Source organism: Musca autumnalis, unplaced genomic scaffold (assembly GCF_047663935.1).
Source record: "Musca autumnalis isolate F117 unplaced genomic scaffold, ASM4766393v1 scaffold_3, whole genome shotgun sequence".
Lineage (NCBI taxonomy): Eukaryota > Metazoa > Arthropoda > Insecta > Diptera > Muscidae > Musca > Musca autumnalis.
Genome location: NW_027411866.1, coordinates 233,628,462 through 233,700,550, shown reverse-complemented (window position 1 = coordinate 233,700,550; position 72,089 = coordinate 233,628,462). Strand labels below are relative to the sequence as shown.

Here is a 72,089-nt window from a genome sequence, read left to right as displayed (position 1 = left end):
TACTTTCAAAAAAACCTCAGTTGGAATTGTTTGCACAAGATCACCTTAAAAATGTTGCACAGTGTAATATTCAGGGGTCGGAATGGGCAAACAATTTATTTGGAGAAAATGTCAACGTTTTATTTCAAAGCGAATATCTCTGCATCTGTAAGGGTTATATCAAAAGCAAAACCTGCTAATGAAGGTAGAAATATCGCCTTTACAACGATGCATAGTGGATTGTCGTTGGTGGTCAAACAACGAAGATATCGCAATAGTCACTAATAAAACCCAACTTTTCATTTTTACGATTTTAATTATAATGACGAATATCACAGCTTTGGTTGGGGATCTTCCAAAAACAAAGTCTGACTATGAAAGTAGAAAATCCCGTCTTTACAATGACCCAAAGTAGGTTGGCGTAGGTGGCCAAATAACGGAGATATCGCATTAGTCGGTAATACATCCCATTTTTTCATTTATTTGTAATCACGCTACAGGTTGCAATTTTGATTGGATCGTAACGGAATTTTGGGTGTTAATGGGGGTCCCACAGAGGAAAAAACCTGTTGATTTTGGTAATGGTCGGATATTATTCTGGGGTCGCAATGTGAAAAAACTTATTTGGAGAAGAGGCCAACGTCACGAAATTTTGGGGGTTGATGGGGGTCTCACAGAGAAAAAAGCCTATTGATGGTTGGCGTACATATCACTTTTCCATTTTTTAGTTGAGTTGTACTGACGATGCACTTAAATGTGTTTCAACAAAATTAATCTGTATTAATGAAGAAATTCAGAGCAAAGGCGCTAAGTTATCCCAATTTTAATATTTTGAATTTTACTAATCAAAAGATTATGCGTTTGTCGACCCCGACCCGACTATAGCCTTGGTTCACTTGTTTAAGTTATGATAGAGAAATTTCCAGTTTTTAAATTGATGTAAATTACAATGATGTACGGGGTCTTGATGTTTATGAGCTCCCTTTGGGCAAAAGTAATATAATATCACTATATATTGGTCGTTTTTGTATTGGTCGGTTAGTTGGGATAAGCCATTGGTTGCTTATATAGTATGTGACATTTACGGAATTAATCCTAACAAAGACATAAATAGCTGTTTCATGAATGACCAAAAAAAAATCCAGTGAGAATAAAGCCATTTATGTCATTTTCTAGGATTAATTCCGTAAATGTCACCAGAGCAGGAGTTACTCCCATCATTGTATTAATTTAATTTAAGTTAAAAGTAGTAAAAATACGCAATTTTGGCAGGTCCGTTCTGGGTTTTCTATATTATTTAAATATATATTCACCACAAACGTTTCAAAAGCTGTTTAAATGGAGCGCACAACATCTTCCGTATGAATTTATAACGTAAAACCATCAATAAGATATTTATTGTGTCCAATCTAGAGATGGGCGCGTGCCTAAAACATTAGGCACGAACATGCACGAACGCGGACCAAAATTTTTATGCACATTCACGCACAAACACGGCGTTTTTCAAGAAGGCACGAACACGCACACTCACGCACGAAATTGCAAAAAAAAGAGAAATCGATATAAGTGTACATTTATTTGTTCAAAAATTATTCATATGGGGTTTTCTGAGTAAAATCGGACACTTTTTCAATATGAGGTTTTTGATTTCCTTTATTTTTTGCTGTGGCGATGCTGTTCATCAACGAAGCATTTCAGTATATTTTCTGATTTTTTTTCGACCAACGGATCCAGAAATATCGCGCCTTGAAAAAGTCGAATTCTGTAAAAACCATATTTAAAGAGATACTCATAACTTCTTTAATATTGGTCCAATTTGAAAAAATCTGTTTTTGTTGTATTTAATAAAAAATAGAAAATAATTTAGACATATGTGTGTGTGTGTGTGGGACGGCTTCGCTATCATGTGTTTTGTGTTCCAAAAGATTTTTTCTTAACATTTTTACAGACATTCAACTTCTTAAAATGACCGCGATTATAACGAACAAAAATTGTCACCCCGCGAGTAGAATTTCTTACAATTTGTTAGAAGGTACAGGCGGATAGCGACGAATTTAAGCACCGTTTTAAATATATTAATATATAATAGTTAAAAGTAAGCTTTAATAAGAATATTACAGTCAAAAACGGTTTTAACGAACGGCCGATATAACGAACACATTTTCTTGTTCCTACCCCCTATTTTAATTTTAACTATTTTATTCATTACAACCCAACAAACGCAGTTAAAACCATAAAAAGGGTATAATGAACTAAAATATTGATCAGCCAAAATTTTTTTATAAACATTGATATGTTTAAAATATTGATTCGGGGATAGATCTTTATAAATATTATTTTTTTAAAAGGACCAGATAAACCCCGCAATCATGACCCCTATGTAGGACGTATTACAGATATAATAAACAAAAAAGTTGACCACGACACCTCTGTGCATTTTTACAACACATGGTGAATGTATCTTTAAAGAACATGTATTTTTAGCTAAAATCGGATGCTTTTTTGTGTTTAATATTTTCCTCACCAAATCAAAAACTAAAAAAATATATTTTTTCTGCAAGAAGGGCGCCTTCAAAAAAGTCATATAACTAAAAAAAATCGCACATTGGTATATTATGTAGTTGATTCAGAACCCTCTTCTGAAGACATTTACGGTGTCAGAATTTCAGACAAAGTTGGACAATTTTGTACAAGTCTATAATAAAAAACTAAAATTTTGTTTTCTTAGGTTGTATCCTACATGAGGTTTTTTCCGCTGTAACAAACATGTTAAAGAAAATTATTTTATAAAAGAGAAAGTACACACTGCCACCATTCCACTGAATATCATATCTATGTATTTGATTATTATCAAACTCTTACAAATTGCGTTTAAATTTTGCTCTGAGTTTTGATATTTTTTATTTTGTTTTCGAAATTTTGATTTTAACTTCGAATTATACCGCATATTTTTGAAAACAAATTGCGCATCCATATAATCTGACATGTTCTTTCTTCGAATCAAATTAGAAAACTAAGAAATGATTGTTTAGTTTTAGCTTTCAAATCTTTCATAAATTGAGTCAAAAGTTTTTTAGATCGAAGGGCAAAAATGTGCATAGTAGGGTACTTTTCCGAGCTTAATTTTTCGGAACACTCTTTGAATATTTTATGAAACCCCAATAGAGGTTCTAGCAAACTTTAAGTCAGATATACGATTCAACTCATTCTTTTGTTGCAAAATACTCTTAATCTCATTCAGGGCTTGGTGTATGCTCTCAACCAATATGTTCATATATCTTGTTTTAAAATTTTCTACAATTTGTTGTTTAGCTCCGAGTGTTTAAAATATCTTCCCAATTCGGGAAGAGGATGTTTTTCAATAACATCATCCATAACATAACATAATAACATCATAATACAGTTAGAGTTAGCAAAGAGTGTATATTGCGTTGACCCTCTGAGTAGTTTTTGTGTTTGCTTCTCTCATGAACAAAACAACTTGCAAACAAACGTCATCTTTTTTACTCATACTATTGCCTCTCCATAACAAAACGGCAATAACTACCAGACTACAAAAACGAAGCAAATAATTTTAGGCATTTTTGGTCGGTTTTATATTCTTGTTCGATTTTCGTGTTTAATATGGTCTCTGGCACGACTTCTAAAGGGAGACCAAAAATTTAGCACGATCGTGTCACATAGTGCAGATCGTGTTTAGTCGTGTCGTGCAAAATCGTGTCGAACAAAAAAACACGATCACGCACGGCCAAAAATGTATTTCGGCACGACACGCACAAACACGGCGTTTTTCGAGAAGGCACGAACACGCACTACTCACGGCACGACACGCGCCCACCTCTAATGGTGAGGGAGCCCACTAAGTTGTTTTTGCATTTGCTTCTTTCTCTCACTAACAGTGTAAGTGAATGAAAACAAACAATAAACATCATGTGGTTGTTGTTTTCTTCACCCATACATACACACATACTAAAACATTGATGGAAATTCTTGGCCGAAGCTGCTCTAACTTGTGGTGAGCGAGAGTAAATTTGTGCTCACGTGAGACACATTGCCTTACTCTGCTCTACGTCACCCATTCTATTAATTTAATTTTCAAAAACATCTTCGACTTGGGGCGTATGAGTACTCTCCTTGGTATAAGGCATGACTTATACGCCACATGGTCAAAAAAGTCATACATAGTTTTTGTATTTTAAACGGTTTATGTTTGTCAATGTTAATGCACATACATACATACGTACGTTAAATATATCTTTATAATATTTTATTCACAAATTAAATAAATTTAACTTTATTGAATTGTTAGCAGTTATTCATGTTGTAGCTATTAATTTATTGTCCCCAACTATGTTTAATTATGTTTTAATGAAATTAATTCCCTACCAGATTAAGTTAATGTAATCCTTTATTTAATAAACACAATTATTAAATATGACCTTAAAGTCAATAGCAAGTAAAATATAATATTTGTGTCAGATATGAAAAATTCACTAGATTTATGAGAATTGATAGACTATGTAAAATATCTTACAATGTTATTAACATTGGTGTCGAGCAGTCAATCAATCTTTATATACATATATTTGCATACGGAAATCAATCAATAAACTTCTACGCTTACCACCGTAGGTAGATGAAACCATTAAATTGGCTATTAAATGAATAAATAAAATATAAATAGCTATAGGTAATGTAAATATGAATGACATATTTTCAAAAGAAATGAACTTTATGGCAGATATACATATACATATGTAAATATTTAGTTGTTGACAAGATGGGATTTAGGCTAAAAACGTCTTTGAATTTGTATAATGCAAATTATAACTACATGGCCACAACCACGAATTATCTTAGTTCCCTTAAATCTCAATTGACCTCGCAATGGTGTAAAGTCGCGTGTTAACACTAAAGGTAGTGTATTTACTCATGGTGGGCAACACCTTCATATATAACTTCACCCAAGCAACGACAAAAATCGAAAAAGCAATATCAGCAATTACTTATTTGAGTTATACTGTGTTTGTTATTATTTGCCAATATCAAATTTGGGAAAACAACGCATACCCATGATATCGTTAATTCGTACAAAAGGTTGCAGGATGGTATGTTGCAGGTAGAAATCGAATTTCTGTCTCATATAAATTAATATAAAATCAACCAAACTGTATCCAATGAAGCTCAACATAAAATTATTTTTCTTCTTTATAATTATCTATATTTCCTATTTCACATTGGCAAATATAATTACTCACTAACATATCTACCGACATACATACATGCAACCTCAAAAACCCTTGTACAACCACGTTATAACAAAACATTTATACTAAAACCAAGAAAGGCAAATTGAACAATAAATCACACCGAACTTCTGTTTAATTACACTGTGCAACAGCTGCAGAAGATTTTCAATGTAGGTATATATTTTGGTATTTGCCCCATATAACTGTAACTCCCAAGTCCAGGGTCCGAACCGATTCGGTATGGAGTTTGGTAAACTCCACATGGTGGTTATTGGTATTAGACCAGGAGAGCAAAACTTTAAATGTATTTTGTATTCTCATGCCAATTTTTTGTATGGTAAAGTTCCCATATAAAGGTACCTCCTAAGTCCAGGTTCCGAACCGAATTGGCATGGGATGTGGTTAATTCCATATGGAGGTAGTGGTATTAGACCAGGAGAGTAAAACATCAAAAGCGGTTTGATATAAGAGAAGCCTCCCTTGTCTTTACTGGGATGTATTTGGAAAGATATATAAATTATACATCGACACCAATGTCCTGCTACATCTTCAAATTGTCTTTGAATATCAGGTTCCTCTTTGGAATACACCTAAAATAAATAAATATATATACCATGCAATTTGGTATATTTGATAATTGGGAAAATTGGGAGTTTATTGAAGAATAGTTCATTGTGGACATATATTGTGGTATCTAAAATATATTTTATACCGGTAGAAATAACTAACAATAAATAGAAATTCAAAAATTTTACGTGCAAACAAATAAATTTATAAATCCCAAAATTGGTTATCTTCAATTATACAGCAAAGAAGATTGTATAAGTCAGCTGCGCTAACGGTGATATACCTTCAGCCTTTAACAATATATTTATTTTGTAACACGAGTTTGCTTCAAAATACGTGGGATCTGTAGGTATCGTAATATGGGGCTATACCAAATCAATTTTAGTAAGCTAAATTCTCAGTTTTGGAAATATTTGAGAATTATTTTTTCAGATTTGTAATTTTAGTTGGAGCCGGCAGGGGTTTTTGGAACTTCTGGACTATTATCTCAGGAAGTATGACTTACCCCGGGAAAGGGACCAGAATACGGACCGTAAAAAGAACGTTCTTAAAAAAATAATAATAATAATCAAATAGATCCGATACGGGTCCTCAAACTGCACTTTTCCCAAATTTTGTGTGGGAGGTACTCGAAGGACGGACCGATATAGTCCATATTCCGAGCTGACACATGGCTGGATGAAATAAAAGGATGTGTAAAGTTTCGACCAATCAGAAAATCCCCTTGAGAATTAACTTGCGGATTTGCGGCGCAAGTACAATCTGTTGAAAAAATTCAAAACGACTCGAGAGGACTCTTAAATTTCCCTTTCCAGAATTCTGTGTGGGAGGTATCCTAAAGACCGATATAGTCTTATCCGATCTATATCTGGAAGGAAAAATAATATATGGAAAGTTTGGAGCAAATCGATTGCTCACTTCGCCATTTATCGTTCACACAATTTTTCGAAAAGAATTTTGAACTTTTTTGGGGGGAGGTGTGGACCGACATAGCCTACATTCGAACTTAAACAAAGTTTGTGCAAAATATTACGTTGTATAAAATGCGTTACTAATCGGTAGATCCGTTCGAGAGTTATCGTGCGCACCAGCAAGCTAGACACTAAGAGAGACAGATGAACGGACAGCGCTAAATAGACTCCAAATTATCTGAAACGAATTTCGTCCAAATATACTTGGTCGTATTTTTTGTATCCCCTTTACCCTAAATCCTGATGTATAAAATAGGTGGCGAGGCGACCCCATGTTGCAATATTTGTATAAAAATCCAATTTGACAACTGTCATGAGAGAGACAATTTGTAGCATGGGAGGAAATTGTGGTTCTCTACACAAAACACATTATATATCAGGTAGTAGGTGCGTTATCACACACACATTATTGCAATTTGCATCAGGGGAAAGATAAGTAGTTATTTTTCCATATGTAGGCTACTTTGCCGGTATATGCCCTCCAGGAATGAAAATATGGGCCAAAAATAAAATTTGTATATTTTTCATACAAAAGTAATGGTCCATTTCACCCGCTAAATAATATCAGATAATCATGCAAAAATATAGGCATTTTCTTCAACCTAAACTCTTACCTCGTGCAAAATTTCGTGACTACTGAGCTATAATTGCGACCTCTAGTGGGTTTATGATTACACTACAAACAAAAAACTTGATATATTAGGCTGTAACTCTGTTATCTGATCACGTACATCAACATAATTGACATCAATTCAAAGGTCAAGAGATCGTCTTCCAAATAAAACTCACGAGTGGGGAAGGTATCTTTCAGGAACAAATTAATAAGCTGTTTATTAAAAATTTTCACAATTTTCACACAAAAGTTGTGGTCCATTTAACCCTCTAAATATTATCTGATCGCCGTCTCAAATTGCAAGCTTCTTCTTTGTCATATACTCTTACCTTACTTAAAATGTCGAGGCGATCGGACTATTATTGCGACTTACAGAGCAGCTACAAAATCGGATAAAAATTATGTTTTTGGTCCATTTCACCCGTTAAATATTTCACGATCATCATCAATTAAAATAGCGATCTATTCTGATGTGAAACCGACCTCCATACCAAATTTCGTGACGATCGGTCCATAATTGCGGCCTGGAGTTTGATTACAATTTATAATGGACAGACGGACACACGGACGGACGGACACACATCTCAAAATCGCTTTATCTCACCGAGATATGAAGATTGGTATACCACATTGGGGGACTCCGACGAATATTTCGCGGTGTTACATGAATTTTTCCCAAAACAAACTTATAATACCCTTTCCACATAGTGGTGTAGGGTATAAATATGGCCAAGACCCTCGAAATAGCTAAACTCAGGGAGTACCTATGTATATATGAAGGCTATATCGAAACGTGGACCTATGTTAATGTTTTTTCATAGATTGTTTCTATTTACATAGAACTCAAAGTACCAATATTTGGCGAAACCAGTTGGAAAATATGAGTAAAACGTAAAAATGTTGGAAATCGGGATTTACCCTTATATGGGGCCTATACCAACAAGTGGACCGACATTTTTGTACCAATGACTCCATATGTAATCCAAAAGTGTCTATCAATTTTCAAAGCATTATCTTTGCGAAATATAATAATATTGGAGACCCATTTTCATTGGTTAAGGTTATATATATATCAGGAGTTTTAAAAAGTTTGGGATCCCAAAACCTTTTCTGGGTTATGCTATCACCGTCACTTGGAATTTTCCACACCACAGACCATGACCCGAAATTTGTTGCACAGCGTTATTTACCGCCACGAATTTACCATACATTCAAATGTTTGCCAGAATGCAATAAAACAGAATAAACCGCAACCATACTGCGATTATGTGGTACGTGGAATTATTCTTATGAATTGCTGGTAAATGAATTCCTTGTAAAGAAACCAATTATTATACCACGCGCAGTGTGGGTAATATTTCCGTATTTTATCAATGACATTCAGAGGATCATATTATTGGAAATGAATTAACATAAAAAATATTGTGCATTTTTTTTTTGTATTTTGCAACATGAAATAAAACATATGATTCTTGTAGAGACATTTTTGTGGTGCAGGGCGGAAATGTTATTAAATTGTATTGTCCGTTTTCGAACGATGTCTAAAAACTATCGTGTAATGTAAATGAGAATCTGTTGAAAAAAAAGCTTTGTGTTTCATGAAATTTTAGGCCTCATTCAAACATTTGTTTTTCAAACAAGTAAAAACGGGTTAACTTCGGTCTGACCTAACTTATTGTAACCTCCAAAATTGAATAATTAGTTTCCCTTAGTTTATGAAAGTCCTAAAGCTCCTCTGCTACGGTGTCCCCACCCTAAACACTTTAACAATTTCCCAAAAAAAAAACACACACACAAAAAAAAAAAAAAACTTTTGAGTCTACATTTTGATACGAAGATGTGACAAAGAACCCACAAACTAACTCAAATATCGGAAAACGGGAGGTACCGTTCTTTGGTGGTTATATCTAAAACCCTTTGATGGCATGACTATCATTTTAAAATACCAAAAATCGAAAGGTACAGTTCTCATAGGACTATATAAAAACGCTTACCTAAAGCAACAACTTCCTGGGGGGAGGTTTAATGCTTAAAACGAAGACTAATAATGCAATTTCGGTATGATAATGAGGCTACAACCTTGAAAATACGGAAAATCGGGAGGTACCGTTCTATTGAGGCTATATTAAAACGTGAACCGATAAAACCAATTTTCAATTCCAAACATACTACGAGTAATAAAAACTTCGGTACCAAATTAATAAGCTATGTCTTAAAGATTGCGAGCTGTATATTGATTGACGGACGCACGGAACGTCGTAGCTAAACTCCATAACACGCCTTAAATCAGGAGCTACCAATATATGGAGGCTATACCAAAACATGGGCCTAGGTACAAAAAATTTTGTGCAGTAATGTTGGCGACATTTCCTGAGTATTTCTGATATGCTAAAACTCGTCGATAAACTGTAGGTCCCATATCATTGAGCTAATATGAATCCTGGTGCACTCATATGAGATAAGTCTCCCTTGTCCCTTCAGGGATGTTTGTGGAACATTTATTTTACAATTTTCGACACGGATCGTTTTGAAGTTTTTCTTGTGGGCCTTTTACGACGGCGCAAGTCCAAGTCCGATTACATCGGGCCAATTTTCGGTTTGAAAAGAGTGTAGTTGAAGGACTCGTCTGGTATCGTTTTTAAAATGTTCGCAACATGGTGTGTATGCGTCTTATGGCTACGACGTTATAGATTTTGGGCAATTCAATACTTCCTAAAAATTGGACCAAAAACTCAAAAAACTCTTGAAGACGTCAAAAGGTATATAGACAATTATGCAGAAATTTAACATACTTTGAAGCGCATGTTTATAGTACTTTAACTAGCGAACTGTTGTTCTTCGACACACACTTTAAACGTATTTCGATGAAATGAATTGTGCAGCACAATTCGCCGAGGGATTTTTGAAGAAAAAAAAAAAAACAAATATTTGCGCGGAACCAGAGGCTACTTTAAGGTCAAAAACTGCGGCAACATGTGTTGAAGCAATCACGTTTTTGTTTGCTACATCCACGGTCCTTGATAAATCACACTGAAACGGCATGAATGATGAATTCTTTAAATGGGGATCATTGAAATCGGATGATCATAAAATATAAATAAACTTCCTGGAAATTACGGTCATTTTATTGTTTTTTTTTGCACCATAATATGCTACAAATGCTACATCGTGGTCGCCAAATAGAATTTCACAAAGTGTATATCGAATAATAGGGATTCATTTTGTGTTGGAAAATCGGATGCACATTATGTCATTTCCATTATTACAGGGTTTATATGCGCTGCAGGTGTTGTCATATTCAATATAGTTTTATTTTAATTTAATGCCACGATTGGAATTCCTTGTGATCTAATATAATGATCAAAAATGTTCGCCAATAGGAAAACTATAAGACAAAAATTGCATGCAGCCGAATATATTCCTTATTGCACGAAATTTTGACGAAAAAGAAAAATAACACCCTACATTTTTTCTTCAAATTTTCCTATAAAATCAAACAAGTAAGCTAAGGCTTTAGTCGGACGGCGCCGACCATGTGATACTCTACACCGCTACCCCTGGGAATTAACTTTCAACACATCAAAATTCCTTTTTGGAACAAATAAACTTATTATAAGAAATAACTTTGTGGATTCTGCGACCTTATAACATCAAGCTTAAATAATAATATAATAATTGTTCCACAAACATCCCAGAAAAAAGAGGGAGTGTACCCCGATTCATATTAGGTCAATGATATGGGACCTACTGTTTATCGCCGAGTCCGAACGGCGTGTCATCATTACTAAGGGTCGCCAACATTACTAAGGGTATTTTGCCACCGTTGATAATTTGAAATGTAGTAAATCCAGGTCAGGCAACATCAAACTTTTCACGGTGCCAAAATACCCTCAGTAATGTTGGCGACATTTCTTGGATATTTCAGCCATAACACTTCTCTAAAGGTGGTGTCATAGGATACGCTGTTCGGATTCGGTTATAAAAAGCATATCCCATGAATTGGGATGCACTCATTGATATGAGAGAAGGCTCTCTTGTTGCTACTGGGATGTTTGTGGAACAATTATATTTTATACATTACTAATAACTATTTCTAAATTGGAAAATTTACATTGTTTATCCCCTTCCGGTACATATTTCTTTGAATATTAGGTTTCTTTTTGGAATACTCCTAATATAAATAAATGTAGGAACGGGTTACGCAGACACTACTTTGCGCTCCCCACTACCTGCTAAATGCACTCGCTAAAGCGACGTACGACATACGTTTTATTTAAAGACATACACTAAACACAGTACAACAGACGGGACACACTAAACACAGCACTTTGAGCAAAGCGAACGACTCAACAATGCAAGTAAGCACAGACACAAGAAAAACGATCATCAGTCGCTGTAGTCAATTTGAAGAAGGTAGAAGCAAAAGAGTATTGAAGAGTGAATAAAAGAAGTTTTCTAGAAGATCAAATTTGAAGTTTGAATATGTCAATAAATACTCAATAAGAACTTTTGAAGTGTGTAAAAGAAGTTTTACAGAATCCATTTGAACTTTGTGTTAAGAATTAATAAAAACAACTGTGTAAATATTTATGTTAAGTTTACTTCACCTAAGTTTAATTTAATGAACCTGAAATAATAATTAAATAAATAAATTGATTTGTTATAATTAACATTAAACAAAGTGTTTTATTGTACCAGAGGTCATCATACCCATATAAATATATAAGCGAATGCATCTAGAGTACGAATTCAATTTTCTAGAATTTTTTCTGAACACTAAAATTAAAACGATCTTATATTTACGCGTAACGATCAAGGTTACAAAAACAGATTTCAAATGACTATTTTTTTTCTTAGTCTATGTACGAGTACCAAAAATCATTAATGTAGTATCAACAAATTTGTTTTTTACAGTGTTTTATTTAACTTGCTTTGGTGTGTGTTTAGTTCCAATCGAAGTAAACCTTGCACATGATGATGACAATACATGAATATGAAATCAAAACCAATATTGGTCCATTCTTACAGTGTGTTTACGGTGTCTAACTTAACCCCTTTTCAAATCTGGTAACTGATTTTTAAAATGATTGCAGTTGACCAATCGAAGTAAACCTTTGCACACTTTTCAGACAATAGGTGAATATGAAACCAAAATCAATATGGGTCCATTTTTTCCTATAGCCCCCATATAACGGTACCACCCGATTTCCGGTATTTTGCTTTTCAAATCTGGTAACTCATTTTTAACACAGTTGTAATTGACCAAGCGAACTAAAACTTTACACACTTTTCAGATATGGATGACAATACATGAATATGAAATCAAAACTAATATTGGTCCATTTTTACACTGTTTTACAGTTTTTTTTTATCTAATTTGCTTTTCAAATCTGATAACTCATTTTTCACACAGTTTTAGTTGACCAATCGAACTAAAACTTTGTACACTTGTCAGATTTGGATGACAATACATGAATATGAAACCAAAACCAATGTCGGTCCATTTTTTCCTGTAGCTCCCATCCAGGTGTACCACTCGATTGAAGGTATTTTATCGTCATTTTAAGCCCGTATTGACTGTTTTTTGACAACTAGGGTTTCCAATGGTACAGAAACGTACCCATTAACAATTAAGGGCATAGGTCCAGATTTTGGTCTAGCCCCCATATAGCGGTACCGCCCGATTTCAAGTGTTTTAAGGATTTTATCTTCATTTTAACTTAATTTTTGGGCCGAAATGGCTGTAGCTTTGATTTCGAGTTCCCAACTTCTCAACCAAAAATTGTGGACATAAGTCCAGGTTTTGATATAGCCCCTATAAATGGTACCACCCAATTTCAGGCATTTTAAAGTGTGTATCTACATTTTCGGCCTAAATTGGTTATGGGGTTCCGTTGAAAATGAAAAAAACATGTTGAGAGGGGAAAGTTCGGAGGAGGTTGTTCGGCGGTGGTTTTTCGGAGGTTCGTTGGAAGTTGTTCTGAGTTAAATTGAATGTTGTTCGGAAGTTCCGAGGAGTTTGTTTGAAATTTCGGATGAGGTTGTCCGGAGGAGATTTTTCGGATGTTTGGATGAGGTTGTTCGAAGGGATGGTGTTATGAAGGTGGATGTTAGGAAATTCCACCCCCCTCCGAACTTCCAAACAACCTTCTCCGAAATTCCCCTTCTCAACTTGCCTTTTCCACATTCAGTCTATCCTGTTCGCTACTACACATATCCACACACGCAAGCACACAAACGGTCAAAAAATAAATACTTTTTTCAAAATCTGACCCATGTACTCAATGTTGGTGGGGAAGTCTCTGTACAACTGAGAACTCGAAATGCCAAATTACTGCCAATTCGGACTAAAAATGAACACAAAATCCTCCAAAAACTTAAATCGGGTGATACCGCTATATGGGCACCATCATTAAATATCCTTTGAAATCTCAAGTATATACAAATAAAATTGAAAATCTTAAAAATGTATTTACAAAAAAAAAAATTTAAAATAATTATAAAATTAATAAGATTCAGTGTTCTATTTGTAAATGCACTAAAAACTATATAATTAAAAAAATTAAGTAACAGTGTTTTATTTAAAAAAACACTTAAAAGTAGAAAATAATTTTTCATGATGGAATCTCTCAAATAAAACGCTTGCCGTTCAATATTGTCAAAATTTTTAATTCAAATGCAAGCGTTTTATTCTTCTGTGTTTTTATATGTAAAACGGGCTTTTTCGGTCAAGAGTTTATGAAAATAAAACTAATTTATTTCATTTTTTACTCAACGTTTCGTTGGCTTTATTCCAACTTCATCAGGAGCATTTTTTTATTGAAATTCCTATGGCATGAACATTTTATTTAGTTTCAAGTGCATTATGATACAGTGAAGTTTTTACTTACAATTTGCATTTTGTGTAACTTATTGTTATTAATATAAAAAAACTGGACAACACAACAGAAATTTTTGTATAAATATAATAATAATTACTAAAATAAACGAAAAATATTGCAGCAAAAACTAATCCTATATCACAGAGTTGTACTTTTTAATTTATTGCGACTGAATATTGTAGTTTGGTATTGTCCTTATCTTCCTTTGTGTTCATCTATATGTGCATTCTCTCTTGTATTCGGAGGCTTTCAAGAGTATATCTTTTATTCTCTTTCCTCTCCTTATCAAGTATTTTCACATTATCGAAGTCTGCATTGTGTCCCCACTGTTTCATATGTTGAGATAATGCGGTGTTTTCTTTACCTTTTTTGATATCGGTGTCATGCTCATTTAGTCTCACACATAGCATTCTCTTCGCAGTCCCCACATACACTCTATTGCATTTTTCTTATTCATTGCCTTTGCACTTTATTTCGTAAACAATATCATTAAGTTTATATTTGTCCGTTTTCTTCTTTCTCGAGAATATTTGTTGTAATGTGTTGTTTGATCTGTATGCTGTAGTTATGTTGTTGTCATTTATGATTGTTGACATTATGTTATCTGTCAAATTGGGTACGTACGGTACGATGAGAAATATTTTGGCATTATCTTCATGTTTGCACTTTGGTTCATATGTTGGATTTTCTGTTTTCTTCCGGATCAGAGTTCTTATTACTTGCATTGGAAAATTATTTTTTAATAAGATGTTTGTTATTATAGATGTATTTTTGGGAATGAATTTTGGATTACATATATAGAAAACTTTGTTAATTAAGTTATTGGCTGTATTAATTTTTATGTTCATCGGTAGTGTTGAGTAATAATTCACCATCCGTCCTGAAGCGGTTGGTTTTGTGTACCAATCTGTGCGTATGTAGTCGTTTTCTCGTATAATCTTCATGTCAAGATACGGTATCTGATTTTTATTTTCTACCTCCACAGTGAATTTCAATTTGTTGTGGTAGGAGTTAAGCAAATGTAGAATAATGTCGACATGTTTTCTGCTCACAATTGCAAAAATGTCGTCTACATACTTTGAAATTAATTTTAAACGGATCCCTTTTTGTTCGAGTTCGCCTGTTACGTTTTCAAGTAGAGTATCTAAAATGATATCGGCTATGGTTGGTGAAAGGGGGTTGCCCATAGGCATACCATACGTCTGATTGTAAATGTTGTCCTCGTATTTGAAATAATTATTGTCTATAAGACAAAATTGCATAAGCCCCAGAAATCTTCTCTTTGGAATCGTGAAGGATTTCCCACTTGTTCATAATGTTCTTAATAGCTAAGTGGATCGGTATATTAGTAAAAAGTGATACCACGTCAAAAGAAACAAGAATATCATCCTCATCCAAACATATTTTGCTAAGTTTTTCTTTTAGTTGCATCGAATTCTTTATATTATAGAGTGGGGAAATTGCATGTTTTAGTATTTGGCCAACATGTTTTGCTAAACTGTAGCAGGGGACTTTTATAGAAGATGAGATTGGTCTCAGAGGAATACCTTCCTTGTGGATTTTTGGGAGGCCATATAGTTCTGGTGCCTCAGCAGCATTACTGGATAATCTAAATTTCTCTATTTTTGAAATATAATTGTTTTTATATAATTCCGACACTATATTATTATTTTGGTTTTGTAGTTTTGTTGTTGGGTCCGATTTGTGAGATTCCATCAGGAAAAATTATTTTCTACTTTTAAGTGCATTTATAAATAAAACACTGTTACTTAATTTTTTTAATTATATACTTATTGTTGACGCCAGTTCAACAGATCATACGTGGAGTACTTCCCTCACGTACGGCAACGACCAAGAGCACACAAAGAGCGAACACAGACAACTTCTCTACTTTATTTTATTTTTTTTTCACTCATGAAGAGTAAAATGAATTACATAGAATTTAAGTTTTTTCTATTTTTTTTAAACTCATTACATATATATAAAAACTAACGTATTCATATGTAGTAACTAAGTACTTCTTGAAAATAAAACCAGTTAGTTAAGTTTTGAATACCGAAGGAAATGGTCAAGGAGACCTAACCCTTAATAAATCAATTAAAACGAAATTGAAATCTCTTTTTTTGGCAAAGGGTTTTTACCCCACGAGGGCGTACATTGACAAAGGAGGTCAACATATGGTCCTTTACGAGCCTCCTAGAATTTGCTAGGAGCAGGAATTCCAGTGCAAATTACAGTCCACTCATCAATCGGCGGAAACCTTTTACAAAAGTTTCCCCACAACATCTGGCGGTTGGTTTCCACAAGCGGAAGGCAACAATAGCGTCCATTAGCAATCAACAAAAAGGTCATATCAAAAAAAAAAAAAACAAGACACAGCTAGGCAAGTTGCTCATCTACAAGGTAACACCGTACATAAGGAGGAATTTGGTAAGTGCGAGTGTATTGTTGGTATTTTTTTATTAGCGAGTAAAGTGCATATCGAAAACAAACATCGCTCCAAAGTCCACGAGACAAAATCCATTCTTCCTCAAAAGAACTCTCTCAGAATCTCAAAAAAAAAACAACAAAAAAGAAAAAAGCAAGACGTCAAAAATCCCTAAATAGAGACACAATAGCGGCGGCACGAGTACGACCTAAAAACTATTCGTTTTTTTATTTATTTATTTCTTCGCGAAAGTCGAACATATTGCAGAAGAAAGTGGCATCGCAATTTTTTAAACACAGCAGATCATCCAATTTAGCACTTCACACAACAAACAAAGGTGTACAAACACATTTTTCATAAAACCATTTCAAATTTAACGGATTTATTCGCCAATAATTAAATTTTCACAACAACCACCTTTAGTACACATCCGCGAGTATTCATAGCCCACACCTTTTGCACATATCACGTGCCGGCAAATTGACAAGCGCTAGTCACAACAAAAAAATCAAAGAGAAAACACGATAAAAGAAATAAGACGCGCTCAAACAAAAAGAAAAAGTGCCAAAGTTAAAATACAAAAAGAAAACAATTTGTAAGTGTTTCAAAGCAAAAATTCTCCTCGCGAGAAGCAATTAAAAGAAACTGTGCAAATAGAAATATATAGTGGAAAAGAAAATCAATATAACGGGTCAATAAAGAGCAGTAACTCTAAGTGTCTAAGAACCCAACAACAACATCCACCAAAAGGCCGAAATACATTGGTGAGTCGCAGCATATTTTTTTTTGTCGATCATAGAATCAAATTGTGTTCTAACAGCAATAGTGCTATAGTGGAAGACTACAACAACGTATTACAGGTTTTTTGCCTCCATATAATTGCATCGCAGTGGTCAACTTTGATTCCGTTATCATGTTTTTTATGTTTATTATGTCTTCATGCACAAAATAAAAAAGGGATGCCATACATCGAAAAAAAAAAAATTACGAATCTAATAGAGAAAGTGAAAAACAGAAAATAAACAAACAAAAACTAACAAAGAAAGCTATTGACCAAACGGGTGTAAGACCATCAATAAAATCGTAATAAAAAACAATAAAATCAGTGCGCAAAGAATTATTACAAGAACTTCTACGTGAATTTCAAACATCGTAAAGAGTTTCCAATACGACAAATAAATTAAATTGTTGTATGGCAATTTAGAGAAGGTAGTGTGGGACACAAATAAATTAAGGACAAATAAGCAAACAAAACAAAAACTCTACGAGAGAAACGCCGGTTTATTCTTTTCTAAGTACATTAAATAATATTGGTCGGACATAACCCTGCTTAAAATTGGGACAACATATATATCAATAGAATGGCTTCGCGAAGAAAGTTCCTTTTTGATCAGCATCAATTAATCTACCAGTTTCACAAACTAGAGAGTGAAGAATTAAGTGTGCAAATGTTAGAAGTCAAACATTTGGAACTTGAAAGAAGGTGGGGGCTCTTACTTTCAAGTTATGAAGCGCTAGTCTTAGAAGATGAAGCCGAAGAACATAACTTCGATGATCCCAATGGGAATAAATATGAAGACGCTAGTTCAGCGTACCAATTATGTAAAGGTAAAATAATGAGTTTAATTTGTTCAAAAACTCCAAAGGATTTGAGTGTCGACACACAAAACAAACATTGTGCTTCTTCTTTAAAACTACCACCGTGCGATACCCCAACCTTCGAAGGAGGCTACTCTCAATGGCCGGCCTTCAGAGATATCTTTATGGCGGTTTTCGGGACACATCCACAATTATCTGCTGCTCAAAAGCTTTACCACCTTCGAGGTAAAACAAGGGGAGAAGCGTATGACATCGTAAGGAAATTTGAATTGACGGACGCGAATTTTCAATTAGCCTGGAGCGCCCTGAAAAACCGGTATGAAAACCGAAGAATATTAGTAAACCAACAAATGAAAAAGCTTTTTACCACTCCATCCGTATCAAACGAATCCCCAAAATCTATTCGACAAGTTTTAAGTTCGGTAGTCGATTGTTTAGACATCTTGAAATCCTATGATATACCGGTGGAAAATTGGGATCCAATTATAATCCACTTGGTTTCCTCTAAAATTTCCGATGACACTTTGCGAGCATGGGAAGATTCAATACACAACCACAAAGATTTACCCACGTGGAAGGAGATGAATAGTTTTTTGTCGAAAAGAATAGAAAAATTGGAGACACTTTTGGATTTTAGAAAACCCGTTGTGAGGGAGGGTTATCCGTCTAAATCTCAGTCATTTTATACACAATACGAATCCGATAAGAATTCAAATTTTTGCAAACAATGCAAACAAAGTCATACCTTAATGCATTGTCAACAATTCAAGTCTTTGTCTCCCCAAGATAGAATAAAATACATAATGTCTAGTAAGAGGTGCCTCAACTGTCTTTCCTCCAATCATTTCAAACCCAAATGTACCAGCAACAAAAAATGTAACATATGCAATCGCATGCACCATACTATGCTTCACATAGATAAGGAGCAAGACTCAAATGTTTATTTCACAAATGAGCCAATTGTACATCCACAAGATGAAGAAGATCCAAATACTTTCATAAACACGACCAACCAATTAGGAAAAGTATATTCCTTACTTTCAAAAGATACAGACACTACAATTCTTCCCACGGCAATCGTGAACATTTTGCACTGTGGCGAGCTGTTTTCAATTCGGGCTCTCCTAGATGCAGGATCTGAAAAATGTTTTATTACCAAACGTGTTCAACAACGGCTTGCGATTCCACTTGAATTCAATAATTCGCAAATTTCGGGCCTTGGAGGGACAGTAGTCGGCAGTTCAAAAGGGAAATGTAATATTCTTCTACAATCAAAACTATCAGACTTTCAAATTCTAATCGAAACTCTTGTGGTGTCAAATCTCACCAACCTTCTGCCTTCGAGGCCTGTTAAAGCCGAAATACTTGACGAAGTGCAACATTTAAGATTAGCAGACCCCTATTTCTATAGACCAGGCCCTATTGACATGATTATAGGCAGTGACTATCTCCCAGCAATAAATAAGAAAGATGTTCTCGTCGATATTGGAAAGGGAATTAAAGCTCGACAATCTCATTTTGGTTGGTATTTGTCTGGTCGGGCAGAATCCCATGCGATTAATACATTTTCCACACAAGTCTCTACCTCTGACTTGATTAATCTTCAAGAGCAACTCAAAAGATTTTGGGAATTGGAAGAAGTAGACAGGCCTCCAATACGATGGGAAAGCGACGTATGGTGTGAAACTTATTATACCAAAACAACGTTTCGCCAAACCGATGGCCGCTATGTAGTACGATTACCATTCAAACCCGAATATCCCAATGACATATTCTTAGGCCCATCAAAACATATGGCCCTTGCTCAATATTGCCGAATGGAAAAGAACCTAAATAAAACTCCGGATTTGAAAGAAAAATACGATGCCGTTCTACGAGAATACATCCAATTAGGTCATATGATTCCAATTTCCACAATCAACGAAGATAACCCGAAGTCGAGCTTTTTTCTGCCACATCATGCAGTGATTCGCCCCGAAAGCATGACAACCAAGGTTCGAGTTGTCTTTAACGCGTCCAAAAAGTCAGCAAGTGGGTTCTCCTTGAACGACGTCTTATATTCCGGACCCGTCTTGCAACAAGATATCTTGAAAGTCCTGATAAATTGGCGACTTTACCAATTCGTTTTTAATGGGGATATACAAAAAATGTATCGCCAGATCTGGCTACACAAAGACGATCAACCTTTCCAAAGGATCTTATTTCGCCCTTCTCCAACTGATCCTATTCAAACATTCCAATTAAAAACGGTGACTTTTGGGGTTGATGCGGCCCCATTTCTTGCCATTCGTACGCTGTTGCAGTTGAGTGAAGACTGTAAGAACAACTTTCCAAAAGCCTCAAGTATACTGCAAAATGAAGTCTACGTCGACGACATCTTGTCTGGCGGCTATTCTCTCGCAGAAACACAGATTAAACAACAACATCTTCTTCAAGCACTTTCCTCAGCAGGATTTCCACTTAAAAAATTAACGGCAAATAATGAGTCTCTCCTTCACAATTGGCCCCGGGAAGATCTTCTCAACGAAGAATTTTTACTGATCAAAGATCATAGCTCCATGAAAACATTAGGAATAAAGTGGAATGCCATGACCGATTGCTTTTTTTATACCGTCGAGCCAATCGACATAACCTGCACGGTGACTAAAAGAAGGATATTATCAGCAATTGCCAAATTGTTCGATCCGCTTGGATGGCTAGGACCCATAATAATACTAGCCAAAATACTTATGCAAGACTTATGGGAAGAAAAAGCCGGATGGGATGACTGTGTACCACCCCACATATTGTGCAAATGGAAGGAATTCGCCCAAAATTTGCCACTTGTTTCAGAAATGAATATATCTAGATGGGTTCGATATACGCCACAGAGACCAGTCCAGATACACGGATTCAGCGACGCATCTGAAAAGGCCTACTGTGCCACAATCTACATCAGAACAGTTGGTCCCAATCAAGATATCCAGTCCCATTTGCTCGTGGCAAAAACCAAAGTGGCTCCCATCAAGAAGTTGACAATTCCAAAATTAGAACTATGCGGAGCTCTTCTACTCGCCAAACTGATCAAAACCACAACGCAAGACTTCAAATTCAATTATGAACTGTTCTTGTGGACGGACTCCTCAATTGTTCTTGGATGGTTGCAAAAACCCCCTCAAACGCTTAAAACCTTCGTGGCAAACAAAGTAAGTGACATTCAGAGCATCGTGAACACCACCCAGTGGAAACATGTCAAAAGCAGTGATAACCCCGCAGACTTTGGATCGCGAGGTTGTCTCCCACAAGAATTATCATGTAATACACTTTGGTGGCATGGGCCTGCCTGGCTTACTCAAGATATCGATTCTTGGCCGGAACCTCGACCTTTTGAACCAACAGATTTATAATCTAAAAAAGTGGTAACTTTTTATACAGAAGTCAATGTGGAAGACATTATCGAACGATTTTCCTCTCTAAACAGGTGCTTGCGTACTCTCTGTTACGTATTTCGCTTCTTCAAGTCATGTAGAAAAGAAATGACATATGCAGAATCCATTTTACTCAGCGAAGAAATTGAATTCGTAAAATATCGAATCATTGAGCTTACGCAACAAAAGAGTTTCCACAAAGAAATACAATGCATAGAAAACCAACGACCCCTCAGTAAATCCAGTCGAATTCTTACGGTTAGCCCCTTCTTGGACGAAAATAGAGTACTGCGCGTGGGAGGACGACTCAACAACTCAGGTCTGAAATTTGAAGAAAAACATCCCATAATCATACCTGACAAATCCAAATTTGCAGAACTCCTTGTTCATTTTACCCATAAAATATTGCTACACTCCGAGCATCACACAATGCTACGTGCTATCCGGCAAGGCTTCTATATTCCCAGAATAAAAAATTTAATCCGAAAATGTATCAAGAGTTGTCGATCATGCGTCATCTTTAAACACAAATATCAACATCAAATTATGTCAGCATTACCATCAGAAAGAGTCCAATTCTCCTTACCCTTCACATACACCGGCGTTGATTTTGCCGGCCCATTTAACATGCGTACTTCTAGCATGCGAAATGCAAAAACAATAAAGGGATATGCGGCCGTCTTCGTATGCTTTTGCACGAAGGCAGTCCATTTGGAAACATGTTCCGAATTGTCCACTGAGGCCTTCATTGCATGTTTTCACCGATTCACTGGTCGACGTGGCCTCCCTAAAATAATGTTCTCCGATAATGGCCGAAATTTCGTCGGTGCAAGCTACAGGCTCCTAAAAGAGCATAACAAATTCCTCAAGGAAACAGAAAAGGCTATGGTGGAGAAATATGCAACACATGGGTTTAACTGGTCGTTTATCCCACCCTATGCGCCCCACATGGGTGGCCTGTGGGAAGCAGCAGTTAAAAGCATGAAGCTTCATTTGAAAAAAGTCGCTGCGAATCATCATTTTACATTTGAAGAATTTACTACTCTTTTGGTCAAAATCGAGGCAATTCTCAATTCTAGACCGCTATCTGCGATCTCAGAAAATCCAAATGAATTAAGCCCACTAACTCCTGGCCATTTCCTGCGAGGAGCTCCCATGATTGCGTATCCGGAAATTACATCAAATGTCCCAGACGATAGAATATCGCTTCTGAACCGATGGGAGCGTTTGAAATCTCTTTTGCACATTTTCGCACAACGATGGAAAAACGAGTATGTCACAGAATTACAACGCCGAGCCAAATGGAAGACAACACAAAACAACATAAAATTAAATGATTACGTAATCGTCAAAGACGACCTTTTACCACCTACCGAGTGGCGCCTCGGCCGCGTAACGAAACTCTACCATGGCAGCGACAACAATGTCCGCGTAGTGGAGTTACTAACTCAAAACGGTACAATTACCCGCCCAATCGTCAAGCTGTGTATACTGCCAATGCAAAACACTCCAACCCACATCACCACTTCCACGACGCACTAACTTGCTTCTATAAAAAAAAATACCATATAATCATTCGTACACACCTATTTTCCTCTTTATTTACAGATAACCATGGTCCAATGTCATTTATGTCACCGCAGCCACCAGCTAAAATACTGTCCATTTTTTGACATGGTTGGCCCCCAACTTCGCCGTCGAACCGTCGAAAAACACAAAATATGCCTAAATTGCCTCGCGCATACCCACACAATTGAGTCCTGTGACAGCCCAATTAGATGCCGCCACTGTGGTGGAAATCACCACTCAATGATTCACCAACCAGAACCTACAACGGTAGACGCTCAAAGCGAGACCAAGCAGATACGATCCCAACCAATATCATTACCGGCTTTGTACAATGCGGCGGCATTTCCTGATGAAAACCCTCCACAAAACGGGTCCAATCAACCACGACGATTCCCTTGGCGATCTATCTTAGCCAAAATAGACACACAGGCACTACTAGCATCATTGCCGCAGCAGACGCCAATCGATGAACCGCGCCAACCACGCCCATCCACTTGCTACGTGACACCCATGATCAAAACCAGCGTATCCTATATGGGTCATGAACAAAATCTAACTCTGATGGTTGATACAAACGTGCGTCACTCTCAAATTCTATGGGAAGTTGCCAAAAAATTCCCCGATTTCCAACCAAAAGTTAACCGGGCAGGTGCTCCGTACGGTCAATTCATGGTCCACAGTTTTGGCCCCAAGTATGATTATATATTCCAATTGAGCGATCAATTCAACGTTCCAGAACCAATTGGCGATACTCGTCTCCGTGCCCATTTTAATAATTTCGTCCCTTTAGCCCATGACGACTTTCATAATGTCAACACCGTAGATATCGTCCTAAGCCAGAGATCTTGGAATAAAATAAAGAAAAGCCAAGCCATCCAAAACAATGACAACACTCCTACTGCTCAAGCCACCCATTTCGGCTGGGTTATTCATGGATCTTGGAACGGCTGCTCATGTGCCCAACACGAAAACCAATCCCCCATTTACATGTCCAAGTGAGGCGGGAGTATGTTGACGCCAGTTCAACAGATCATACGTGGAGTACTTCCCTCACGTACGGCAACGACCAAGAGCACACAAAGAGCGAACACAGACAACTTCTCTACTTTATTTTATTTTTTTTCACTCATGAAGAGTAAAATGAATTACATAGAATTTAAGTTTTTTCTATTTTTTTCTTAAACTCATTACATATATATAAAAACTAACGTATTCATATGTAGTAACTAAGTACTTCTTAAAAATAAAACCAGTTAGTTAAGTTTTGAATACCGAAGGAAATGGTCAAGGAGACCTAACCCTTAATAAATCAATTAAAACGAAATTGAAATCTCTTTTTTTGGCAAAGGGTTTTTACCCCACGAGGGCGTACATTGACAAAGGAGGTCAACACTTATTTAAATGGAAAACTCAACTTTACAAATTTTTGCCCATATACTTGTTATTACCACAGTTTTGGTCTTTCTCCTTTGTTTATGTCTTAGGCTCAGCGTATATCTCTGCCGACAAAGAGGACTGAGCATTTGCACACACTCACACATACATATATACACATACAGATATCCCACGTATTCTATTCGCAGGTATCGGAAAACCTGGCTTACTTAGCAAAAAGTATGTCAAAAAACAAAAACCTTTGCTTCCCATAAAATGTTTATGAGTCTATATCAATCTAGTTTACAAATCAATTTTCTATACGACACTTTCCCTATTTGAGAGATTTGGTAGGCATTGTGCTAGTCATCATATTACAACCTGGCATGCAATAATTTCCTAATTTCTTCCCATTCCTATGGCATTGAATGTTTATCATTTCATTCGCAACCTCTCCATAAGTTCAGACCTAAAATGTACTTTATCCCCTTGCTACATATGAGTGAGATATCTACCCTGCCATTTCGTCTTATGTTATTGACAACTTGGTAAGAGTTGCATTAGTGTCATCTAATCATTTCCTGGTAATCTATAATTTTTTACATTATTCCTCAGCCTTATTTTCGTAGAGTGTTTTTCACTTGACATTTTTATGTGCTGGGATTTTTTGCGAGTGTGGTGGTGGGTAAGCTGATGATGCAAACAAGGATATCTATTATTTCGTTGATGTGAATTTATGTTCTAGCAATTTTTTATGAGTATGGAGAAAGATTTTAAAGCCAATACAATTTTTCACATAAAGGCAATATTGTTTACAGTCAAGCCGGCTTTCATTTCTCGTTAAATTTCGATAGAAGACATGATGCTTTCTCTGCCATTCTGTCCTAAGCTCGAGGTCTACTTGTGGAGAAGTTTTACTTGGTTGAAATACTCAGAAAATGCCGCCAAAATTACTGGGGGGTTGAAAAATTGATGTTGCCTGGCCAGGAAATATTTGTGCAACAATCTATAAATATTAGGGTTATAACTTTTTCGCATTTTTTACAGTTATCAAAAATATCACCGCATAGTCGTGTAGAGCACGAAAAACTACTATGAAATACAATGTAATTTTTCTCCATCACGCAAAAAGTTTCGGCACCAAATGCATTGAAGTTTAGTAATGCATTCCTTAATTTTATTTGTTATAATGACATGTACGCTTTTCGTAATAACTTACTAATAGTTTTAATCTAATTTAAAATCAATATCAATCCATTCTGGACAAATTTGTTATCAAATGGCGATATTTCAGAGCATTTAATGCACCTTTAACAATATTGCAATTTTTTGTGTTTCTTTATAAACTCGCGAATTTTATGTTTATATTTATTGCACATATGGGACTAGAGAATATGTGGTCATTTGCAACATATTAATGACTTTGCCTATGAGAATCGTATTTGTTTTCTATAAATATTTATTCAAACAAAGCAAATTTATATTTTAAACAGAAAAAATATCAAAAGGGCTTCAGTAATCGCAGTCGGTGCGGAAACTTTTTTCACGGAATGGAACTAAAGCACGCATTTTGGTTATCAGGACAATATTCCACACATCGTACTGACATTTTATTTTTTTGGTTATAGCCCTAATATACATACACTCCGTTTCATGTCAATAGCACATTTCAAATTGCTTTTTGTTATTTCATTTTAGTCGATATCTGTGTAATAACCTCGGGAATGTTTATATATCTTGGTTTGTAATCTTATGAAGTATATTTCAACAAAAAGTTTGGCTTCGATAACGTACCGTTATAATTTTTTTTAATTTTCTTTAACAAATTTCGAAATTTGTACGGTTTAAAGTGATTCATCGGAATAGCACATTCTTTAATAACTTGGGTAAAAATCCAAATTTCGAATGCTTCTGTTACGATTCTTTAAAATTGGAACAAATAAAAGCCTTTTTAAGTTTAAAACGCTAAAATTGGTCGAACTATGACTTTAATACCGGGGAAATAAGACCTTATGAAAGCTGTGGACCTTAATCGTCTATAATACGTTAAAAATTTTAGCATAAGTTGGCAGTTTCTTGTCAGATTTATAAAGATTTAATGAAAAATGAATGATAGAAGACAAATGGTGCAAAATAAACTTGAGCTTCTACCGAAATTTGGGTACACTTCTCCCTGAAACTTCAAATTCCTATGAATCCTATTGCATAATAGGGTTCAATGTTCGCCTTAAGACAATTTAACCGTTCAAATATTGGGCGATTTTTATTGCTCTAGGTCTGAGCTAATATACTACAAAGAAAAAACCAGATCCTTCCCATACACAGAAAGAAAATAGGTTGGATTTCCTGAGCTAACTATAATGAATATTATAAGGAAAAACAAGTAGTCGCTTCCCGAAGCAAATAATCATTATTTGCAGGTTTCCGATGGCAAAACCTATTACTTCTTGCATCTCCGAAAAGAGAAGAACTAAATAAACCATCAATACTGCGGAGTTGATCGCCTCATGGAATTGAAAGGTACAAAATATTTTTGTACTAAATTTACGAATATTTCCAGTTTATGTCTGCTTCATAAATTCAAACTATTTTCTTTCTGTGTATGGGAAGGATGTGGTTTTTTCTTTATAGTATGTTGGCCCAGACCCAGAGCAATAACAATCACCTGATATTTCAATGATTAAATTATGTTAATGCTAACATTGAGCCGTATAACGTTATAGAAGTCGTAGAAATTTTAAGTTTCTCGATCAAAAATACCCAATTTTCAGTAGAATTGCAAGTTGATTTTGCATCATCTCTCTTCATTCCTTAGTTTTTCTTTATGTTTTTATAAAACTAAGAAAAAACTGCCAACTTATGCTTAATTTTTAACGTATTATAGACGATTAAGGTCCACAGCTTTCATAAGGTCTTATTTCCCCGATATTAAAGTCATAGTTCGACCAATTTTAGCGTTTTAAACTTAAAATAACTTTTATTTGTTCCAATTTTAAATTTGCATTTTTACCCAAGTTATTAAAGAATGTGCTATTCCGATGAAACACTTTAAACCGTACAAATTTTGGACTTTTTGACAGAAAATTAAAAAAAAAAATATAACGGTACGTTATCGAAGCCAAACTTTTTGTTGAAAGATACTTCATAAAATTCCAAACCAAGATATATAAACTTTCCCGAGGTTTTTCCACGGATATCGACTAAACTGAAATAACAAAAAGGAATTTGAAATGTGCTATTGACATGAAACTGAGTGTATATAAAATGAAGTGATGTTAGTTACTACGCTTATAACTCAAGAACCGCTGAAAAGGATAAAACCTAAAAAAAATCTGCGAAAAAATTGCAAAAATATTTTTTGAACAAAGTAAATGTTTCCACACATTTCTTCACGTTTGCAGTATACAGTGACACTTCTTTGGACAGTTTTTGCGAAAATTGTATATGTACCCACTGTGCGCCTCTGTTTCGTAAATTTTTGAAAGATGTATAGAAAATTTTTCGACTTTCATTTATTGTCAAGCGCCTTTTCAGGAAATTAACCGCGAAAAAATTGTTAAAAGGATAGACTTTAGTTTAGAGTTTGTAAATATTAGTAGTGGTTTCGGTCAGTTTCAGATTGAAAAAATGAAGATGATAAGGCCGAAAGCGGTTTCCACAATTGTGAAGAAAAAGTACGAAATCCACACAATTGGTGGGTTATTTGTAGACAGCGGAATCCTATGCAAATGCATGTATGGTTAGGATGGTCGTAGAGAAAATCTGATTAGACAAAAACTCGTTTTATCACAAAATAAAACGAAATAGGCCCAGAAAATTTTTTGCATATCGTGCATATTTTGACATATTTTTACATATTTGCATAAAATGAGCATATGCAAAAATATATACAAGGATTTGTGGTCTAAAAATCCCACCGAAATGGCTGAAATGTGTTATTAAGTTTTCCTTGGAGTTATAAAACTTTCCACCTGAAATTTGTCGGTATAGGTCCACGTCTTCATATAGCGCCGCATAGAACGGTATCTCCGGATTTCTGGTATTTTGAAGGTTGTGGCCTCAACATCACACTTAAATGGCTGACATTTTGTATAAAGTCTTCGCAAGGTGTATGAAACCTTACACCTGAAATTTGTCCGCATGGGTCCACGTCTTCATATAGCCCACATAGAACGGTACCTCCCGATTTCCGATATTTTGAAGGTTGTGGCCTCAACATCGCACTTAAATGGCTGACATTTTGTATAAATACTTCGTTGGGAGTGTAAAACTTTCCACCTGAAATTTGTCGGTATAGGCCCACGTTTTCATATAGCCCCCATAGAACGGTACCTCCCAATTATCGGTATTTTGAAGGTTGTGGCCTCAGTATACCTCCGAAATGGCTGACATTTGGTGTTGAGTCTTCCTTGGGGGTATACAACTTTCCACCTGAAATTTCTCGATATAGGTCCACGTCTTCACATAGCCCCCACAGAACGATACCTCCGGATTTCTGATATTTTGAAGGTTGAGGCCTCAATATCCCTCCGAAATGGCTGAAATTTTGTATTAAGTTTTCCTTGGAGGTATAAAACTTGCCACCTGAAATTTGTCGGTATAGGTCCACGTCTTCATATAGCCCCCATAGAATGGTACCTCCGGATTTCTGGTATTTAGGAGGTTGTGGCCTCAATATCTCTCCGAAGTGGGTGAAATTTGGTATTAAGTCTTTCTTGTATCCAGTCATGTATCACGTTGGAATATGGATTGTATCGGTCCAATTCTCCCACACAAAATTCGGATAACGTGCAGTTTAAGAGCTCCTCTCGAATCATTTTGAATTTTTTTCAGTAGGTTGATCTAGTGGCCTCATTTACAACGGTAGACTTTTTTTCAGGAGTAAGTCAATACATTCTGAGATAATGTCCCAAAAGCTCCAAAACCCTGTCGGCACATATGGAAATTTCAAATTTCCTTTACAATTCCATAGAAAAAAAATTAAAATTTTTTTTGGCGAGCACAACCGCCATTTTTGATACATGGGTTACGAAAACAATCATGGTTTCAAATCTGTTCGCGTTCACAAAATTGGATGCTGCACTCAAAAGTTATGGGGGGTTTTACTCTCTTATAAAGAAAAAATATTTAAAAATTCCTATTGTGTTGTAATAAGAACATGTATATATGAATCGTTAACAGCATTTGATATCTATCCGTAGATGCTAAAATAGTTGCTAAATTTATTTTTATTTTCCGGAAAATCAAAAAATATTGAAGAAATCCTGGAGTACATTTTATTTATTCTAACTCAGAGTCCATAAAAATCTCTAAAAAAAATAATTTAAAAATACGTACAGAATCTAGACAACGCGTAGAAAAATGTGAGACCAAAATTATAAAGATCGCGTTTATAACTTGCATATTACAGCAACAACAAAAAACGGAAACTTATTGTTGGAAGTTATTTCAAAAATATATTTTTTGGTTAAATACGAAAAATTGGAAAAAAATGTTGGGAGTTATTCTATTATTTCGCTAAATTTCCATACAAATCCTGTAGTATTTTGCTTAAACTTCTACAAGAAAAGTAATTAGTCATCGTGAAAGTAGATTTGCTTTCTGTAATAAGCAATAGAAATAAGAAGTAGAGAGTAATATTCAAATTACAATCAAAGAAAAAACATAGAAATTAAAAACCGTATAATTCGCGAATCCGTTTAAATCAGTTGAGGTGCATGTGCATTTCGGATACAAGGAGTCCATCTCTATCAATATGCACGGATTTTCCCATGTTTCATTCAGCGGCCAAAGTGTGCCATCAGTTGCATCTTACTATTCAAAAAAACTTCAATTGGGCAAAAATTACGCGATGTCCATATGATTATAAGGTGCATCCGATTTCAATGGCCGCCTATTAAAAATACGTCAATATCAATTATTTTAGACAGATTCGTCAAGAAACGCGGATGTGCCACCACATTCTATTTTGGGATAAATAGGGATATTACTCCCGAATTATTGTAATTTGTGACACACCTTTTTGGCAAATATTATAATCGCGTATAAAGGATTACATTTATGTAAAAATAATCAAAAAAACTCGCGGTTCAATTCGCGGAATTGTCAAAATATATATTTGCAGATTTTCCTACTTTCAAGGTATCTATATCCGGCGTTTTAGTGGACGAATTCGAACGCGGAAGAGCTTATTAGATCCAGTACGTAAAAAAACTAAAATCAGGCGGCGTTCAGGGGTACCTGTACGACAGTTGTAAATTTTAAAGCCAAAAAATAGGTTTCTTCAGAAAATTTACGCACCAAATTTTCGCCTTTGGACTGCTATTACTAGGAAGCTGTAAGGAGCACACTCATGAGATATACATCAGACGACGTGGAATCGCGAGTTCTACAATACTATAACTAGTTTGGATTTATTATCTAGTTGCACCCTATAATTATAAGAAAAATTCGAAAAGCACTGAAATCAAAACTTCAAAATATAGGGTGTTTTTTTAAGCTAGATAGAACTTTAAATTGTAAAAAGTAACACAAACAAGTGAGAAAAGGCTATAGTCGGTACTGGGCCGACTATGTGATACCCTACACCTCTACCTCTGTGCATAATCTTTTCACTCGAAAACATTTATTTTAGGGAGATACGAAAGTTTTCACCTATCTGGCTTTTATACCAAATGACTTAAGGCGAACTGAACCAAAATAATTAATATTTAATTTTATATTGGACTACTATCGACATCACCAACATCAATATTCTTCTATCTCTGTGAGAAAATTTCGTGATGAAAAGTGGAAAAAAGGGATGTATTACCGACTATTACGATACCACCTACGCCAACCTACTTTGCATAATTTTAAAGATGAGATTTTCTACTTTCTTAGTCGGGCTTTGCTTATAGATGATCCCCAACCAAAGGTGTGATATGTGTCATTATAACTAAAATCGCAAAAATGAAAAGTTGGGTTCTATTAGCGACTATTGCGATATCTTCGTTGTGTGACAGCCTACGACAACCTACGTTACATCGTTTCAAATGCGATATTTTCTACTTTCATTGCCAAGTTTTGCTTTTTATATACCCCTTATAGACGCTGAGATATTTGCTTTGGAATAAAATGTAGACTTTTTCTCCAAATAACTTTTTTGCTCATTCCGACCCCTAATTATTATCCGACCATCACCAAAATCAATAGGCTTCTTCCCCTCCTGGACCCCCATCAACACCCAAAATTTCGTGACTATCCGATCAAAATTGGGACCTGTAGCGTGATTTCCAAAAAAAGTGGAAAAATGTATTACCGACTATTGCAATATCTCCGTTATTTGGTTACCTACGCCGACCTAGTTTGCATCATTGTAAAGACGGGATCTTCTAATTTCATAGTCAGGCTTTGCTTTTGGAAAGTTTCCAACCAAAGCTGTGATATTCGTCAATATAATTAAAATCGCAAGAAGGAAAATGTGGGTTTTTCTTTGCCACTATTGTAATATCTCCGTTGTTTGATCACATACGAGAACTTACTTTACATCATTAGAAAGGTGATATTTTCTACTTTTATTGTCAGGTTTTGCTTTTGGTATACCCCATATAGAAGCTGAGATATTCGCTTTGGAAAAAAACGTTGTCTTTTTATCCACATAAGTTTTTGGCCCATTCCGACCCCTGGACATTATCCGACCATCACCAAAATCAATAGGCTTCTTCCCCTCCGGGACCCTCATCAACGCACAAAATTTCGTGACGATCCGATCAAAATTGCGACCTGTAGCGTGATTACAAGGTTTAGATGGACAGACGGACAGACGGACAGACGGACGGACGGACGGACTGACGGACGGACACACATAGCCAGATCGACTCAGCTCGTCGAGACATTAATTTTGGTATATATAAGTATGGGTCTACGACCATTATTTCGATGCGTTACAAACTTTTTGGGCAAAACCAACTTATAATACCCTCCCCACATAGTGGTGTAGGGTATAAAAATTAAATTTTGATGAAACCTTTTTTTATTTGTTTCAGTATACTCCGACAAATCATCATGAATAGACTCACGCTTGAACAACGCTACGAAATTATCCAAATTTACTTTGAAAATCAGTCGTCGATTCGCAAATGACAAATGGCAAATGACCCGTTGTTTTATCGCAAAATTGTGTTCAGCGATGAGGCGCATTTTTGGCTTAACGGGTTTGTTAATAAGCAAAATTGCCACATATGGAGTGAGACCAATCCACAAGAGACCCTACAGACTCCATTACATGCAGAAAAATGCACCGTATGGTGCGGTTTTCACGCTGGTGGCATCATCGGACCTTATTTCTTCAAAAATGAGGCCGGAGCTCGCGTTACGGTCAATGGAGATCGTTACCGCACCATGATCAATGATTTTTTGTTTGAAAATATGGATGACATTGATCCGGAGGAGATGTGGTTTCAACAGGATGGCGCTACGTGCCATACGGCGAACGCAACCATCGACTTATTGAAATCAAAATTTGGCGATAAGTTGATTTCGAGAAGTGGACCTGTCAATTGGCCTCCAAGGTCGTGCGATTTGACACCTCTCGATTATTTCCTGTGGGGCTACGTGAAGTCACTGGTTTATGCTGATAAACTAGCAACAATTGATGCCTTGGAGGCCAGCATTGTTCGTGTTATTCGTGACATACGGCCAGCAGTGCTCGAAAAAGTGGCCAAAAATTTGACGTCCAGAATGCACTTCGTCTCAAGAACAGCCGCGGTGCCCATATGCCCGAAATCATTTTCAAATGTTAATGTCACGTATTAATCTTTCGAATAAAAAAATTTTTGATTACAATTTAATTTTTTGTGTTATTTTTTACAATTTCAAGTTCTATCGCGCTTAAAAAAACACCCTATATCAGCATCGATTTTAGGGGGATGCAGTGTATATATCGAAAAGTCATACACTAGAACCATGTTGCCCAAGGAGTATTCTTTAGTTCTTTCTTTGAGCACAGGCTTGAATTTTGCGTGGTTTGGCCAGAAATAAAAAAAAAACACAAAAACTTGTTTACTTCAACACATTTTTCCCATTTTTATATATTACCACCATCGCAGCTTCCACGAAAATTATTTGTTATGGCCCATATTATGAGATTGTGACTAAAACACTTCAATTAAAATAAATATATTTATATTTTTTTAAAATATATTAACAGTTCGCGACTTATTAAATGGTGAACCTCAACTTCAACGATTGTAAAACTTTTTTGAATATTACCATATGTATGTCTATTGTGCAAGATAACTTTAAAACTTTTTCAAAAATTGTTTCCAAACTGTTGTTTTTTGGTCAGTGGCTGAGGGTATATCTGCGTCAGAACAGCTGGCTGATACATTCTTACATGTTTTCTTTTAACTTCGTTAAACCGTAATTCTCAATAATTCGTAAACATTTTCAGGTCCCTTGCATTGCGATTTATCGAGATTCTACTGTAATTATTTTTTATTTTAGTTCAGGATATAAGAACTTAACGCTGGTTTCACTTGTTTTTATTAAAATTCTCATCCTACAAAACCTTAGATATTACATATTTTAATGCAATCGGTTAAGATTAGCACGTGCCCCTGACAAATCTTTATTTCCATTGTAATTAAAAAATTTTTTAGTCGATTAGAATGTGTTGAGAAATTAAAACCGATCTGACTAATGATGATGTAGCTTCCCATATTACGTTATCAGTGAACAAAGCATATTCTTGCAAGTAAATGTTGTTCTTTTTGCAACACTCGAAATAGTCTCTCTATAAGATAGGACCCAATCTTACCTATTTATCTATTGCTGTGATCTATATATATAAAAAAGGATGATGTTAGTTACTACGCTTATAACTCAAGAACGGCTGAACAGATTTTGACAATTCGCACCAATTCGGAATGGTTTCATGGCAGAAAAGGATAAAACCTAAAAAAATCGCGAAAATTTCCGAAAAATTTGCAAAAATATTTTTTCAATAAAGTCAATTTTTCCACAAATTTCTATCGAGCTTCGCGTTTGGAGTAAATCTTGGCACTTATTTGGACAGTTTTTGGCGAAAATTGTATTTGCACCTACTGTGGGGGTCCATTGTACGCATTTGTCAATTTTTGAAAGTTGTATAGAATTTTTTATTCACAATCAAATCGATTTACATTTATTTTCAAGCGTCTTTTTAGGAAATTAACAGCGAAAAAATTTTTACAGGGCTTAGTTTAGAGTTTGTAAAGATTAATGGTGGGTTCGGTCAGATACCGATTGAAAAGACTAAGATGATAATGCCAAAAGTGGTTTCCACAGTTTTGAGGAAAAAGGTACAAATCCACAAAATTGGTGGGTTAATTGAAACATCAAGAGCTCCGAGGTAATTTCATTGGAAGTGAAGTTGTGGCATATATGTATACTTTTAAACCGTAGGTAAAAACATCTTCGAAAGATAAACTTCCGATGTATGCGGTATAATATTTACGCTGTACCAGATATATTTTGATACTGTTAAGATTCTGTCATGATACAAAAAAGGCAATTACAAACGGCCAAATACATACATACATACATACATATGTACATTGGTACTGTTGGTACACTGCACGCAGAGAAAAAATATTGTTGGAACAATCATATACTAAGAACAAAATAGTGTATTTTAAAATTCTTAAAATATATATTGTTGGCGCAATAATATGTTTTGTGTCATTATGTTCCCTATTAAAAAATATATGGTCGAAACAACAATATATATTTTCAGATTTTTAAAATACACTATTTTGTTCTTAGAATATGATTGTTCCAACAATATCTCATCTCTGTGTGTGTATGTATGTCATTCGAAAAAAGGATGATATTCAAAATTGGAAAAAACAAGAAATCGGAGGAACTGGAATTTTTTGGTCGAATTATCTGACAAATATTCTTTATCGGCGACATAAGTAGGTAAATACTTATTAATCGTTAATAAGTTTGTGATATTAATTTGACTATGTTATTTACGTCGAAATTAAATATAGGGTTACCAAGTAATCGACAACAGTCACGTGTTAGTGTGACAAGACTTCAAGCATCCGAAACACACAAAGAACGGCAACTAATAGAATAGCTCTGTCCATGTTACCAGAGCCATTGCATCTAATACCGAATTTGCAGTGCAAGTAAAATTCGAGAGATCACATTAAATAGAGAAGTCAGAAAAAATAAGTAAAAAAGCGTTAAGTTCGGCCCGGCTGAACTTTTTATACCCTTCACCATAAAATATTCTGACCTAAAACGGAATAATTATATTCTTTCCTGTCCACAATTTTAGACGAAGATATTTTGTGACCTCTGATACCTAAATAAGGTAAAAAACATAAAAAAATTATTCAATCTGTAAGGAACCTTATATGGGGCTATATCAAAGTGAAAATCGGGAGGTACAGTTATATAGGGGGTTATACCTAAACATGGACCTATGTTGACAGTTTTTGGTGGAGATATTTTGTGATTACTAGAAACCTCAACGGTCAAATTACAGGTAGTTCGATCAAAAATTTTAGCTAAAATACTCAAAATACCAAAAATCGGGAGGTACCGCTATATGGGGGCTATACAAAACATGGACCTTGACTGTTTTTAGTGGATATACTTTGAGAACCACTGGGAACCCCAAACCTGTAATTACAGATAGTTCGGCCAAGAAATGTAATTAAAATCCACAAAATACAGAAAATCGGGAAGTACCATTATATAGGGGCTCTACCAAAACATGGACCTATGTTGACAGTTTTTGGTGGAGATGTTTTGTGATTACTAGGCACCTCAACTGTCAAATTACAGGTAGTTCGGTTAAAAAATTTAGCTAATATCCTCAAAATACCGATAATCGGGGGTACCGTTATATGGAGGCTATACCAAAACATGGACCTATGTTGACGGTTTTTGTTGTTCGATGTGTTACAAACAAAAAACAAACTAAATATACCCTCCATACTATGGTGGAGGGTATAAAAACAGACGAAGGTGGTTACCTGATAACGATCGGATCAAAATGGGTAAATAGGTTAAAATGGGTTAATTGATTAAAACGCAAATTTAAATAAGCACTATATTCAGCATTAAATTCAAATTCATATTCAATTACTTTAGTGAAATATCGTGTTCAGTGGTGGAAACAAGAATTGTAGAAAACCATCGATTATGAAACGAGTAGGGCGTTATGATATTATTTTGCTTCAATTGCGCTACCAAATATTTTTATTTACATCGCAAAACGTGTTATTTGCTTAAAAAATATATCTTAGTCCCGATTTAGAGTTACATAATTTTTTCGCGGCTATTGTCAGTTTATAGAAGAGAGAGTCGAGGATAATAGAAACACTTTGCCTCTCAGTACCTTCTCTCTTCGTCAAACTGACAATTGCCGAAAGTACAATTGTCTAATGTGTATCTGCTTCAAAGATCGTCCTAAACAGTTCAAAACAAATATTTGCCATTGAACAAGGTGATAGCAATAATAGTATTATAGGTTTGAACCAAAGCCATAAAGTTCTGTACCTAACAAACTGCGAGACGAAGTTCGCCGGGTCCCCTAGTTTGATATAAAAGTAGAAGCATACAATATTCTGTAGTGGAATTCTGTAACTCATTTTTTGTGTTACCGACAAAAATCGGTAAAACTAAAACGCAAAATTATGAATAAAAAGTATTAATGAAAGTTGACGACACTGTTGCTATCGGTAGGAATTAGCGACCACTTTATCTTGGTTGTTAACTTACCGAACAATTTCGGTAATTACTGAAATTATAAGCATTTTAATTTTACAGATTTTTGTCGGTAACTCGAAAAATGAATTACAGAATTCCACTACTGGAGGCTATTTAAAATAAATAAAAGCGAACGTTATCATTCGTAATACTGTTATTTTTTTGTTCTTGTTTCAAAACGAATATTAATTTAAGGGATTGTAATGTTGTTTGACTTTTGCTTCTTATTTTAATTATTTCCAATCGTTTTTGAAGAACAGCAGTTAAGACCCTATTAAAGAAATAATTTTATGAAAAATTTTTCATATCCTTTGTAAACTCAAATACTTCTCTCTAACATAGATTTCTTTTCTTTTCCATATTTATTCTAAGTAATAAATTCAAGCGGTGTATGTATGTATGTATGTTTTTGAATTTATTACCAGATGTACTTTAGTGCCGAAGAGGCTTTTTGAATTATTACATTTCCGTGTGGAATTAAATACCATGGCAATAACATGCAATATTGAAGTAATCACTTGAAGATGGAAATAAGTTTTATGAAATTCAAATTGAAATAATGCAAAAAATATAATACAATATTTTTAGAATGAAAAGAATATGTTTTTCGTAGCCATCTTTGTGTTTATTTCAGCTTTAGTCCATATTTTGTTGTAATTCAATTGTTTGAATAACAACAAAATATTTTAAAGTGGATATGAAATTGATTAGTTGCGGGCGAAGGGTAGGGAATACTATAGTTTCAGTTGTCACCGTTAACAAAAGATTATCATTATAGAAGATAGCCCTGCTCACACTGGATTAAAGGAATCATCTGCTTTTAATTACCTTTGGCTTACCTTGCTGGAGAGAAACATTTTGGTATGGATTACAGACTTACAGGTTGTGACAAGCTTACTCGGGAGAAGATGCTTCAAGTTCAAATTCGGAGAGTCGCTTTCAAGCGAACGATCTGTTAGCGCAGGGATCACTCAGGGCTCTTTTTGGGTCCCATGCTCAATAATGCTTTCCGAAACTTCTTGTGAAGACTTACAGTTATTATATGCTGATACTGTCACCTTGGCCATGTGTGAACCGAGGGCCAGAAACGTAACATCTCTCCTCAATAACCATATCACTTATTTTATACATTGTTTTTCGAAATTATAATTACTCAAATGTACTGTATGTTCAACTTTACTTATTCTCTGGTTATGAGTGCACTAAACTTTTAGCGTTCTACACAATACTTTAAATTTTATATCTTAGGACTTCGAAACAAATTCTTATATCCAGGGATTTAATACCAAAATGCAAAAAATTTGAAGACAAATGAAAACTTTTTTTTCTAAAAAAAATATCTTTAACTTTTCATTTCTTTTGTAATCCTCTTATGATGTTTAAGGATTTTAAATACAATTCAGCCATAATACATTTTCTGTTAACCACCAAGCCTGTTTTTTACTTAAATTTAATGCATGACCTAATCATAAATTCACACATTTTGATGACATGAATAATGAATCCCTAATGTGGAACACAACACAACTGTGAATAATTTCAAGATTTTATTTTATGATTGATTTTACTCGTGAATTTAAAATGACAGCAAATTTTATGTAATGATGATGATGAAATTTGGAGATACATGCATGGATACATATGTATTTATTTATATAGATAGGTGATATCTCACTAAAGGATTCATGTTTCATTTAAGGAGAGTAATTTTGATTTCAGCATTGAAATAACAATATAGTGGAGATGTTCAATACACATATGGCCCGTTATCAATGTATTGATTTAAATTTACAATATCATAAAATATCCGTCTGTGGACCCATCATAAAATGTCAAATGATAAATTATATAGGTTATATTATTTTCTTCTTTCCTTGTGAATTTTCCCTTTCTTTGTTTTCACTCGATTATTTCAATATTATTATTTTTTTATTATTTTTTCGTATTTGTCTTTGTTTTGTTATTATTTTGTACCTTCAACCTTTAGGCTAACGAGGGTATAAGAGGTGGGATCAATATATAAATTTTATTATAGCCTCCACCATACCTCTATACTATGGTGGAGGCTATAATAAAATTTATATATTGATCCCACCTCTTATACCCTCGTTGGCCTAAAGGTTGAAGGTACAAAATAATAACAAAACAAAGTTTGTTTTTTCCGTTTGTAACGCACTGAAATAATCATTTGCTAATTTCGGTAATCCGGACACCACATGTTACTGCGGTGTCCGGATTACCGAGTAACAACAAAAACATATAATTTTGTATGTTTAAATCATTAATAACTTTACTACATAATAACCTGACATATAAGGCATATAAAGCAAATATCACGGCTTCGACCATTTTAAGACCGCGAGCAGCCTCCCTGCTACCAAATTTACTTCTTATATTCCTCCAGCATATTTAAGAGGATATTTCCTGACATTTATTCATAGTTTTTTAAGGATATAAACTTCGTAACCCACATACATTGTCTTCCCATGTCCCCGGGACGTGAGCCTCTAATGACTCGCGATAGAACTTTAAAATTCAAATTCACTCATCTGAATTCCTATATAAGGAAACGAGTCCTTGTTCAGCTATAAATTCCAATAAAAACTAAGGTATTAATCACAACGTTATAATCAAAGAACAAAAAAATCGCCGGAGGGATTTTCAAATAAGTCGCGGTCAAAGTTCACATTTTTAGGACTTTTTTATGTTTTCACCAGTTTGCTTGGAAACCGCAAGCCCTATCGAAATGGGATGAAAAAAGTTTTGTAGCAGTAAAAATTGTCTAAAAGAATGTCGTTTATGACGTTTTCGTATGTGCTCGCATTTTTAAGATATGGGCAAATCCCAGAAACAGTCTACCAGCCAAAATTTTTTTTATTTTATCCAAATTAATTTATTTGTTCACAGAAGATTAGACTGGATATTTAATTTTAGAAATATGTTAAAAACTTTTTTTCTATCATTATTAACACAAAAATTATTACAAAATTCTACCCTACCTCAGGTTTTTTAATTTTATACAAAAATTGTACATTTTTTACATGTTCATATTTTTACTTTAGTGTTAACATAAGAGAGCAAAGCAACAAATAGAGAGGAATGGAGATCTCTTCTTAGTTCGGCCTATAGAACAAATGTTCTGTAATGGGCCAGCTAAGTAAGTAAGTAAGTTAACATAAGTGGTAAACTTAAAAGCTATATTGTTATTCACTCAATTCTCTTAGATTTTGACAGAAAATATTATCTTTTACTATTTTGGAAAAAGTGAAATTAGGTATGAAAAGAGAGATCCAAGTGGTGTAGCGTTCGTCACGAAAAATTATGTTTTTTTATACTGCGGGCAGAAATTTATTTTTTTTAAATTCATCTATAAATTAAAATTAAATTAAATTAATATCCTGCTTTTAAGGAAATAGAAAAAAATCTACAATAATAAAAAATAAAAAAATTACAGTGCGTTAATTTCTGTAGCGTTCGTCACGATTTGAATTCTCCCAAAAAATAAAAAAAATTGCCTTTTAATTCTGTTTTCACTTTCTCTTGTATTCTATTTTTGTTTTATTCTGTTTTCGTAGCGATTTGAGTTCAGTTAATTGTTAAGAAACTTAAAAAATGAAATGATATTTCAAAGCTATGTTTATTTTCTGATGGATGTGAAAGTCAATTTAAAAACAAATTCATTTTAAGTAGTGTACCCTTTTTCAAAGAAAAAATTGTGTGGAATATTTAGCAACTGCTCACGGAAAGGGTGCAGTAGACGGAATCGGAGCTGTCGTAAAGAAACAAAAAATTGGAAAATGGTAAAAGCTCAGAATATTGTTCTTAATAATGCCGATGATTTTTTTTAAATTGGCAAAAATGAATACAAATGGTATTTTCATTTTATATATATGCAGTAGTTATATACAAAAATCAGCTGAAATTCTTTCGGAGAGATGGCCTAACGTTAAGAGCATTCCCGGAATTAAAAGCAAACATTATTTTTCGTCATATAACAAAAATGCGCTCAAAATCGCACTAACGTCAGATTCATTAAAACATAAAATTTATTGATAAACATATACGCATTGATAAACTTATTTATGAATATAAAATATGACTTAAATAACGTTATTTACAAAAAATATAAATTGTTTCGTTAAAATAAATACACTGGTTTTTATTTACTATATACTGGAAAAATGTAGCGTGCATCACGTAGCTTGCGTCACATTAGGTTCGCTGATTTTGGAAAAATAATACAAAATTGTTTGCCTAAAAATAATTGTTTTAGAATTTTCTTATATTCATCTTTCTTTTAAAATTTTCATTTTGTGTGCTTTATTGTGCAAAATTTGCTAAAAATTATGAAAACATAGCACAAGGTCGTAAGCTACATACTTCCACTTTTAGTAGCGTGCGTCACAATAACTTATAATCAATTTCTTCCGCTAATTATACTTGTTAAAAAAATTTTATAGCATTTGAAAGTGCTCTCAAATTCTATTAAATACCATGTAAAGATTCAATGCAGCTATTTGGAAAGTTCAAAAAATGTTAATATTTTTGCCCGAAAACGCACACAAATGTAGCGATCGTCACGCAGGATTTACCCATATAGAAGTTCAAATTTTGACAGTTTACTGACTGTATCGTCTCCTTATAAAACAAGGTCATGACTGCAGTTTCCCAACTTAAACTTATATATCTCAAAAATGGTGCAACCTTGGAAAGAATTACGTAACCAATCTTAGAGAGAATTTTCACAGCTATAAGATTTTTTTGTAGTCCCATTTCGATAAGACTTACCGTTTGAAGCAAATCCAGAAAACTTAACAAAAAACCAAACAAGTAAGAAAAGTCTATAGTCGGACGGAGCCGACCATGGGATACCCTATACCACTATCCCTGGCCAATCGCTCTCCACGGAACTTCTTTTCAATGATTGTGAAAATTTAATTATCAAATATCAGATATGTAGTGTATAATACTTATGACCAAAACCAAAAAGTTATCTAGCATGACAAAGACATTTTTGTAGCAGGAAAGGAAAATTTAGTTCACACAAACTAAAATGTAATGAAACCCACTTATGTAGTACTACTACTTCCGTTGTTTAACCGCTACGTTATTGAAATTTTTACCAATTTACGCTAAGCTATCTGATCTTCACGTTGGTTTGTACGCTTCTTCTACATCATAAACTCAAACTTTATTTAAAATTTTGCGGGTTATTATTTTGACCTACAGAGCCGCTACAAAATAGGTTAAAATTTTGTTTTTGGTTCATTTTTGGTATCGGGTATAAAAATGTGACCTGAACTTCTATCTCTCAAAAATGGTAAAACCGAGGAACAAATCATAACGGTCAATGCTCTGTAGAATTTTCACAGGTACAAAATTTTCTTTAGCCACACTCGATAGGAATTGCGATAGGAATGCGAACTTTGACCGCGATTTATTTGAAAATCCCTCCACGAGTAAAATGCATATTACTTAATTTTCCTTTCTGACCACAATTTCAAAATAGACAAATTTTGTAACCACTGAAAGCCAAATACATATATAAAGTCAGTAAATGTACAAGAAACATGTTTCAATCGGGCACCACCTTTTTATGGAATCTATATCAAAGTGTGGACCTATGTTGACAATTTTTATAAGTTTTTATTGATAAGTTTTTATGACCACTGGGAACCTCAAATGAAAAATTAAAGTTAGTTCCCTAAAAATTTCATATAAAATCCCAAAAACAACGAATCAACGAAACAACGAGGAATCTCAAATGTCAAATACCAGGTAGTTCGGTAAAAAAGAAGTTAAAATTCTCGAAGGAAGGTACCGTTATATGGGAGCAATACCAAAACATTGACCTATATTGTCAATTATTGGTGGATATGTTCTGTGACCACTGTGAACTTTAAATGGAAAATTACAGTTATACAGGGGTTATACCAAACCATGGTATCAACAAAGTCGATAATTTTTGGTGGAGATGTTTTATAACATCCAAAAATATAGCAAAATTCCTCCAACTACCGATAATCGGAAGTAACTGTAATCAAATTTTTAGTGGATATGTTTTGTGACCTTTGGGATCTTCGGTAATTCAGTTAATAAGAATTTTTGCGAATATTTTTGAACTTTTGTAGGACAGGCACAGGAAGGAGTGGACCTATAAGCTCCATCTTCTAATTTCATCTAATATTCGAAGAAATATTACGATATGCAAAATATTACGATTGCTAAATCGAATCGGTTTATCCTTTTGAGAGTTACCGTTTCATCCACAACCCATTGTGACATAGCGGTTTTACAGCTTTCAGGCCATTTTCTCAGGTAATATGGACTTGCCCCTGAATAAGCTTGCACCGTCAGCAAATACAAGTTGTTACAACGAAAATCAAAAGGATTCGAGAGGAGGTCTTAAACTGCACCTTTCCGAAATTTTGTGTGGGAGGTACCCGAAGGAGTGAGCCGATATAGTCCATATTCTAATCTAACTTTATCTATGTCTGGTAGAAATATTACGATGTGCAAAGTATGGACCAAATCGGTTAGTCCCTTCGAGAGTTATCGTGCCCAAAATTTTTGCTAAAAAAATTGAACTTTTGTGAGGGAGGTACCCGAGGGTGTGGCTATATGGCCCATCTTTGAACTTAAACTAAGTTTGGACAAAATATGATGAAAACAACATTTTTTCTTGGTTAATCTGTTCGAGAGAGCACGATAATCTCCACCCAGGCAGACAGACAGACAGAGAGACGGACGGGCATTGCTAAATCGACCTCAAACTGCCTGAAACATACTTGGGGTATTTTGAGGGTTTTGGCTATATTTGTTGGCTGAACTACCCGTTGTTTAACATTTGAGGTTCCCAGTGGTCACAAAAATTTTCCTCCAAGAATTGTCAACATCGGTTGAAGCTTTGCTACAGTCCCCACATAACATTACTTCCAGACTTGCTGTATTTTGAGGGTTTCACCTACATTTTTGACTAAACTACCTACCCGTAATTTGACATTTGTGGTTCCCAGGGATCACAAAATTCGATAACAAAAGTTGTCAATATAGGTCCACAAGAAGATGAACTCTACTGCCTCACGTTTTGGTATAGCCCCTCTGTGGCTGAAAAACTTTTCTGCCTATAGTTGTGGACATTAAAGAATCGAATTATTCAATTTTAGTTCAGAATATTTTATGGTGGAGAGAATAAAAAGTTCGGCCTCGACGAACTTAACGATTTCCTACTGGTTTAATTTACGAATATTTTTCGGCGCTTATGCGAATATTTTTCTTGTAGACAATTTTCGTTGTTGGTTTTTTTCCTTTTCATGTTATTTAAAGAAACCCCCTGATTATTTAATTGCTTATTAATCTTTGTTTTTCTCGTTTACCTTTTAAAACCTAGTAAAATGTAAAGAGCAAAGGTTTAATGTGATTACAATGGTCCTCTTAGAACTACACTTCATCAAGACCTCCTACATTCCGTTGCAAATGTAATAAATCTGTGGAGAACAATAGCGGGTAGTTAATTATAATTTTATACTACGGTTCTTTTTGTCTACACCATGGAGATGCCGGTGAATTTTTATATTTTGAAAAACACTATGTAATGGTGTGTCCGATTGCGAGCTGAACGCCACAAGTGATGGCAGGACGATGACTATTCATTACTGAATAATAAAATGTTTCTTATAGGTATGACCATGAAAAAAGAACAAAAAAGAGATATAATAATACCTTTGACCTTGCTGACAACTAATGAAGGGTTGTTTAAATAAAAAATTAGTCCGAAATTATTAACGAGTTTACTTTGTTATGATATGTATATCAAGAGGGTCATGATCATGAAGCTTTCAAGTGTGAAAAACGGTTTCTTAATTTCAACAAAATATGTATGAATAAATAGGTACGTTAAACACGTTTCATAACAATGTTTTTCTTCCACATTGCTAATGGCTTATCTTACGAAATTGTATAAAAAATACCTAAGAATACACAGTGGATTCACTTGTATGGAGAAACTGACCTAAAATAGGCATAGGGAAACAAAACAATCACAAAAACAACAAAGAAACCAACCAACTAGGAGGGTTAAATAAACCAACAGTTTTGTCTGAAAATTTGTAAAATTTTTAATATAGATCTTATTGCTTTCTTCCTGGAAGATACGTTCCGTTCACTTAAGGCATATTTGGAAGAAGAAGTGAAAAAGGAAAGCCGACGAATCGAACCCACACACCCACCTCTATGTGTCTTTGAAAGTTATGAGTTTGTGTTCAGAGCCAGACTCATAGCTTTCAAAGACTACGCTAAGCGTTTGTCATGAAAGCCATACAATGATTGAAAAAATATTCAGCGTTGTAAAAAACAAATTGCAGTTGAAAGAGGAAAAGTTAGATGTTCGCTATCATCTAACTTTTCCTATTTCAAATGCAATTTGTTTTTACAACGCCGTCCCACATCCGATATGTCTGAGGAGCCTTTACCAAAGGCAAAACATGTCATGTCACATAGAGGTGGGTGTGTGGGTTCGTGTCGTCGGCTTTCCTTTTTCGCTTGCATTATTGATCTGTAAGATCGATTTCAACGAGAAATTAATTAAACAATTAATACTAAAAACAAGTGAGCCAAGGCTATAGTCGGGTCGGGGCCGACTATGTGATACCCTACACCACTTCCCCATAAGCTTTTGATTGGTAAAATTCAAAATATTAAAATTGGGATAGCTTATCGCCTTTGCTCTGAATGTCTTCATTAATACAGGTCAATTTTATTGAAACGCATTTAAGTGCATCGTCAGAATAACTCAAATAAAAAAATGGAAAAGTGGGATGTAAGCCAACCATCACATTCCGACACCTGAATAATATCGGACCATTACCAAAATCAATAGGTTCTTTTCTCTGTGGGACCCCTATTAACACCCAAAATTTCGTGACGATCCAATCAAAATTACAACGTGTAGCGTGATTACAAAAAATTAAAAAATAGGATGTATTACCGACTATTGCGATATCTCCGTTATATGGCCACTAGGGTTATGACTTTTTGACATTTTTCCTCAAAAATGATTTCCTATAGCAGGGATGACTGAACTTTTGCCTATTAATCACTATGCTATCGTTTATTCCCTTGAAATATAAAAAAAGTTCACGCACAAATCGATTTTAAAAAAATATTTTTTTGAAAAAATATATGAAATGAAAAAATTTTTTTTTTCAAAAAATTATTTTTTGTTGCACGAATGAATAAATATAAGCCTACTAATAACTATAATAACGTTTATTTCATTTTAATATTAAAAAAGTCGCGAAAAAATCACTTTGAAAAAATTTAAAATTTTTTGTTTTTTGTTAAAAAATTATATTTTTGAATAAAAGCGTTTACGACATTTTTACGATTCTCAGAATTAAAGAAAAATAGTGAGAAATAAATTTTATATCATTTTAATTATCTCATGTGGCTCAAAAGTTAATTTTCAATTATATATCTGTTTTCAGTGACTTCAAAATATTGTCCATAATTTTGATAAATTCAAATTTTAAAATCAATTTGTGCGTGAGGTTTTTTCACCGAATCACCTTATAATTAAGATTTTATGTAATCTTATGGCAAAACTCATCACGCTATGATACAGGGATATGAGGTTGTAAAAAAGTCATAACCCTAATGGCCACATGCTTTACATCATTGTAAAGATGGGATTTTCTACTTTCATAGTCGAACTTTGCTTTTGGAAGGTCCCCAACCAATGCTGTGCTATTCGTCATTATTATTAAAATCGCAAAAACGAAAAGTTCTGTTTTATTAGCGGCTATTGCGATATCTTCATTGTTTGACAACCTACGTTACATCGTTGCAAAGGTGATATCTACTTTCATTAGCAGGTTTTGTTTTTGATATACCCTTTATAGAAGCGGAGATATTCGCTTTGAAATAAAACGTTGACTTTTTTCTCCAAATAAGTTTTTTGCCCATTCCGACCCCTAAATATTATCCGATCATCACCAAAATAAATAGGCTTCTTCCCCTCCGGAGCCCCCATCAACACCCAAAATTTGGTGACGATTCGATTTAAATTACGACTTGTAGCTTGATTTCTTTAAAAGTAGAAAAATGGGATGTATTACCGACTATTGTGATATCTCCGTTATTTGGCCACATACGCTAACCTATTTTGCATCATTATAAAGACAAGATTTTCTACTTTCATAGCCAGGCTTTTTTTTGGAAAGTCCCCAACGGAAGCTGTGTTATTCGTCATTAGAATTAAAATCGAATAAATGAAAAGTTGGGTTCTATTAGCGACAATTGCGATATCTTCGTTGTTTGACCACCTACGATAACCTACTATACATCGTTGTAAAGGTGATATTTTCTGCTTTCATTGGCATTAGGGTTTACCTTTGGTATACTCCTTATAGATACGGAGATATATGCTTTGAAATAACACGTTGATTTCCCCAAATAAGTTTTTTGCCCATTCCGACCCCTGAATATTATCCGACCATCACCAAAATCAATAGGCTTCTTCCCCTCCGGGACCCTCATCAACACCCAAAAATTGGTGACGATCCGATCAAAATTGCGACCTGTAGCGTGATTACAAGGTTTAGATGGACATACGGACGGACGGACGGACTGACGGACGGACACACATAGCCAGATCGACTCAGCTCGTCGAGACATTCATTTTGGTATATAAGTATGGGTCTACGACCATTATTTCGATGTGTTACAAACTTTTTTGACCCAAACCAACTTATAATACCCTCCCCACATAGTGGTGTAGGGTATAATGATTTTCGCATAAAAAGGCAAAATTTTCAAATAAATAAAATCATTTGAGCCAGGCTGGGGTTCCTTGAAAAACACAGGGGAAAAAAGTGTTGTCACGGCGTGTCAGTGTTCGGAGCCAAACTCATAACTTTCAAAGGCTACGCTAAGCGTTTGTTATGAAAGCCATAAAATGATTGAAACAATATTCAGCGTTGTAAAAAACAAATTGCATTTGATAGAGGAAAAGTTAGATGATAGCGAAGCCGTCCCACATCTGATATATCTGAGGAGTTTTACCAAAGTTTATTTTACCAAAAGTTTTTATCTACATTTTCGGTCTAAATTGGCTGTAATGTAGCATTTTGGATTCGTAGTGATCAAAAACTCTCTCTGCGGAATAGCCCCATAAGACGATACTGCCTGATTTAAGGTATTTGAATGTAAATTTTTATTTAGGGTTCAAAGTGATTTAACAACCAAAAGTTGCGAAACATAGGTCCATGTTTTGATATGGCTTCATATAACCGTACCACCCATATTAGTTTTGTAAGTACCACTCAGTAATGTTGGCGACATTTCCTGAGTATTTCAGCCATGTAAAACTTCTCTATAAAGTGGTATCTTAAGACACGCCGTTCGGACTCGGCGATAAACAAAAGGCCCCATATCATTGAGCCAATATGAATCGGGGTGCACTCATTCATATGAGTGAAGTCACCCTTGTCAAGTATGGGATTTTGTGGAACAAATATATTAAAGTTGTAAGCTGACCGAATTAGCTATAAAAAGGGATTTTGTGTCTTTCAGTGGTCGAAACTTTGGGTATTTGGAAGTTTTTATCTTAATTTTTGGTCAAAATTTACTGTAATTGGTATTTAGGATTCCCAGTGGTCAGAAAATTTATCCACCAAAATTTATTCCACATAAATTCAGAATATTTAATGGTGGAGGGTATAACAAGTTCGACCCGGCCGAACCTTATGGTATTTGCTTCTTTATTATTCGCTTTCAGCTACCTATTTTTGCTTGTTTTAAATGTACCCTATATTTATCTCCCTTGACAGTCAATGATATAATTGACTCTGTTGTGCAATGTGACACCCGGTCTCATACCACAACATGTTTGTAGTAATAGTCCTTGTTTGACTTAATCCTTATTTCAAACACCCGTAAATATTAAAATGCTACGCAGTTGTGAATAAATGAGCAGTTTATTTCCCACACTAATATTTGCATTTATTCTTGAACTTGATATGAAAACAACAAATAAGCGGATTATCAGATTAAGTTAAGTTAATAATAACTTTTTTATAAATTAAATAATACGTTTAGCTTCATACAAATGGTGGAACACAATAAAAATATGAATTAAATGGTTTAAATTTAAAAATTAAATAGTTTAAATTAACCCCACACTGTCTTCCCCAATACGGATGCTAACTGTTGTGAATTTCATTAAATTAAATTTTTAAACGCTGGTTGAACCCCACAACTTACAATTGGCTTGCATCTCTCCAATTTTTAATAATCCAAAACATTACAATTGGAATAATTTTTGAACAATGGAGGATTCTTTAAGCAACTGGACACATTGTTTTTGCTATAAGACTTCACTCATACTCCTTGCGACAAAAATACCGCGGATAAGCGTCTAATTCGCAATAACGGAATCGGCATCGGCTATTAAGTTGATGTATTCAATGTGAATACTTACTTACTTACTTAGCTGGCCCATTACAGAACATTTGTTCTATAGGCCGAACTAAGAAAAGATCTCCAATTCTCTCTATTTGTTGCTTGGCTTTCTGGAATACCGCGCCTTTTCATCTCATCATCCACTTGTTTGCGCCATCTATTCCTTGGCCTGCCAATTCTGCGTGCGCCGCCAAGCGGTCCGTGTTTATACACCTTTTTAGCGGGGTCATCATCGCTCATTCTTAAGATATGGCCTAGCCAACGCAATCGCTGCATCTCGATACGTTTAACAATATTGATGTCGTTGTACAGCAGATACAGCTCGTGGTTCATGCGACGTCGATATTCACCGTCAACGCAGATTGGTCCGTAGATCTTTCGAAGAATTTTTCTCTCAAACACACCAAGCACTGCCATGTCTGCTTGCGCAAGTACCCAGGCTTCGGAGCCATACATCAGCACGGGTAGTATCAGTGTTTTGTAGAGAGTTATTTTTGTTTGACGTGATGTGGCATTGTTTTTAAACTGCTTACTTAAACCAAAGTAGCATCTGTTGGCCAATACAATTCTTCTTTTTATTTCACAACTGATGTCGTTTGTTGTGTTTACGGAGGTGCCGAGGTAGACGAAGTCTTTTACTACCTCAATATTATAGGAAGCAACTTCCACAGTCGGTCCGAGCTCAATGGACGCATTGCGCGTCGACACCATCAACTTGGTCTTCTCACCGTTTACCGCCAGACCCACTTTAGCAGATTCTCCTTCGACCTTCATAAAGGTATCAGTTACTTCTTTTACTGATCGGCCTATGATGTCTATATCATCAGCATAAGCAAGTAACATGTGACTATTGGTGTAGATTGTGCCACTTCTTTTGACGTTTGCCTCTCGTATAACCTTTTCCAGCAGGATGTTAAAGAGATCACACCAAAGGCTGTCTCCTTGTCTGAAACCTCTTTTAGTACCAAACTCTTCGGAGAGGTTCTTTCCTATTTTAACTGAGGACCCCGTGTCAGTTAAAGTCATTTTGCAAAGCCGGATGAGCTTTGCGGGGATACCAAATTCAGACATGGCTTGGAATACCTTTGAACGCAGCGGGCTGTCGAAGGCTGCTTTATAATCGACAAAAAGGTTGTAGGTGTCGATCTGCATCTCCAGGATTTGCCGCAGGGTAAATATCTGGTCAATGGTGGACTTGCCAGGAATACCTTTGAACGCAGCGGGCTGTCGAAGGCTGCTTTATAATCGACAAAAAGGTGGTAGGTGTCGATCTGCATCTCCAGGATTTGCCGCAGGGTAAATATCTGGTCAATGGTGGACTTGCCAGGTCTAAAGCCGCATTGGTATGGTCCAATTAGCTCGTAGACCATAGGCTTTAGTCGTTCGCACAATATCCCTGACACGATCTGGTAGGCAATAGGGAGTAGACTTATGCCCCTATAGTTAGAGCATACAGTCTTATCTCCCTTCTTGTGGACGGGGCACAGGATACTCAGGTTCCCATCGTCGGGTACTCGTTCTTCCTGCCAGATGGTGCTAACTAGCTGATGAATACACCTTATCAGCGTGTTGCCTCCGGTTTTGAACAGCTCGGCTGGTAAGCCATCGGCTCCTGCTGCCTTATTATTCTTCAGCCGATTTATTGCTGTCTTTACCTCATCTTGGCTGGGCGGTATACATTCAATACCATCTTCTGGGATTGGGACTGTGGTATCTTCGTCGTCTTCGCTGCTATTTGAAAAATGTTCTTTCCATATCCTGAGTACACTATCTGTATCAGTTACCAAATTACCTTTCTGGTCTCTACAGGAGGATGTGCCTGTACCAAGGCCATCAGTTTGATGCTTGACTCTTTGGTAGAATTTTCGGACTTCATTCTGGCTCCTGTACATCTCGATTTTTCACACTCCCGCTTTTCCATCTCTCTCTTTTTCCTGCGGAAAAGACGTTTCTCCTCTTTCCTTTTCTCCCTGTATCTCTCTCGTGCGCTACGCGTTGCTACGGATTGTAAAGTAGCCCTATATGCCGCATTTTTCTCTTCGGTGGCAGCACGACACTCCTGATCATACCATGGATTCCTTGGTGGAGGCCTCTGGTATCCAAGTATGGATTTTGTGGCTGTTTGCATGGAGTGGACAATGCTTTGCCATTGCGCTGATATGTTATCGGGATGAGGAGTGCTTTGATTAAGCAATTGGGCTAGTTGAGTGGAATATGCTGTGCCTATCTGTTGTGATTGCAGCTTACCGATGTCTAACTTTCGTGTTGTGTCTGTTCGTACTTTGTTTGCTACGTTTAAGCGGGTGCGTACCTTTGCTGCAACAAGGTAGGGGTCCGAATCAATGTTTGCGCCTCGGAACGATCGTACATCCAACAAGCTCGATGAAAGTCTTCCATCTATCACAACATGATCAATTTGATTTCTTGTTTTCTGATCTGGAGAAAGCCGGGTGCCCTTATGAATATCGAGATGATTAAATCTGGTACTGCTAACTACCATGTTTTTTGCAGCTGCAAAGTCTACCAGCCTCATACCATTGTCAGATGTTTCACTGTGGAGGCTGAATTTCCCGACTGTTGGGCCAAAGATATTCTCCTTTCCAATTTTGGCATTAAAATCGCCTTGAATGATTTTAATGTCATGGGCAGGGCAACTGTCATATGTTTCTTCTAAGCGCTCGTAAAATATATCTTTGGTATGTTCGTCCGTTTCTTCAGTGGGAGCATAAGCGCAAATAAAGCTGATGTTGAAGAATTTAGCTTTTATTCGAATTGCAGCAAGTCTTTCATTCACTGGAGTGAAGCTGGATACCAGATGTTTAAGTCTCCGACTTACTACAAATCCGCAACCAAACTCATGCTTTACGTCATGGCAGCTATAATACAGTGCGTCACCTTTAGGTGTTGTTGTGACGCCTTTCCCAATCCATCGTATTTCCTGTATGGCAGCGATATCGGCCTTGTACTTTTCAAGTACGTCTGCCAATGCGAAGACCGCACCTTCTCTATAAAGAGTGCGAACATTCCAGGTGCCCTTAAAACGTTTGCGGGGTTCGTCAACTTTAGAGGGGGTTGTTTTTCTTTTCTTTCGTTTTTTCATAGTATGCTGTTTTTTCTAGGGGAGGGTTACAAGCCCGACCCCCAAACCCAAGTTTTTAACGTTCTTATGGGAGAACGCGCGGCACATGTTAGCTCACTACCTTTAACGGGTGTTAAAGGTAGTTCCCCAGGTGACACCACGGGGAGGTCAGTGTCCACTTGAGATGAAAGAGGGACCAAGATAAATCCTGGGCTTTGCCATGTTAAAACCGGTCAGGACCGTTCCTTGGTATCTTCCATCCCCTACGTCACCCATTCAATGTGAATAGCAAACTAAATTTCGTCTTTTGATGATTATGTTTTAATTTGTTGTTTTTCTCTTTCGAGGCGAGCTTAATCATCCGAATGTTTTTTGTAAATAAAAATTCGAATGTCGTCTTCAATCGGTAGGAATTATAATATTAATTAATTTCTTTTGTAGTCTTAAAGGAACATTTAAATAGCGATTTAATACATAGATATGTCGTCTTTAAGGCCCTCCCTGCCATACATTGACTGATCTATGCCCACCTATGAATGTCTATATCTCCATTATTAGCATACTTTACAATTTATGGCATAACTTTGTTAATGACCATCATTAGTCATGTCGAATTTTACGACATTAGAAATTTGATGAAATTAAAATGTTTTAAAAAAATAAAAATAAAAAAGGAAAATAAAAATCAAAACTTTTCCTAATGATTAAATATGATACTGTTGAAAGTTGGAGTTTTATTGTTTTGTCTGATGACTGCTGAAAAAGTCGTTAAATAACAAATGAAAGCAAAACGTTAGATAAGAAATCCGCACTACGGTTTAATTGGATAAATTGTATATTTGAAACTTACCCAAGGAAAATAATTTTATAAATGTGGTATGCCAAGGGATTTTTTTTATATGAAGTGTTAGGTAAGCGAAATAAAAAGTGTTTTCAATTAGCTAATAAGAGCTCAGGCCTTGCAATTAAGAATGAAAAGAAAGGGACTTTGTGTAAAGAAATAAAATAAAATGTGTCCAATAAAATAATATGCTACGGAATTTTAAGGGAAAAATAATTAACAGCGAACCCCAAATTTTTATTTAGTTGTTTAATTAAAACTAAAAACCATTTCTCACAAACATTCAAAACGGCACATATGTGGTCTTCACTTATAATAAAGACAAAACGTAAACCCTCCGCCATAAAATATTCTTAAATAAAATTGAAAAAAAGCCTAATAAAACTAAAAATGTCTGAGGCCTGTATCAAAGTGTGGACCTTCACATGTTGAAATTTTTTGGTGAAAAAGTTTTGTGAACATTGGAAATATCAAATGTCAAATTAGAGATAGTTCGGTCAACAAATGTAGCTGAACTCCTCAAAATACCTAAACTCGAGAGATACCTATGGTGAAAACAAGTTAGAGAGGGCTATAGTCGGAAGAGCCCGATCCTGTGATACCATTTCCACGAAATTTCCTTTATATGATTGCGACATATTTTAGCCGTCATGCCATACATACATAGTTGAGAATAAAGTTGGGTAATTCAGTTCCTAGTTGACTGTACTAGTTCCAAACCGTATGAGTAACGTCATAAAATCTATCGTGTGAAATTACGTATACGCAGTTTGTTCATGAAATTTGATGTGAGCCATTGGAACTGCGCACAGTGCGAAATATGGGCATTTTAGTGGAACGTTACTAATAACTTTTAATGTAAAGGACGTAGGATACTAAAATTTTCCAAAATTGTTTCTTATATTTGTGGGTCGGGTGTGAGTAAATATGAACCACATAGTCCAGCAGTTTTCTATAGCCCCCACCATGGACGTACGCAGATTTTCATATCGTCGGAGACCCATCTTGCCCAAAAACCATGAAAATTTTAAATGTTGTGCAGTGTTACGTAAGGCTACTTTAAAGGTTGTTATTTGATTGTATATGAAATATTGGTATAAAGTATATGAGGGAAAGTAAAAAAAAAAATTAACATTGATGAAGCCAAGGTTTGCACTATTACAATACGCGAACTATTCAAGTGTACCACAAAATATGACCAAAGTTGAAACAAATTAAGTGTTTTTGGTCGAAGCTCAAAACTGTGGATAAAAAAGTTAATTTGGGCGGAACCTATGACCGCGTAAGTGAATAAAAATAGATAAAAACACGTTGAAGCAAACAAGTTTTTTTACGTTGTTATTCGATTGCCGCTCAAACCGTTTAAAGTACGGATATCTGCTCAAAGTAAAAGTAGAAGAATACAAAATGAAGATTACACTTCTAAAGTATCACTTTTCAAAATTTCCACTGCATCCACCTTTTATGGATGTTGACATTTTTAAGCCAGATTTTGGGTGTTTTTTGTATTTTTTTATTTAACAGGGACGCACAGTCGGCTTTTTCTAAGAACCATAAATAGGATTAAAGAACTCGCGATTACGCATAATTTGATATGTATATTGACAGCATCGCATTACTCAACTGACAAAGGCCAAAATTTAGTGAGATAGTTTTTCGAAAAACCCTATTTTTTGGGTACAGTATTTACAATATCCTTTTGATTGTGCTGGAACCCCAAGATATATAAGTTTTTGACGGTCCGGATCATATAAATCATAGATCGTGAAAATCCATTCACTAGAACGGCGAAAACAGCAACTGCAAAAACCGAAAAATGTTTTTGAAAATATCGCGGATTTAATCGCATTTTTGTGGATCGAAGACCGTAGATGAAGAAACTGGCACATCACACGCGTTTTTGCGAAAACAGCGGTTTAAAAAATTTAGTGGCATTGTAGCTGTATCTGATTAATCCCAAAAATAGTGTGTGATACTACATCCACGGTTTCTCATGGATTTTATCGAAATAGGTTTAGATCGATGTATTTTTTCATGGGTGATAGTGAAATCGGATGCGCATAAAAAGTGTATGCACTTTGTGCAAATTATAAGCGTTATACAGTTTGTTGCACACTAAACTGCAGACGATACTACATCATAGCGGCCAAAGTATGTTCTGACAAATGTTTAAAAATTAAAAGAGAAGAATTCTCTGCATTGGTAAACCGCATGCGCATCAAGTTATTTTGAGGATTTAGCGATTTACACGCATTTCAAAATGAACATTACCCGATACAGTTGTATTTCAAGACTATACTACATTTAGAGGAACCCAACATTTATTTGAAAGATACCAATATCTTCTGCCAGATGTTAGCGTGTATTCTAGAAGTGATAAGAATAAAAAATGTGATTTTTTGAGTGAAATTTAACAAAAATAGAAGAATAACTCCGACCTATTTTTCTTACATTTTCTTCAACTGACTCACAAAATAAATTTTAATAAATATTTTCTCTTACAAAAATTTTATAAATTTCCTCAATATATTTTTTTGTTTTTTGTTATAACATGCAAACCGCTAGACGGATTTGTATAGTTTTGGTTTCATTTGAATCTTCGCGATGTTTAGATTATAGATTTTTTAGATTTATATTTTTAGATGCACAAACAGCTTATTAAAACGAGTTGCACACTACCAATTGTTTTGAATGCTTTCCTCGAAAATTTACAACTTTTTCACTAAAGTTATGGGACCTCAGTAAACAAATAGTATGTAGGAAGACATAAATTAGCAATGTTTCTAGATATAATGAATAGCGTTTTTATACGATTTTTTTCTAATAATCACAATTGAAACTGCCATAACAAAAATCCATGTAACAAAAATCATTCATGTAGCGTCAAAACAAAATTTAATTTTTTTTCAAATTCTGACTTTTCCTCATATAAATTCAATAGAGAGAGTTCACAATGCAAAATTGTACAGAGTACAAAATATAAGTCCTCGGATATTTAGAATTGAAAATAGACAATATCGGACTACGTTCGGTATAGTCGCCATGTAAAAGTTACGCCCCGTTTTTAGAGGTCGAGTAAAGTTATACAGGGGTTTGATGTATTATGTTCTACCCGAACATAATGCCCTTTTTCTTATTTATCGAGATACCTAAACGACTTCTATATCAGAATGCGTATATCAGAAACCAATATCAGAAACCAATCTGTAAACTCTTAACACTCTAAATACTAACAAAGTACTATTAGTAGGAAAAATTCCTTAATTGTTGATCCTACTTTTGATATAACCCTGCGGTAAAATAAATTAGTTTAAAGGTACTTTATAACTACTTTAAAAATAACCACAACTGTTTGTTTTTCGATTATTTTCCATTACGCCAACTAACTATTTTAACATGAGGATGAACTAGACAGTGGACAATTACTTTTTCGTTTAACTAATTATAAAACAACTATTTTTGACTTTTCAAAGTCAGTTTAAAAATCTTGTTATACCCTACTCCACAATGTTGGAAGGGTATTATAAGTTTGTTTTGCTGAAAATTCATGTAACACCGCGAAATATTAGTCGTAGACCTCCAATGTGGTATACCATTTTTCATATCTCGACGAGATAAAGCGATACAGCGATGTGTGTCCGTCCGCCTGTCCATTATAAATTGTAATCAAACTCCAGGCCGCAATTATGTACCGATCGTCACGAAATTAGGTATGTGACATGTATGAAACGAGTGAAACGCACAAGTTTTAAAAGCAGACTAAATGATTAGGTTTGCTTTATTGAATGTCATACTTCGGTAAACGGGATTCTTAGAATAACAATATTTTAATACCAAAGAAGAGAGAGTGATAATATTTACAGGGTGCTATAAAATATGTATCATTCCCTCCCCAATATAAATAAGTAGGTAGGTATAATTTCAAAATATGTAAATGTAAAGATAATTTTGAATAACAATATTATTAAATAAATATATATTATATTATAATAATTATATTTATAATTTGTTTATTTACATTCGGTACAATAACAAAATAAGCATGCAAATTTTCATATTCTCTTACACTTAACATCTAAATCCATGCTCCTAAATATTAACAGTACAAACATGCATGCATCATCTCTTAAACAATAATTCATTTACAAACAAACTCTCCTCGACTATTCATCTTCCATTTATAAATTATCATCTTCTTTTTCTTCTCTTTTCTTTTTAATTCTTTCTGAGCTTCTTAATTCTACTTCACTTGATATATCAATACTTCTTTGTCTTTTACGACTATTTTCGTTTCGATATGTTATTTTTGGATAACATGATCTTACTCTCCCACAAAACTTTTTCAATTGATTAATATAAGCTACTACTCTTCGCTGACCATTGATGTTAATGCAATATCTTAAAGTACTCAAACGTTTTTCAATTTTTGCAAATATCCATTTATGATAATTGTTATGAATATTTCTGTACATTACAACTTCATTGACGTTATATTCAGGTATGTTTGTTTTTATATCTTTATGAATATTCTCTTTCATTCCAATGTTTATCTTTTCGTGCTCTACATTTTGACTTGTTTTTGGGTTTACATGATCTAACAATGTTTTAGGTTTAAATCGAAATATGGCGACTGATGGTGCAATGCCGGTCACTGTTGTTGGCGTTGTTCTGTATTTTCAACAAGAAGTTATTTATTTTGTAGTCCCACGATTTAAATCGATATTTTGGATCTACCAAGTATTTCTTTAAACCCGTCTTTACCGTTTGTACGGCTCTTTCGGCGCTTACATTGCTTTGGGGATGATATGCGGGCGACTTTAAACATTCAATTCCCGAGTTTTCGCAAAAAGTTATATATTCCTTTGACCCAAATGGAGGTCCATTGTCGCTCACTACTTGTCTAGGTAAACCAAATGTTGCAAAGAACCCACGTAAAATTTCTATAAGTGCGCTGGCGGTTGTTGTTTTCATTATTATGGCATCTATCCATTTTGAAAAGGTGTCTACTATTACTAAAATAGTAACATTTTCGATTTTACAGAAATCTAAATGAATTCGTTCAAAAGGGTATGTTGCCGTAGGCCATGATGTTGTAATTTGTTTTGAGACATTTTGAGTTTTACAGCATGTAGAACATGTTTTTACATACTCCTCAACATCTTTGTCCATACCTAACCACCAGAAATATGTTCTAGCCAAACCTTTCATTCTAACTATACCAATGTGACTATCGTGCAATAGCTCAAGAACTTTACTCTGTAAAGTTTTTGGTATTATTATACGATCTCCATAGTACAGACATTCGTTTTCTGTTCCCAATGCCGTTCGTTTATCATAATATTTCATTAGATTTGAATTTAAATTTTCGGGCCACCCACACATTACAAATTGATAAATTCGACTTAGTTCATAATCCCTTTTTAATTCTTTGCGAACATCGTCCATATTTATTGGTACATCATCCAAAATATTAAATATATTAATACTATCCTCTTCCCCCTCAATTTCTTCTACAAGAGGCAACCTTGATAGCGCATCTGCATGACACATTTTTGAACCCTTTTTATATCGAATGGTGTAATTATAAGAAGAAAGAAATATTGCCCATCTATGCAATCTACTGGACGTTACGGATGACAAATTCTTTTTGTCGGAAAATATTTCTCTTAGTGGCTGTTGGTCACTCTCAATCGTAAATGGCAAACCATAAATATATTTATGAAATTTGCGAATTGCAAATACAATTGCAAGGGCTTCTTTATGTAATTGTGAATAATTACGTTCAGCCGGTTTTAAGGTACTGCTGGCAAACATCACTGGTTTTTCTTTGCTATCGACAACATGCGATAGTACAGCTCCTACGCCGTAGGGACTTGCGTCACATGAAATTATAATTGGTTTGTTAGGATCATAATGAGTTAACATATTAATATCCGTAAGAAAGTGTTTGCTCTTTTCAAATATAGTTTGATGTTTATCCAACCATGTCCATTTAGTATCATTTTTTGTTAGATCGTGTAGTAAGCGCAACTCTGAAGATAAATTTGGAATACAATGATTGTAATAATTAATCATGCCAAGATAAGACTTTAATTGACTTTTGTTTGTTGGAGTTGACGCGTTTATTACTGCTTGAATTTTAGATTTTGAAGGAGAGATGAATTGAGAAATAATAGTATAACCCAAATAATCTATTTGTTGCTCAAAGAATTTACATTTTTCAAAGTTGACCTTGACATTAGACTGCAATAATCTATCCAGCACATTTTTCAGATTTTTTTCGCACTCCCTTACATCTGACCCTCCTATGAGAATATCATCAAAATAGACTAAGGTTTTGTCTAAACCCTTCAAAATTTCATACATAATGTTTGAAAACAACTGAGGTCCTGTTTTCAACCCGTATATTAATCGCGTATATTGATACAGCCCTCGATGTGTATTAATAGTTAGAATTTCTCTCGACCTTTCTGTCACTCCTACCTGAAGATACGCCCCCGTTAAATCCAGTTTACAAAAAATATTCCACCCAGCCAAACTGGCAAGTATATCATCAACTCTGGGTATAACATAATGCTCCATTTCTACAAAACGATTAACAGTCCGACGGCAATCTACACAAATTCTTATTGATCCATCACCCTTATTTGCTATTACAATAGGACTTGCCCACCTACTTCTGCTAACGGGCACTAGTACACCTTCCTTGCACATTTTGTCCAACTCATCTTCTACTTTTTTCCTAAGACCATACGGCACTGGGTACGGTTTTGAAAATATTGGATATGCTTCATCGGTAAGGTAGATTTCTGCCGTGTAGTCCTTAATAGTTGAATTATTTGAATTCGAAAAAATTTGAGAATACTTTTCGAAATTGAATTTATCTGACAAAAATAAGCTTTTTAATTCACCAGCTATATTTCGCCAGTTCGGGGCACAGACATCCAACCAGTTTCTACCCAGCAAAGGGGTGAACATTTGATCACCGTCGAGTACATATAATTTAAATTTCCACAAATTACAATTGACTTCCACGTTAACAAAAACAGAACCAACAACATTAACACGGTCACCGGTCACAACTTTGAGACATTTGGTATCATTTCGCATTTTAATATGCTTAAAATACTTATTGTAATCAGCTATATGAATTACAGAGACACAAGCTCCTGTATCAATTTCCATTTCAATTTCAATATTTTCAATTTTAATTTTAATTAATAATCTTTTATTATAATTGCATGCAAGAAAATTGTATAAATTATTTAAATAATCACTATCACTACTGCTCGTATAATCATCAATATTATTTACTGCATTCTTATTGTTACCTCTTCGCCCTCTTTTGTATTTTCTTTTGTTACGAATCTCGTCATTCCGCTTTATCCAACAATTTCTCTCGATGTGGCCTCTCTTGTGACAATAGTAACACTCTATAATAGAGTTGTTGCGTTCTCTCCTATTCTGTCTGCTTGATTCATTACCCGTTCCTTCATTTCCATTTCGTTGTTGTTGATCACGACTCCTAAATGAGTTGTTGTACACGGCGTGTACTGAGTGATTTCTCATCAAGTCAACTTGGTTCTGTGTCATATCCAATGTCAGGGCAAGGTCACATGCTTTTTCAAATGAATTTATTGAGGTGTCATTTAATAACCGGTTTTGGATGACTTCGTTACTCAACCCACAGACAAACTTTATCAATAAAGCCTTATCTAGGAATGTTCCAAAATCACAGCTTTGAGATAATTGTTTCAATTCTACAATGTAATCCGATATGGTTTCAGATGAATGTTGATCTCTTTTGAAACATTTGAAACACTCAAGAATGATATTCTTCTTCGGCTTGAAATGTGCACTAAGTTTTCCAATTATGTTCTCGAATGTGAAATTGCTTTCTGTTTGTGGTGACAGAAGTGAGCATAATGTTTTATACAGCTCAGGACCCCCAAGGCTAATTAAAAACGATGTTTTGTCTGCATCATTTTTAATTTTATTTAATAACAACAAATGGTTTAATCGATTGGCATACAAATTGAAATCGTCTCCAATATTGAAAGGCTCAATGCTTCCTATTATTGCCACTGGTTTTTCGTCCATTTTTATTAATTATTTTAATTTTTAACACTTTTGCCTCGTCGCCAAATGACATGTATGAACCGAGTGAAACGCACAAGTTTTAAAAGCAGACTAAATGATTAGGTTTGCTTTATTGAATGTCATACTTCGGTAAACGGGATTCTTACAATAACAATATTTTAATACCAAAGAAGAGAGAGTGATAATATTTACAGGGTGCTATAAAATATGTATCAGTATGGAGGTCGGTTTCACATCAGAATAGATCGCTTTTTTAATTGGTGATGATCGTGAAATATTTAGGGGGTGGCATGGACCAAAAAAAAATTTTAATCGATTTTGTAGCTGCTCTATAGGTCGCAATAATAGTCCAATCGGCGGGAAATTTTAAATTAGGTTTGAGTTCATTACAAAGAAGAAGTCTGCAATCTTAGGAGATGATTAGATAATATTTAGCAGGTTAAATTGCCACTGGAAGTTGAAAAATAAGCTATATGAAAAAAAAAATACTTTTTTATTTTATTTTGGAACAGTTTTGGTGGAATTTGTTTTCAATTTCAACACACTTCATATTTTTATTTTATTTCGCCCCTTACTGGATTTAACACACGAACTTCTGCTTTGTAGCCGAAAACACTACATACTAGGCCACGCACACGAACATTAAGTGTTGTTTCAATGTTTACATGTGCACCACCAAGTGTTCATTGGTTTTTTTTAACAAAAAGTACCCGGCCGGCGGTGAGCGTTGAACACACAACACTCTGATTTGTAGTCTGACACACTAGCTCTGTGCCACCGTAATTTAAGTAGTTAATTTTGTTTACTTTACTTTGTAATGGATAACATAACGACTAACGGATCCGAATTTTTGGTGGGTATATTAAGATACATACAATATAAACTATAATGATAACGACTGTCACACATGGATAAAACAACTCATTCGTAAATTGTTTGTCCTGGCTGAAAAGTTTATTCCATTTCTTATTATTATCATTTCCTGCACCATAATGTGTTGAGGGCATTATATTTGTTTTATCAAAAAAAATATGCAACACCCCGAAATATTGGTTCCAGACACACATTTGTTGGTACCGATCTTCATATAAATTGTGTAGAATACACAATTTAGCTCTTGGACCTTATAGTAATGTCAATGTACAAAATGCTATGTACAAAGAAATATATTTTTCTTCCATCCAACAAATTGTCATTATATGATGGTAAAGAAATTATCGGAATCGTTACAGAGAAAATCCTAGATTTCCATTTATCTACAGCGTCTAAAAGTTATTATGCTACTTTTGGTTTTATTCAATAGTAAATATTTGTCCTGGCCCTATATGTTTGTCGTCCCGTATGTTCATTATAAATTGTTATGAATCTTCAGAACACAATCATATACCAATCTTCAAAAAATTTCGCATGGAATTCGGGACCTTATGACAAGGACGAACCTTACTTTTAGATATTGCTCATGAGCTATTTAGTGAGTCAAATGGACTATGCATCTAGTGTGAAACATTTCAAACTGTATATTGTAGTTCTGTGGAATTGAATTATAGGAAAGAGGAACTTTTGCCCCTCAACGTAAAGTATGTGGTCGGCCTTGTATACAAATGATTTCAGTAATGTGGTCGACATGATATACAGTACAGTTTACCTACATTGATCACAAGTGCCACTAATATATTGATCACAGACCATCTGAAATTTAATTTAAAGTACACACAATTATTTATATGTTGCCTGTATCTTAACCTGTATGAGGATTTACAGTTTTCCAATATAATTTCACGTCGCTTGAAAAAGTATTCTTGTTTAAAAAATGTATTCTTATCCGCCAAAAGATCAGGCAAAAGTAGTGGAGTGGGCTATCAGATAGTCGGCTCCGTCCGACTATAGTCTTTTCTTACTTGTTTTTTTTTTTTCATGAAGCAAAAACGTTTGCTCTCAAACATTTTCTTGTGAAAAAAAATATTAAAATCTCTTATGAATATAAATATACTCGTAAATAATATTTGTAAAGACTAAAATACTAAATATTGTCAATTCCCTTTATACCTTCTTTTATGTTCAGTCAAAAATACATTATTCTTGTTAACATATATTTGCATTTTAATAAGTTATTCGTGTATAAAAGGTAAGTAATAATCTTAATTAAGTCTGACATAATCTGGTCTACCGGGGGTAATGTCAGTTGAAAACATGAACCAATTGCTTAATTAAAACATTTCTCATATTCGTGGTAATAATCAAAAAGGAATTTTGTATAAATTAACATCATTTATTATCATCAGACGGAGTGATTATCTTTGGATTGAAATAAAAATTCGTATGTAAAGTCAAGGATATGACTTATGAGTCGAACTATCTCATTATTTTAATAAGGGCTGTAGCCAGAAATACGAAGTTATTCTTGAGTTGAACTAACTCATTATTTTAACAAGGCTATAGTCGGACGGGCCGACCTTGTGATACCTTACACCAAAACCCGCGGGAATTAGCTTTCCACAAATCAACATTTTTTTGGAACAAATAAACTTATATATTAAAATCCAATTGGATAATTAATACGATAGGGCACCATGTAATTTGCAATAATGCAAAAACTGGGAATAGGAAAATATGGTTCTCTACACAAAACCCATTATAAATTAGGCAACAGACCCGTTATCTAGCAGACACGTTATTGCAATTTGCATCAGTAGTTCTTTCTCCATATAGAGGCTACTTTGCCGGTATATGCCCTCCAGGAAATAAAATATAGACCAAATATATTTTTTATTTTTCATACAAAAGTAATGGTCCATTTCACCCGCTTAATAATATCAGATCATCATCCAAAATTGTAGGCATTCCATTAAAACTCATACCTAGTGCAAAATTTCGTGATTATTGAGCTATAATTGCGACCTCTAGCGTGTTTATAATTACACTACAAACAAATAACAGGGTATATTAGGCTGTAACTCTGTTATCTTATCATGTACACCAACACAATTGACATCAATAGAAAGGTCAAGCGTTCCTCTTCCAGGTGTAACTTACTTGCCCGGAATGTCTCTTCCAGGAATAAAGATATAAGCTGTATATTAAGAATTTTCACAATTTTCACACAAAAGTTGTGGTCCATTAAACCCTCTACATATTATCTGATCGCCATCTCATATTGCAAGTTGCTTGTCTAATACTCTAACTTTATTTAAAATTTCGCGTTGATCGGATTATTATTGCGACCTACAGGGCCGCTACAAAATTGGATAAAAAATATGTTTTTGGTCCATTTCACCCGCTAATTCTGATCTGAACTCAACCTCCATACAAAATTTCGTAACGATCGGTCCATAATTGGGGCTTGGAGTTTGATTACAATTTATAATGGACAGACGGACGGACACACATCTCAAAATCGATACATCTCGTCGAGATATGATGATTGGTTTACCATATTGGGGGTCTCCGACGAATATTTCGCGGTATTACATGAGTTTTTACCAAAACAAACATATAATAACCTTTCCACATAGTGGTGTAAGGTATAATAAGAGCTGTAGCCAGAAATAAGTAGACCAATAGATTCTTTCATAAAAGACAAATAGTACTTATAAAAAATGTTCTCAAAGAGAGAAAGATCATCACTCATTTAGTAAGATTACACAAGACTCATATGATGTCAAAAACTTTTGTGGAGGAATGTACCGTAACGAACAATAACTGAAATGAAATGCTTTTTATTGTTTTGTTAAGACAAAAATATATTTTGACAGCAAGAGACATCAGCTGGACTTGCTGTGTCACTTGCACCACACGCTCGACATTTTTCGGCAGTACTAACACTTTTCCACAAAATGCACGCGTTAAGAGTTAGGTATGAACATTTTCAAAAAACTATCTTTTGAAATTTTAAACTATTTGTTGTCTTTTAAATACTGTATTATCAACCATTGTTTACGATAAGTATATTGCCTGTCAATTTTTCCAAGTATATAACAGCATTACCAATTATTAACAAACTGTCTTGGCTAAGTTCAAATCAAAAGTCACATCAAGACTTAATTTATTGGCCAAAAATGTAATTTTAGATTAGAAAATATTATAAGACTGAGCCTTAACATAAATTACCTTCATGGTGAACACAGAAGATGATCCTTGTTTAATGGAATGTAGATGGTGATTTGAATGTCACGCCCCTTATTTTATGAAGGCTACTTTAATTATCTGGCTCTTGGTCCACTTCAGTACATTTTTTAAATTATATTTTTTTAAGAAAACAAGGTTGTATTTTTTTATTTTTTCTTTTTATTTATTTATATCTTAATTATTTAAAAAAAACACAAATTTAAGGAATCCTGAATTTAACAAAAAAAAAAAAAAAAAATAAATAAATAAATAAATAAATATATAAAATAAAATTCAAAAATATTTTATGTCGGAAATATAAGTGGACAAAACTAAAGCACCACTCCTCCATTTTAAGGAACAAACAAAAACTATTGAAACGAATATTTTGTTGCTTGTAGACATAGAGGATATTAAATTATTACTTACTAGCAATGTGCCGGCAACTTCGTATGCGGAAAGGGTATAAAAAAAAAATAAACAATATTTAATATGGAAATGGTGAACACTAAAAAGTTTGTTATACTAATATCAATTTTTATTTTTATTTAAGTACTGTTCGTACCACTGTGGTTCGATTTTCAAAGAAATCAGCTGTATCTCACCCTTACACATCAACAGCGAGACCAACGTTGCAGGCCAATACTCACCCTAATTCCAAAAAACTCAAATTCCAGCTTTGTCCCTATACCCAACAACAAAGTACCAATAAGTAATTTTCGTATACTTATGGTACGTATTTTGACAACGAAATATGTATCTCAACCCTATACTGGCATTAATACAAAAAACCAAACTTACAATTAAGTATGAATTTTCAAAACTTTCTCTATCGAATTCTAAATTTCAGGATTCCTGCGCTATCCGTTCACCTGAATCTAAATTGCACTAAATTTAGTGCCATGTAGTTCTTTACGTACCCATAAGTACGAATTTCCAAAACTTCCTTAATCCTATACTCAACCAGTAACCTTAATTCACAATATAAATATTCCAGCTCAACCACTAAAATCCAAATTGTACCAAATTTAGTACTTTCCTTACCAATACCTACGAATTTTCAAAACTTCCTAAATCCTACACTCCAACAATAAAATTAATTCCACAATTCAGGATTGCAGCTCAAATACTAATTGTACCAACTGTACTGTTTAGTACTTTTCTTACCCTTAAGTACGAATTTCCAAAACTTCCTCAATCCTACACTCCAACAGCAATCCTAACTCCACGCGTGAGGATTCCAGCTCTATCCGTTCACCCGAATCTATATTGTACCAAATTTAGTACCATTTAGTACTTTCACTACCCATAAGTACGAATTTCCAAAACTACCTCAATCATAAACCCCAACAGTAATCTTAATTAAAAACTTCAAAATGCCAGTTCCATCCGTTCAATCAAATCCAAATTGTACCAAATTTAGTACTTTCCGTACCCATAAGTACGAATTTCCAAAACTACCTCAATCCTACACTTCAAAAGTAAACTTAATTCCAAATTTCAATATTCCAGCTCTATCTGTTCACACAAATCCAAATTGTACAAAATTTAGTACATTTAGTACTTTACGTATCCATAAGTACGAATTTCCAAAACTTCCTCAATCCTACACTCCAACAGTTATTTAATTCCGTTTTTCAGGATTCCAGCGCCATCCGTTCATCCAAATTTTAATTGTACACAATTTAGTACCATGTAGTACTTTCCGTATCTCGATCCTACACTCCAAAAACAATTTAATTCCAGCTCTATCACCCAAATTGTACCATGCTAAGTACCTTTTAGTACTTTTCGTACACATATGTAAGTATGAATTTCCAAAACTACCCCCATATCTCAATCCTACACTCACTCCAACGGTAACACTGTGCAACATTTTTAAGTTGATCTTGTGCAAACAATTCAAACTGAAGATTTTTTGAAAGTACAGACCCAAACGACAAAAACCCTAGTTGGGTTTTGTTGTGTCAGATCCATCTCGGATTTTAGGGCCCCATCTAAACATGGTTAAATATTGAGTTTTTAAAGAAATTCGGGGCTATATCTCTGAAACCAATTCGAATCTTGTTTTGACCTCTGAAGCAAATTTGTAGATGAGGACAAGAATAAAATATTTGGTGAAATAATGAACTCGAAAAACTACACTTATGCCTCAAATTTCAAAATATATGCAAAAATTCCACAATTTTTTTATATTTCGCACCGTATCTCCAAAACCGTTAATTTTTTCTGAATATTTTCTTTTGGAAAAATATTCCCTGGAATGTAATACACAACTCTTCAGAACATGTTATTGTTGTAAAATGCCTCTATGCCGTTGTTTTCAGTACATTTTGCAACGACGATTTAATAAAAATGTCAATAATGTAGTGAAATCTGCAATGCGAGAATAAACTGTTGGTGTGAACTGTGTTTGAAATACGTGTTGTAAAAGATATGATGCGAAATACCGCTGAAACAACATGAAGTAAGCATTTTAGAGTTTCAGAATGTTCTAAAGAATTGTTGAGAACTTTATTTGGAAGATTTTTGCAACAGGTTACTTGGTTCAACACCCAATAGTTCAGCCGAAACTGACCAGAATTTTAGCAATTATGTAAAATTTTCTATATTTTATAGATTTTGATGCCCTAGATGGAGATTTTTTTATGTGGTTTTTTCCAAAGATTAGTTCTACTAGTTTAGGGCTACAATATTGCTAAAGACAGTAAGCCCAAATTCCTATTCGTTTCTGAGATAAAGGCCTGATAAATGCAAAAAAGTGTAGATTTAGCCCGGTTTAGATGAGGCCATAAAATCCGAACTGGATCTGACAGGACAAAACCCTACTAGGGTTTTTGTAGTCTAAACATGTACTTTCAGAAAATGCATACTAGAAGTTGTTTGCATTTTCAGTGTTGCATAGTGTAATCTAAATTCAAAATTTCAGGTTTTCAGCTATATCCGTTCACCCAAACCCAAATTGTACCAAAGTCAGTACCATTTAGTACTTCTCGTACACATAAGTATGAACTTCCAAAACAATTTCCTTATAATAACACCACTTCCCAAACTTGATTCCCACACCAAATTTCAAGTTTCTAGCTATAATCATTCAAATATACAATTGATACAAAATTTAGTAACCTTTAGTACTTTTCGTACACTTGTAGGTCGAATTTCCAAAAAACCTTTACTACATCTTTCTAACTCTCTATCAGTGACCTTCATTCCAAATTTCAGAATTCTAGCTCTTCCCATTTGCCTAATACAAAGGGTACCTGTTTCGTACCTGTTAGAATATTCGTACCCTTCTATTACGAATTTCCAAAAACCCAGCCTTATCTCACCCCTACACACCAACAACCCACAGTCAAAATGTCAACTTTCTAGCTTCAGTGGTTTCGTCTGGGCGATGATATGTCAGTCATTCACTCACTGAGCTCTTTTATATATGTATATAGATTTCAGGCGATAAATAAATTTTCTTTGGTTATGCAATTTTATTCGGTTGATTTTTGAGTTAACGATCCCCCATAAATCCCAATCGAGAGCTAAGAGGATGGGGCAGGCCAATGGAGAACTTCTGTCGCATTGTTTTGGAATCACTCTCTAACCACTTTCGATACATGTTTTGGCTCCAGATCTTCCTGGAATGTCCATTTAAGTGGCATCTCCCCTTCAGTATAAAGCAACATCACGCCTTTTAATACGTTACGATACTTGAAACGATACATAATTCCATTAATTTTATAAATTGGTCCAATTCCTTGCCCGGAGAAAAAATCCCAGACCATTAAGTTCCGTCGCCATGTTTCACAGTGCCGTTCCTATATTTAGGATTTAACATTTGCCCATTTGGTCCACGCATCATGCCATCTGAATCCTTTAAATTAAACTTAGATTCATCAGAAAACAGCACAGTCCTCAATTTTTGGAAACTGCAGTTCAGATGGGTCTTGGCTAGTTCATGTCTGACTTTTTCATTTTTTGTAAATAAGCCGGCATCTACCGCTCTTCTGTAAATCGTTCTTTTCCACCCCATAGAACGGTACCTCCCGATTTTATGTAACATATTATTTCGTTTACAAAAACAACATAAATAAATTTTTTTTTTTTTTTACATAGCCCCTTCCTTTTCCTGAATACAAATTGCTTTGCGACTTTGTTAGACTTCTATTAATTTTGTTATACTATTAAAGATTTTAATATTCCCTCCCTATGTTTCAGGATTTTGTTTATAAGCAACGCTAAACGTAAACACAAATTGTGTCGTATGGCTTCCGAATCTATATTAAAAAAATATCAACAAAAATATGCTCAAATTAACAACAATTTCTTTGAACATTCAATACAAAAGGCACAGTTGGCGTAACAAATAGGGTCACATGCCGGAAAAATTCAATAAATTTACATAATAACAAGAAAACTACGATTTTTTTTCACTGTGATGTATAAATAATTTAGTTGACTTCTTCTGGAAATTCATTTCATTCTATTTACATAATTTTTTTGTGTTGTGCTTTTCCCTAATACTATTAAACAATTTTCCAAAGAATGGTGTTGTGTGAAGAAGAAGCTCTGTTTGTGGCCTATGATAACTGTATAAAGTTGTCAAAAGGCAATTCGATAACTACTTATAATTTGCAAAATGGCACCATTAACATGGCATAGTTCAGTATTATTGCAAATTTCCTCCACGTGTTAACAACGATTGTTATGTCCAAAAACGAAGACTATGGTAGTGGAGCTCATGATATTATCATCATAATTGTAAAAGGCATCTGGAAATATAATTGCGTGGGCACATTTATAGATAAAGAGGCGAAAGGAAGGCAGCATTGTAAACAATTTTTAGTAATTTTTATACCCTCAGCCTCAGCCCGTATGAAAGTGTATATACCCTTCATAGCCTAAGAAGGGTATATACACTTTCATACGGGCAAAATGTGCCTCATCGAAATAATGGTTTTAGACCCCAAGTATGTTTGGACGAAATGTGTTTCAGACAATTTGGAGTCGATTGAGCAATGTCCGTCCGTCTGTCTGTCTGTCTGGCTGGAGCGCACGATAACTCTCGAAGGGATGAACCGATTCGGTTCAAATTTTGGCTTTCGTAATATTTTGTCCAAACTTAGTTTAAGTTCGAAGGTGAGCTATATCGGTCCACTCCTTCCGGTACCTCCCCCACAAAAGTTCGAAAATGTTCGGAAAATTTGTACGCACGATAACTCTTGAAGGGTGTAACCGATTTGGTCCATACTTTGCCCATTGTGGAGCGTGTACCAGACTAAGATCAGGTTTTAATATGGACGCAATCGGTCCACTCCGTCGGGTACCTCCCACACAAAATTTTGGAAAAGTTCAGTTTAGGAACATCTCTCGAATAGCTTTGATTTTTGCTTTAGCAAAAGTTGCAAAAAACCCCTATGACACCGTGTGAGGAGGTTGGAGGGCAAAATAACTCTCGAACAGGTCTGCCGATTCGGTCCATAGTTTGGCCTTAGTAATATTTTGTCCAAACATAGTTTAAGTTCGAAGATAAACCATATCGGTCCACTCCTTCAGGTACCTCCCCCACAAAAGTTCAAAAATGTTCGGAAAAATTGTGCGTACGATAACTCTTGAAGAGAGTGGCCGAATTGGTCCATACTTTACACATCCTAATATATCTACCAGATATAGATCAGGTTCAAATATGGACTATATTTGTCCACTCCATCCGGTACCTCCCACTCAAAATTTCGGATACATGTTCACTTTAAGACCTGCTTTCGAATCACTTTGATTTTTGTTGAAGCAACTTGCATTCGCTGCCTCAATTGCGATGGTAAAAGTTGTTTCAGGGGCAAGTTCATACTTCTTGAGCAAACATCCCTGAAGTTCTAAAAAACCCCTATGGTACCATATATAGTGGCTGGAGATCCATTCTTTTTAGTATCTCCTCCGCAAAACTTTTGATATTAAATCCTAATCAACATTTTTGTCAGTTCAAACGCCCAAAATTCTTAAAACTCCCTAAATACATGCGTTTTTGGGGTAAAAATTGTTTCAATATACACAGGCTGAGGGTATATCTCTGTCGGCAAAGCCGACTGATACTTTTTTACTTGTTAATTTGCAAACTTGCCTAATCCTCCTAC

General features: G+C 34.8%; 2 protein-coding genes across 2 annotated transcripts; both read left to right on the top strand.

Annotated features, from left to right (window-relative positions):
* Positions 1 to 17,331: 17,331 nt before the first annotated feature.
* LOC141397239 (uncharacterized) lies at positions 17,332 to 24,353 on the top strand. Its single transcript, XM_073973338.1, has 2 exons — positions 17,332 to 17,452; positions 23,303 to 24,353. Exon 2 carries the CDS (start codon positions 23,309 to 23,311, stop codon positions 24,260 to 24,262), a length of 954 nt encoding a protein of 317 aa, XP_073829439.1. The 5' UTR covers positions 17,332 to 17,452; positions 23,303 to 23,308; the 3' UTR covers positions 24,263 to 24,353.
* On the top strand, positions 22,490 to 23,236 carry LOC141398460 (uncharacterized). Its single transcript, XM_073975743.1, has one exon. It carries the CDS (start codon positions 22,490 to 22,492, stop codon positions 23,234 to 23,236), a length of 747 nt encoding a protein of 248 aa, XP_073831844.1.
* Positions 24,354 to 72,089: the final 47,736 nt, after the last annotated feature.

Coding starts and splice junctions, on each gene's coding strand:
- LOC141398460 (XM_073975743.1), top strand. CDS start 22,490: ATGTTCTCCGATAATGGCCGAAATTTCGTCGGTGCAAGCTACAGGCTC.
- LOC141397239 (XM_073973338.1), top strand. CDS start 23,309: ATGGTCCAATGTCATTTATGTCACCGCAGCCACCAGCTAAAATACTGT.